This window comes from Erithacus rubecula (assembly GCF_903797595.1).
Source record: "Erithacus rubecula genome assembly, chromosome: 5".
NCBI classification, from domain to species: domain Eukaryota; kingdom Metazoa; phylum Chordata; class Aves; order Passeriformes; family Muscicapidae; genus Erithacus; species Erithacus rubecula.
The window spans coordinates 20,799,338-20,860,285 of record NC_136687.1 but is presented as its reverse complement, the minus strand read 5'-3'; the positions used below and the strand labels follow the sequence as shown (position 1 = coordinate 20,860,285).

The 60,948-nt window shown below is 41.0% G+C and overlaps 2 protein-coding genes and 1 pseudogene across 7 annotated transcripts; 2 read left to right on the top strand and 1 right to left on the bottom strand.

The window, feature by feature from the left end:
- Positions 1-597: 597 nt before the first annotated feature.
- LOC306802361 (toll-like receptor 6) lies at positions 598-7,499 on the top strand. 5 transcript variants are annotated; one of them, XM_079306411.1, is made up of 4 exons: positions 598-1,120; positions 1,203-1,270; positions 1,968-2,023; positions 4,062-7,499. In XM_079306411.1, the coding sequence occupies exon 4, from the start codon at positions 4,152-4,154 to the stop codon at positions 6,567-6,569; it is 2,418 nt and encodes an 805-aa protein (XP_079162537.1). In that variant the 5' UTR covers positions 598-1,120; positions 1,203-1,270; positions 1,968-2,023; positions 4,062-4,151; the 3' UTR covers positions 6,570-7,499. The 5 variants fall into 5 exon arrangements, with proteins under 5 accessions (XP_079162537.1, XP_079162534.1, XP_079162535.1 ...); XM_079306408.1 differs by having other exon boundaries at positions 598-1,270; XM_079306412.1 differs by lacking the exons at positions 598-1,120; positions 1,203-1,270 and adding an exon at positions 1,397-1,486.
- Positions 7,500-10,510: 3,011 nt separating this feature from the next.
- LOC306802732 (toll-like receptor 6 pseudogene) lies at positions 10,511-17,965 on the top strand (annotated as a pseudogene). Its single transcript, XR_013777944.1, has 3 exons — positions 10,511-11,444; positions 11,527-11,594; positions 14,370-17,965. The product of XR_013777944.1 is annotated as a toll-like receptor 6 pseudogene (transcript).
- A 3,059-nt stretch (positions 17,966-21,024) lies between these two features.
- Positions 21,025-49,856, bottom strand: KLF3 (KLF transcription factor 3). The gene is given in 7 exon segments (XM_079307517.1): positions 21,025-24,984; positions 24,990-25,027; positions 26,168-26,328; positions 30,732-30,882; positions 31,748-32,243; positions 37,628-37,724; positions 49,062-49,856. Coding segments are annotated over 6 exon segments (1,041 nt in total). The 5' UTR covers positions 37,685-37,724; positions 49,062-49,856; the 3' UTR covers positions 21,025-24,846.
- Between the last annotated feature and the right edge of the window lie 11,092 nt (positions 49,857-60,948).

Sequence of the window (60,948 nt, the reverse complement as noted above, 5' to 3'; positions counted from 1 at the left end):
CAGGAATGTCCATTTTATTTTAACAAATTGCTAGTTTTTCTTTATGGCAAACTGTTCATTTTAATGTATTCTAAAGCTTCACAAAGATAGGTGGTAAGAAACTTAAACATGATATGACTAAAAGATGGTTTTAATAGCTGTGTGTGCACTAGAGTTAGTTCTGATGAAGGCTGATGGTGTATTTGATTTTATCCATGTAGGCAAGTTTTTTCTATTAATTATATTCGAAGTAAAGCTGCCACTGTTTTGCCTAATTGTGATATCATTGTTCTGCCAGCAAGTGCCATAGTCTATTCAGTATCATGGATTAATGCCTAGCAATAGATGTGTCTCTTTTAACTTGAAGTCTAGATGTTATCAGCTGGCAAACACTCTTGCTGCTTATTGAGAAACATTCACAACCCCTGGTCTTGTCTTGGGTCACAGATGTTGATTTTCTCCCAGGCTCATGTCCCTGTTCACAATGCTAACTAAATGGATGCTTTCTTGGATTCCTTCAGCCACAGATTGCCCTGTATTATCATACTTTTTGTGGCTTCATTATAGCTGTCTTGTCATAGGGGATATTCTCTTAATTTTTATGATTTTATGAAGGAAACCACAATGTGAGGTATTTTTGATAACCTTCTAGTGTAAAGATGATTAGCCTGCAAAGGTTTTTAGCTGTGTCAGTTTGCCCCTGTTACTAGCTTTTTTTCTGTCATCTCTCAGTATGCTGCATTAATTACTTTCCTTGATGAACAAAAAATTTTGGTAGGGCAGAGCTCTGCAAGAGATCTTGGTATGAACAAGAGTTGGCAGTGGGAGTTCTGCTTCCTTTTTTCTGTGTATGCAAAGAGGAGATGCAGTTGACTGATTTTTAGAACATCTGTGTAACATCAGAAGCAGACTTGAAATTAGAAATGCAGAATTATTTAAACAGTCTTGCCAAGGGAAATATTCTATACTACAGATAGGTTTATTTCCTCCTAAACCAGATAGTTATGTAAATATTACGGAAGTAAAAGTATTTTTAGTCAGAACTGTTAAAAGTTTCTTTTCATTATGCTCTTCATACCCTCATTGTAAAGCAGCTCCATTAATTCTTAGAGTTGAATAGCCTGTTCAAAAAAGTCCTCAGGTAGGTAATTATTGAGGAATTAGTATTTCATGTGAGATTCCCCACCTTGAACATTACATATGTTCGAAATTCTATTTTGAAGATGCTAACTATGTATGCAGAAAACTTTTGCTGGTTTTCCAACTTGAAGATGGATTCCATGCACAAAAGGTGGGTTATATTTGCTTCATTATTTATAATTAATATCTCTTTGCTTTATATATATATATATATATATATATATATATATATATATATATCTTGGACTTCTTCAAATCTCTGTTGCTGGTGCTTCTTTGGTGTTGGGAGATACTCTTGTATTTTTGAAGTTTCAGTGAAAACACTCATCTGAATTTCAGCAAAGAGGAAAGGGAGAAAAATAATTTGGTATGGCAGTTTTAATTCTCAGCCAACTCTAATTTAATACCATTCTAAGATAGTGTTGGAGGGTTAACCCTTGATCCTTACTATTGTTTTTCTAGACATATTTGCTATACTCTTTGGCACTCTCAGGGCTATAGAGTGTGGCTCGTCCTTTGTTGCAGTGTCTAGCATAGCATGTGCAGTAAATTAAAACTCATCTGGTGCCGGAACATAGACAGAGAATATATTTCTGTTTTTTTCTCCCTTTGGTACATTTTTTGCTTTGTTACTTACATCCTTTTTGCCTGGGAGGAAGTTCCTCCAGACAGTTCTAGATCAAAGTTTATTTGATTCAAGAGTTAGATTGTTTATCAGCCTGGACTCTGAAGAACAGAGCCAACTGCACTTTGAAGGAGCTGGGTCAGATTTCCTCATCTTGTTTTGTCTTGCAGTTGATTCTGTACTATGATCAACCATCCCAGCTTCATTTCTTTTGTGTTTTCAGATACCTAGCATAACTTTCTGAAGGTGTAATTTGACCTCTCACTGGATTCAATAGAGGTAGAAGTACTTTAGTGATTTATTCTTTTATTGCTTTTGGTGATGTTAATTGCATGTATTTTTACTTTACTTAATTAAGAAAAAGCTTGATTAAGCCTGATAGGAAACTTGGATGGTAAAGGTTGAGTTTTGATATCAGTTAGTCAAATTATTAGAGACTAACACACATTTTAACCTAGAACTGAAAAAAATGGGTTTTTGGTTTCTATTTAACAAAAGATTACATGAGGACAGAATTTTAAAACCTTGGGATTTTAGATCTTTTTCATAGAAAAAATCAGAATAGAAAGTAAAACTGGGGATGTTTGTCTCTTGAAACTGTTTATAAGTTGTTTATGCTTCATATTGTCTGTGTGCTTTGTTTAATGCTCGATAGCAAGAGAGTAATGTCCAGGTCATAGTGTTTCAGAAAAGGACTGATGCCTCTCCAAGTCCATGGAGGCTGTTGATAGGCATGACCAGACATCAATTCAGCTGGACTATATCCATAGAATCCTTTCCTCCTTGGGTTTTTGATACTTAGAACTACATTAATCAACCTCACTATTTTTAGAGAGATTCTTTATTAAGTTCCAATTGTAGGAAAGTGTAGGAAATTTCATAGGACACCTAGGAAATTCTGGAGTCTTTGGTAATGTCTAGTGTTTTCTTTCAGATTTTGGGTATCACTGTGTCATACATAGTCCAGTCGTGGTGTGGTATTACCATTAGTATGCTTTTGGTCAGACTGGTATTACAATATTCATTTGTATGGAGTGTGGAGGGTTGACCCTGGCACGGTGCCAGCTGTCCACCCAAGCCATTCCATCACTCCCTTCCTCAACTGAACAGGGAAGAAATTATAAAATGAAAGGCTTGTGGGCCAGAAAAGGGCAGGGAAAGATCACTCACCCATTACTGTTGTAGGCAAAACAGACCCAACCCAATAATTTAATTTACTACAATTTAATCAGAGTAGGATAATGACAAATAAAACCAAATTCCAAAACACCTTTCTCCCAGACCTCCCTTGTTCCCTGGGCTCAGTGTCACTTCTGAATGCTCTATCCCCTCTCTCAGTGGCACAAGGCTGCAGGTGGATGGATATCTGCTCCATCGTGGAGCTCCATGGGCTGCAAGGGCACAGTTGCCTCACCACAGGCTGCAGAGGAACCTCCAGCCCCAGGAACACCTCCTCCCCCTCCTTCTGCACTGACCTTGGCATCTGCAGAGCTGTTTCTCCCATATGTTCTCACTCCCCTCTCCCAGCTGCAGGTGCTGTTCCCCAGGGCGCTTTCCCCCTTCTTCACCACATTATCCCAGAGGCACTACTAATGTTGTGAATGAGCTTGGCCTTGAATCCAGCTGCTACTGGCTGGATGGGACACAGAGGAAGCTTCTGGCAGCTTCTTGCAGAAACCCGACCTGTAGTTCCCCTGCTACCAAAACCTCACCACACAAGCCCAATATAATGGACAGTATAATTCCTCCTCACAATTCTTGGCCTACTGGAAAAATGAAGACTCTTATGTCTTTTTTCTATAGCAAGGACAAAGCTGATAACCTGACCCTGAGAGGGTGCATGGCAATATCCAGAGTCTTTGGGGTGTGAAAAAGAATATCCTTTGAATGAAGAGGTTGTTTTTGCATCAGTTCCCATATGGGTTTTATTGGAGTTTTGTTCCCAAATGTGTGTGAACTTGGAATGTATAGGAACAGCAGATGTTGTTTTGTTCTCCTTTATTCGTAAATGCATCAATGTTAGTCTGTACCAGTTTTGTATTTTTTCATGATTGTTGAGAATTTTGTATTTTTTAACATCTATGTGTTTTTAACATACCAGTGGCATCCCACTCATTATTAGAGAATTTATTTATATTTGACAGAGTCAATAATTAGAGTTAAAAAATGGGAGTGAGGATGATTGATAAGAACTGAAAACAAGAGTATGTAAAAATAATTTTTATTACATAGATTTTATATTGAATTTATTTTCACAATAAAAAAGCAACTTCAACCATTCAACAGCTTCATTAAATTTCATGGTTTTTTTTCATAGGGCTGGACTCATCAGTGAGACATATTGAGCAGAAAACAAAGATATGCTTCCGTGTTTCTGTGAGAAAACAAGATAAAGCTGCGTAGCATAATGAGATCCCTCAAAAATATCTCTGTCTTTACTTATGCCTTTACATTCACACTGTGGAATAATATCCAACCAACTGTAGAAGATGAATTTATTGCAAATTATTCAAGCAGCTTGCTAACTTATGTTCCAAAAACTATTCCAGTCCATACTCAAGTATTAGATTTATCGCATAATAGGATCTCTGGACTTAGTGTCTCAGAATTTATTTCTCTTTCTGACCTTCGAGTATTAAATCTTTCTCATAATCTAATTATGCTGCTTGACTTTAGTGTCTTTATTTTTAATGAAAATTTAGAATACTTAGATTTATCTCATAATAACATTTCTAAAGTTTGCTGTCTAACTCTTGCATATCTTAGACATTTAGATCTTTCTTTCAATAAGTTTACTGCCCTGCCCATCTGTCAGGAATTTGGGTACATGTTTCATTTGGAGGACCTTGGATTAAGTGGTACGATGATACGAAGGTCAGACTTCAGGTATATCAAACATTTGGAGCTGCACACTGTCTTCCTGACTTTGGGAAACTTTTCACTGTATGAGCCTCAGAGTCTGACAGTTCTGACTACAAGGAACCTCCACATTGCTTTTCCAGAAAACCAAAACTTCAGTTTTCCGCTCTTGTACGATGGAATGTGCGCTTCAGAAAACTTAAAAATAGTTAATTTAAGATATACCTTGAGCTACAGAGATTTCCCCTCTCCACCTTTAATGCTTCTGAAGAAAATCAAGACAAAAGCTATCACACTTGATTCTGTGGACTTACAGTGGCCTATCATCCTGCAAATTTTCATGCTTATTTGGTATTCACCTGTGGAACATTTGACTGTGACAAATTTGACTTTTCGAGGACCAGTGGAGGAGCTGACTGAATATGCATTTCCAAACTTATTAAGCTCTGTGGAACAATTAATCTCTTCGAAAGGCTCCATGAAAGCATTAACTTTGGAGCATGTTCGTAATAAAGTTTATTATTTCAACCAGGAGATTCTATACAGACAATTTTCAGAGATGAATATTGCCAATTTGACAATAGCTGATGCTTATATGCCACACATGCTTTGCCCCAATAGGACAAGCTCATTTCAGTATATAAATTTTTCTCGCAATGCCCTGACAGATGAATTGTTCCAGAATTGTGGCACTCTCATGGATCTGAAATTACTTATTTTGAAGAAGAATAAATTTGAGAGCCTTCTCAAGGTAAGCTCCATGACCAGCCGTATGAAATCCCTGAAATACCTGGACATGAGCAACAACCTGCTGCGCCACGATGGAGCCAAGGAGCAGTGCCCGTGGGCTGAGTCTCTGACTGAGCTGGACCTGTCCTCCAACCAGCTGGCGGATGCCGTGTTTGAGTGCTTGCCAGCCAGTGTCAGGAAGCTCAGCCTAGAGAACAACCAGATCAGCAATGTCCCCAGGGGGATGGTGGAGCTGCAGCGCTTGGAAGAGCTGAACCTGGCCTCCAACAGGCTGGCTGACCTGCCGGGGTGCAGTGGCTTTCCATCGCTGCAGTTCCTGAACATGGAGATGAATTCCATCCTGACCCCTTCTGCCGAGTTCTTCCAGAGCTGCCCGAGGGTCAGGGAGCTGCAGGCGGGGCACAACCCGTTCAAGTGCTCCTGTGAGCTGCAGGCCTTTATCCGCCTGGAGAGGCGCTCGGGGGGGAAGCTGTTCGGCTGGCCGGCGGCGTACGAGTGCGAGTACCCGGAGAGCCTGCGAGGAACGCAGCTCCAGGACTTCCACCTGAGCCTGCTGGCCTGCAACACGGCGCTGCTGCTGGCGACAGCCCTGCTGCTGACGCTGCTGCTGGTGGCCGCGGTGGCCTTTCTGTGCATCTACCTGGACGTGCCGTGGTACGTGCGCATGACCTGGCAGTGGACGCAGACGAAGCGCAGAGCTCGGCACGGCCCCGCCGGGGATCAGGGCAGCGCTCTGCAATTCCACGCGTTCATCTCCTACAGCGAGCGCGATTCGCCGTGGGTGAAGAACGAGCTGATCCCCAACCTGGAGAAGGGCGAGGGCTGCGTGCAGCTGTGCCAGCACGAGAGAAACTTCATCCCCGGCAAGAGCATCGTGGAGAACATCATTAACTGCATTGAGAAGAGCTACAAGTCGATCTTCGTGTTGTCTCCCAACTTTGTGCAGAGCGATTGGTGTCACTACGAGCTGTACTTTGCCCATCACAAGTTATTCAGTGAGAATTCCAACAGCTTGATCCTCATTTTGCTGGAGCCCATCCCTCCGTACCTTATCCCTGCCAGGTACCACAAGCTGAAAGCTCTCATGGCAAAGCGCACGTACCTGGAGTGGCCGAAGGAGAGGAGCAAGCATGCCCTGTTCTGGGCTAACCTCAGGGCAGCCATTAGCATTAACCTGCTAAAAGTTGATGAAAACTTGTATGAGGAAACAGATTAAGAATATTTCTAATGGAGTTTCAATTGTTTATTCTTAGTGAAACAATAAATATGATTTCCGTTCATTGTAAATCTATTTAAAATTTTGTTACACAATTTTGTTTCTAACTAGTTGTCTGTGTTGCCTTCTAACTGTAGTCAAAATTCAATTCACCTCTTGCAAATCTCTTGAGATAGCAAATTGCAAATGAATTTGAATGTGGATTTTGAAATATGACTTGAATTATTGTAGTGCATCTTTCTGAGCCAAATAAAATCTGGAGCAGCTGGTATAGTCACATGGAAGAATGCTTCAGCTGCTAGATAGTTTGCAGAGCTGCTTTAGTCACAAAATTAAGATAGTTTTGTCAAAGGAGGTCTTCTGCTGAAATTGATTCATGTGAAAGAAAACTAAGGATCCTGAGAAGATGCCTGAAGTCCAGTGCTCAGAATAGTTGCCAAATAATCTTTGTTTAGATTTGGTGAAGATTAAAAGGATAGGATCCAGATACTGAAGTTTGTGAGCTTTGAACTTGGCAAAAACAAGGATTGAGCAAGGAAGAAAAGTTTTGTGGTTTTTTCTTAAGCAGAAGAAGAAAAAAAAAAGAAAAAAGGTGTGGTACTCTTCACTTTTTAGCTTGGCATTACAGCAAGGGAAGAGCAGACGGAGCTCTAAAACCATAGAGTCAGGATCTCATTTTGATCCTGAGAGATACCTTGACCAGAGGGGGTGGGAGGGCATCAGTAGGAGGACTGCTTTCATCATATTATCTATGTTTTGAGAAACTCCTGACATCTCTAAACCATGTTTCCCCCCCCCCCCCAGCCTTCTATTTTTTGCCTTCTCATCCATATATCTCACTTTATGCTTCTTATTAAATGAATCTGTCCTTTTCATCTGAAACCATATCTCTTGTAGCAGGGCTATTACTTGTGAACAGAAAGTCAATAATCAGTCTTGAGATAGCAGATAAGGCTTTACTGATTTAGAAGAACAAACTACCTTTACAAAATTTTCTTTCCTTTACAGAAATATTATGGGCCCTCTGTTTGTACTTATACTGTACTTTTAACTTCAAGAAACACAGCTGGGCTTAGGCAAACATTCAAAACTGCTAAAGATGAAGACAGCAAACTTCCTCTTTGCCCCAGCAAGGGAAGATTGTTTGAAATACCAGAGCTAAATGACCATCAAACAGGAAGTTTCCCTTCAAAAATGTGTTTCAACATGCATGTGAGAGAAGAAGGGGTATTACAGGAAAATCCTCATGTAGAATAGAATGTTTACATTTTGACTTATTTGTGTCTTCCATCATTAGCAAAAGGTTTTAATTTTGATGCTGCTTTTTGCTTGTGGTCTAAGTAGGCTGAGATTTCTTGACCTGAAGCCTTGAACTCTGAGTGACTGTTTATGACCTGTAGAAGGAAGGTCCAATTAAACACCTTTAGCTCTTTCATCCCACTTAGCCTCAAAATTAATATTACACACCTATTACCAAATTGCAGACATTTCATTCAGGACTGCAGAAATAAATGTTTTCTCTGCTTCCTCCTCCCCCTCCAACTACTGCTTCAGCATGTGACTCATTTAACCCTTAGAAAACTGAAGATGATCAGACAGCTTGTTTTGCTTCTCTCTTTTTCACAGCTGGGGACAGCTGGATTATGTGGTAACTTGCTTGAAATTTTTTTTCAAAAGCCTCAGAGTTTTAGGCCAGGAACCCTTGAATCCCCTGCAATAAAACTAACATCCTCTTGTTGTGTGTTGCCTTAAAAACTCATCTAGCTTCTATTGCCTGGAAGACAGAGAAACCCTCTGAAAGTCAGAGAGTGCACAAAGAAACCTTCCTGTTACTCATGTGGCAGCCATAGCCATTACCAGAAATTAAGGAGTGGAAGGTTTTAGCAAGGCAAGCAAGCTTTGTTTGCCTCTTTGGAAAGAACTTAGAACTGTGTGACCTCAGGGAAGCTGATGTTATGATAAGCAGAAGTGTGTAGCTACTGTGTAAATACAGTTCGCCGGTATTACAGATTTCTGGATTCCAAAATCCTTGTGTGAATAAATTGGAAAGGGTGGCTTTTAATGAGCATGGACATCATTTAGAAGTTGTACTTTGGAACCAGAAGCCCACATACTATTATCCTTTTTTTCCATGTGCCAAATAATTGATGAAACAGCTAAACATGCCACAGATTATTAGAGCTAGCATCTCTGATTCCACAAGAGAGAATCAATTTCTCAAGCTTGAATATGTCAAACAATTATCTCAGCCTCTGTCATACTCCCAACCCTTTCTATAAAACTAGATTTAATCCATGAAGAAATTTTTCTCTGTTCAAGGGGCCATGTATAGTCTCACAGCACATGAGCCAGTTTATCTGCACATTTTGGAAAGGGACTAACCTTTTCTGTGCAGCCTGGTGATGTGTGCCAGCATCTGGTACTGCACTGAAATGTTTAACTGCTGCTGCACTCCAGGTATCCAGAAAAGGGAATGTGCAAATGTGTTCTCATGTCAGATACTGTATCAGACCAGATTCCTGGAATTTGACTAGTCATCTTGGTGACTAGCAGGAATGCTATTTTTACATATGTACAAATGTCAACATACAAAACTGATAACATGGGAGTTAAACACCCTCCAAAACCTAAAAATGTGAAGAATGAAATGGAAGTGTAAAAGTGTAAATGTTTTTATATATATTTAAGTAGTGTGTAGTATAAAGGAAACTGAACTATGGCAGACAGGGACACAATGTGGGCTGCTCTGCTGAGAGCTTGGCTCTGTAGCTTAAGAAATGTTACAAAACATCCTCACTGAAGATCAGCTGCAGAGAGTTAGAGGAAGGAAAGGCACTCAAGGGAAATATGGGACTCTGTGGGAGATTCTGCTGACGGGAAGGTTCAAAACCTCTGTGAAACCCGTATTTTTTACTCAGGGCTTTGGTTAGTCTGTGCTTTCTTTTGGAAATACGTGCTGAGTTTGACTATGATGCTCATTTGTAGTCACTGTTTTGTCAAGAGAAAGCAGTATTTATAACAAGTTAGAATATTTTGTGTTCTGCAAGGTGATTCGGGTTACCAGTTTAATTTCCACAGCTTTGATCTTTGTGTCTATTTATACCAAAATAGGCTTGGGCATAAATGTGATGCAGTCTCTGCCCACTTTGACTTGTGGTGGCATTTAGTCTGTGTTTCACATACTTGACATACAGGTGACAATGACAATTACAGTTAAAGAGAAAGTCCTTGATGTGACCAAATGCCAGCTTTGCAAACCTGTAATTATTGTGTTAACTTTTCATGAATGCCTTGATGAGTTCCTCTGCTGTGACTATCCTTTAACACATGACTTGCTCATGTAAGTTCCCTTCTGCAGTTCTTGTCAGAGAGATTCTTCACATTTTTGGCATGGTGCTGGTCCTGAATAACTTTTCATACCCAGCCAAGGAGAGCTGTGGTTCCTCTCTGGGTAAGTAATAATGACATACAGGCAGAAGTGTGAAATGTGTTTTTTGTGAACATTGATAGAGCAAACTGCAAAAACCCCAGCAGTGTAAAATTCAGAAATGGAACGTAAACATATGTGAGCTGACTATGGAAAAGATGGTATGTAGCTGGTACATTTCAAGATGCATGAACAGAAATACAGTGCTTTTAGTTTTTGCCTGTAATGAAAAATTAGTAAATTTTGAAACCAGCCCCAAACAAAACTTTGTTGAATTGGTTAGTAAAAATAAATGATGCAAGGTTCCTAATGGTTTAACAGAGGTATTCAGGAATGTCCATTTTATTTAACAAATTGCTAGTTTTTCTTTATGGCAAAACTGTTCATTTTAATGTATTCTAAAGCTTCACAAAGATAGGTGGTAAGAAACTTAAACATGATATGACTAAAAGATGGTTTTAATAGCTGTGTGTGCACTAGAGTTAGTTCTGATGAAGACTGATGGTGTATTTGATTTTATCCATGTAGGCAAGTTTTTTCTATTAATTATATTCGAAGTAAAGCTGCCACTGTTTTGCCTAATTGTGATATCATTGTTCTGCCAGCAAGTGCCATAGTCTATTCAGTATCATGGATTAATGCCTAGCAATAGATGTGTCTCTTTTAACTTGAAGTCTAGATGTTATCAGCTGGCAAACACTCTTGCTGCTTATTGAGAAACATTCACAACCCCTGGTCTTGTCTTGGGTCACAGATGTTGATTTTCTCCCAGGCTCATGTCCCTGTTCACAATGCTAACTAAATGGATGCTTTCTTGGATTCCTTCAGCCACAGATTGCCCTGTATTATCATACTTTTTGTGGCTTCATTATAGCTGTCTTGTCATAGGGAATATTCTCTTAATTTTTATGATTTTATGAAGGAAACCACAATGTGAGGTATTTTTGATAACCTTCTAGTGTAAAGATGATTAGCCTGCAAAGGTTTTTAGCTGTGTCAGTTTGCCCCTGTTACTAGCTTTTTTTCTGTCATCTCTCAGTATGCTGCATTAATTACTTTCCTTGATGAACAAAAAATTTTGGTAGGGCAGAGCTCTGCAAGAGATCTTGGTATGAACAAGAGTTGGCAGTGGGAGTTCTGCTTCCTTTTTTCTGTGCATGCAAAGAGGAGATGCAGTTGACTGATTTTTAGAACATCTGTGTAACATCAGAAGCAGACTTGAAATTAGAAATGCAGAATTATTTAAACAGTCTTGCCAAGGGAAATATTCTATACTACAGATAGGTTTATTTCCTCCTAAACCAGATAGTTATGTAAATATTACGGAAGTAAAAGTATTTTTAGTCAGAACTGTTAAAAGTTTCTTTTCATTATGCTCTTCATACCCTCATTGTAAAGCAGCTCCATTAATTCTTAGAGTTGAATAGCCTGTTCAAAAAAGTCCTCAGGTAGGTAATTATTGAGGAATTAGTATTTCATGTGAGATTCCCCACCTTGAACATTACATATGTTCGAAATTCTATTTTGAAGATGCTAACTATGTATGCAGAAAACTTTTGCTGGTTTTCCAACTTGAAGATGGATTCCATGCACAAAAGGTGGGTTATATTTGCTTCATTATTTATAATTAATATCTCTTTGCTTTATATATATATATATATATATATATATATATATATATATATATAATATATATCTTGGACTTCTTCAAACTCTGTTGCTGGTGCTTCTTTGGTGTTGGGAGATACTCTTGTATTTTTGAAGTTTCAGTGAAAACACTCATCTGAATTTCAGCAAAGAGGAAAGGGAGAAAAATAATTTGGTATGGCAGTTTTAATTCTCAGCCAACTCTAATTTAATACCATTCTAAGATAGTGTTGGAGGGTTAACCCTTGATCCTTACTATTGTTTTTCTAGACATATTTGCCTATACTCTTTGGCACTCTCAGGGCTATAGAGTGTGGCTCGTCCTTTGTTGCAGTGTCTAGCATAGCATGTGCAGTAAATTAAAACTCATCTGGTGCCGGAACATAGACAGAGATATATTTCTGTTTTTTTCTCCCTTTGGTACATTTTTTGCTTTGTTACTTACATCCTTTTTGCCTGGGAGGAAGTTCCTCCAGACAGTTCTAGATCAAAGTTTATTTGATTCAAGAGTTAGATTGTTTATCAGCCTGGACTCTGAAGAACAGAGCCAACTGCACTTTGAAGGAGCTGGGTCAGATTTCCTCATCTTGTTTTGTCTTGCAGTTGATTCTGTACTATGATCAACCATCCCAGCTTCATTTCTTTTGTGTTTTCAGATACCTAGCATAACTTTCTGAAGGTGTAATTTGACCTCTCACTGGATTCAATAGAGGTAGAAGTACTTAGTGATTTATTCTTTTATTGCTTTTGGTGATGTTAATTGCATGTATTTTTACTTTACTTAATTAAGAAAAAGCTTGATTAAGCCTGATAGGAAACTTGGATGGTAAAGGTTGAGTTTTGATATCAGTTAGTCCAAATTATTAGAGACTAACACACATTTTAACCTAGAACTGAAAAAAATGGGTTTTTGGTTTCTATTTAACAAAAGATTACATGAGGACAGAATTTTAAAACCTTGGGATTTTAGATCTTTTTCATAGAAAAATCAGAATAGAAAGTAAAACTGGGGATGTTTGTCTCTTGAAACTGTTTATAAGTTGTTTTATGCTTCATATTGTCTGTGTGCTTTGTTTAATGCTCGATAGCAAGAGAGTAATGTCCAGGTCATGGTGTTTCAGAAAAGGACTGATGCCTCTCCAAGTCCATGGAGGCTGTTGATAGGCATGACCAGACATCAATTCAGCTGGACTATATCCATAGAATCCTTTCCTCCTTGGGTTTTTGATACTTAGAACTACATTAATCAACCTCACTATTTTTAGAGAGATTCTTTATTAAGTTCCAATTGTAGGAAAGCGTAGGAAATTTCATAGGACACCTAGGAAATTCTGGAGTCTTTGGTAATGTCTAGTGTTTTCTTTCAGATTTTGGGTATCACTGTGTCATACATAGTCCAGTCGTGGTGTGGTATTACCATTAGTATGCTTTTGGTCAGACTGGTATTACAATATTCATTTGTATGGAGTGTGGAGGGTTGACCCCGGCACGGTGCCAGCTGTCCACCCAAGCCATTCCATCACTCCCTTCCTCAACTGAACAGGGAAGAAATTATAAAATGAAAGGCTTGTGGGCCAGAAAAGGGCAGGGAAAGATCACTCACCCATTACTGTAGGCAAACAGACCCAACCCAATAATTTAATTTATTACAATTTAATCAGAGTAGGATAATGACAAATAAAACCAAATTCCAAAACACCTTTCTCCCAGACCTCCCTTGTTCCCTGGGCTCAGTGTCACTTCTGAATGTTCTATCCCCTCTCTCAGTGGCACAAGGCTGCAGGTGGATGGATATCTGCTCCATCGTGGAGCTCCATGGGCTGCAAGGGCACAGTTGCCTCACCACAGGCTGCAGAGGAACCTCCAGCCCCAGGAACACCTCCTCCCCCTCCTTCTGCACCGACCTTGGCATCTGCAGAGCTGTTTCTCCCATATATTCTCACTTCCCTCTCCCAGCTGCAGGTGCTGTTCCCCAGGGAACCACATTATCCCGGAGGCACTACTAATGTTGTGAATGAGCTTGGCCTTGAATCCAGCTGCTACTGGCTGGATGGGACACAGAGAAAGCTTCTGGCAGCTTCTTGCAGAAACCAGACCTGTAGTTCCCCTGCTACCAAAACCTCACCACACAAGCCCAATAATGGACAGTATAATTCCTCCTCACAATTCTTGCCTACTGGAAAAATAAAGACTCTTATATCTTTTTTCTATAGCAAGGACAAGCTGATAACCTGACCCTGAGAGGGTGCATGGCAATGTCCAGAGTCTTTGGGGTGTGAAAAAAAATATCCTTTGAATGAAGAGGTTGTTTTTGCATCAGTTCCCATATGGGTTTTATTGGAGTTTTTGTTCCCAAATGTGTGTGAACTTGGAATGTATAGAAACAGCAGATGTTGTTTTGTTCTCCTTTATTCGTAAATGCATCAATGTTAGTCTGTACCAGTTTTGTATTTTTTCATGATTGTTGAGAATTTTGTATTTTTTTAACATCTATGTGTTTTTAACATACCAGTGGCATCCCACTCATTATTAGAGAATTAATTATATTTGACAGAGTCAATAATTAGAGTTAAAAAATGGGAGTGAGGATGATTGATAAGAACTGAAAACAAGAGTATGTAAAAATAATTTTTATTACATAGATTTTATATTGAATTTATTTTCACAATAAAAAAGCAACTTCAACCATTCAACAGCTTCATTAAATTCATGGTTTTTTTTCATAGGGCTGGACTCATCAGTGAGACATATTGAACAGAAAACAAAGATATGCTTCCGTGTTTCTGTGAGAAAACAAGATAAAGCTGCGTAGCATAATGAGATCCCTCAAAAATATCTCTGTCTTTACTTATGCCTTTACATTCACACTGTGGAATAATATCCAACCAACTGTAGAAGATGAATTTATTGCAAATTATTCAAGCAGCTTGCTACTTATGTTCCAAAAACTATTCCAGTCCATACTCAAGTATTAGATTTATCGCATAATAGGATCTCTGGACTTAGTGTCTCAGAATTTATTTCTCTTTCTGACCTTCGAGTATTAAATCTTTCTCATAATCTAATTATGCTGCTTGACTTTAGTGTCTTTATTTTTAATGAAATTAGAATACTTAGATTTATCTCATAATAACATTTCTAAAGTTTGCTGTCTAACTCTTGCATATCTTAGACATTTAGATCTTTCTTCAATAAGTTTACTGCCCTGCCTATCTGTCAGGAATTTGGGTACATGTTTCATTTGGAGGACCTTGGATTAAGTGGTACGATGATACGAAGGTCAGACTTCAGGTATATCAAACATTTGGAGCTGCACACTGTCTTCCTGACTTTGGGAAACTTTTCACTGTATGAGCCTCAGAGTCTGACAGTTCTGACTACAAGGAACCTCCACATTGCTTTTCCAGAAAACCAAAACTTCAGTTTTCCGCTCTTGTACGATGGAATGTGCGCTTCAGAAAACTTAAAAATAGTTAATTTAAGATATACCTTGAGCTACAGAGATTTCCCCTCTCCACCTTTAATGCTTCTGAAGAAAATCAAGACAAAAGCTATCACACTTGATTCTGTGGACTTACAGTGGCCTATCATCCTGCAAATTTTCATGCTTATTTGGTATTCACCTGTGGAACATTTGACTGTGACAAATTTGACTTTTCGAGGACCAGTGGAGGAGCTGACTGAATATGCATTTCCAAACTTATTAAGCTCTGTGGAACAATTAATCTCTTTGAAAGGCTCCATGAAAGCATTAACTTTGGAGCATGTTCGTAATAAAGTTTATTATTTCAACCAGGAGATTCTATACAGACAATTTTCAGAGATGAATATTGCCAATTTGACAATAGCTGATGCTTATATGCCACACATGCTTTGCCCCAATAGGACAAGCTCATTTCAGTATATAAATTTTTCTCGCAATGCCCTGACAGATGAATTGTTCCAGAATTGTGGCACTCTCATAGATCTGAAATTACTTATTTTGAAGAAGAATAAATTTGAGAGCCTTCTCAAGGTAAGCTCCATGACCAGCCGTATGAAATCCCTGAAATACCTGGACATGAGCAACAACCTGCTGCGCCACGATGGAGCCAAGGAGCAGTGCCCGTGGGCTGAGTCTCTGACTGAGCTGGACCTGTCCTCCAACCAGCTGGCGGATGCCGTGTTTGAGTGCTTGCCAGCCAGCGTCAGGAAGCTCAGCCTAGAGAACAACCAGATCAGCAATGTCCCCAGGGGGATGGTGGAGCTGCAGCGCTTGGAAGAGCTGAACCTGGCCTCCAACAGGCTGGCTGACCTGCCGGGGTGCAGTGGCTTTCCATCGCTGCAGTTCCTGAACATGGAGATGAATTCCATCCTGACCCCTTCTGCTGCCGAGTTCTTCCAGAGCTGCCCGAGGGTCAGGGAGCTGCAGGCGGGGCACAACCCGTTCAAGTGCTCCTGTGAGCTGCAGGCCTTTATCCGCCTGGAGAGGCGCTCGGGGGGGAAGCTGTTCGGCTGGCCGGCGGCGTACGAGTGCGAGTACCCGGAGAGCCTGCGAGGAACGCAGCTCCAGGACTTCCACCTGAGCCTGCTGGCCTGCAACACGGCGCTGCTGCTGGCGACAGCCCTGCTGCTGACGCTGCTGTCTGGTGGCCGCGGTGGCCTTTCTGTGCATCTACCTGGACGTGCCGTGGTACGTGCGCATGACCTGGCAGTGGACGCAGACGAAGCGCAGAGCTCGGCACGGCCCCGCCGGGGATCAGGGCAGCGCTCTGCAATTCCACGCGTTCATCTCCTACAGCGAGCGCGATTCGCCGTGGGTGAAGACGAGCTGATCCCCAACCTGGAGAAGGGCGAGGGCTGCGTGCAGCTGTGCCAGCACGAGAGAAACTTCATCCCCGGCAGAGCATCGTGGAGAACATCATTAACTGCATTGAGAAGAGCTACAAGTCGATCTTCGTGTTGTCTCCCAACTTTGTGCAGAGCGATTGGTGTCACTACGAGCTGTACTTTGCCCATCACAAGTTATTCAGCGAGAATTCCAACAGCTTGATCCTCATTTTGCTGGAGCCCATCCCTCCGTACCTTATCCCTGCCAGGTACCACAAGCTGAAAGCTCTCATGGCAAAGCGCACGTACCTGGAGTGGCCGAAGGAGAGGAGCAAGCATGCCCTGTTCTGGGCTAACCTCAGGGCAGCCATTAGCATTAACCTGCCAATATCCAGTGAGCCAAATGAGTAGGAGAGTGGTGATACACCTACTAGTATTATAAGTATGTGAATAACTGACTTGACTGCTTTGCATTAAAGTCTGTCAATATTTTTTCTATTTTCTTACGATATTCCCAGTTTGTTGCAATGTGTGGCACATATAGAAATTGCAATTGCTTATTTGAGCCATCCAAGTAGTCAGGAGTCAGTTGTCATTGCCCATCATCAACAAAGAGAATGGGACAGAAATTTTCATAGTGATTGACCTTATTTTTAGGTGCATTTGTTTTGGACTTTTCCCATTGAAAGCTATATATAAGAGTAGTAAGAATAGTGATTGGTTTGGTGTCATCAGGCTGCCAAATACACATTTAATCTTTGTTTTAATGTTGTTAGGTTAAGATTGTAAGTATCTGCTTTCTTGCTTTTAATTAAATAACACAAAGAAGCAAACTCCTGTTTGAATTCCATCCAGTACATTGGTATAGCAAATATCGAGAGTACAGTACCCACACCCTTTTAGCCTCTTTACCCTTCCTGGAAGTCTTTCCCTTCATCACAGAGAGACTTGCTTGGATAAGCACTGAAAAGTTGAATCCTTTATCCTGTTTAATGTTCTTCTTTCTTTGTTGTATTGAACATACCACTTGCCTAGAGATAGATACCTGTCAAGTCATGATTTCATATAACTTGCTATTCACTGTCTTCAAATTCATAGTTAACACCTGTACTTATTATTTTTGATAGTATTGTAATATTGCTGCTTTCTGCCATGATTCTATCAAGCTATACTGGGTTATTTCTGTTTCCTAGTACTTAGAACTGGATGTTTGGCGGTGAACCCCCCTTTTATCTCCAGGCTTCCACTGAGCTCTGGTACTTTGCTCATTAATTAGCATATGGTGAGGGTTATCACACAGGTTAAAAAGCAGTAATTTTACCTGGAAAATAACTTCTCTGCTAAAATCTTACTGATTAAACTAATGGTGTTTGTTAGTAGGAGACATCTTGTAACTTGCTGTGCTTGGATTTGAGAGCCTAATAAACATCTCATTCTTTATTGGTTATTAAATCTGCATGTATAATTCCAATGGTGATGTGGAGTTGTGTCATTATACTTACAGCTTAATGGAAATGTAAAGTCCTGTGGATCACAACTTGTGAGCAGCACATGAGGGAATCAACGCATGGATGGATCCTCAACACTCACTGAGGTGGCTCACCAGCACACACCAGGTGTGGTAGCTAGATGAAAGCAGTGAAAATGAAAACTGTGGGAGAGCTGCTTGTGTCCAAAGATGCCGAGATTACTGCTGGCACCCACCCACCAGTTAGGGTTAATTGGCAGGATCGTAGTAGGATGCCAGTGGCCTTTCTTCTCTGAGCTTTGGAAAGAAGAGCTAAAAATCTCTACTCAATCTTAAGTATCACTCAATTATTACCACACTCATTAAATCCGTATCTCTCCAATTTAGAGAGGAGGATGTTGTGGGGGACCAAAGGTCAAAGGTCAAAGTAAGGTCAAAGGCCTTACCCAAAAATTAAGATTTAGTAAGCATTAGGTGTTGCTGGTGGATGAGAGGCTGGACATGACCCAGCCGTGGGCACTCACAGTCCAGAAGCCAAACGTGTCCTGGCTGCATCCAGAGCACCGTGGGCAGCAGGGGAGGGAGGGGATTCCTGTGCCTCTGCCCTGCTCTGGTGAGACCCACTGCAGTGCTGCATCAGCTCTGGGGTCCAGCACAGGAAGGACATGGAGCTGCTGGAGTGGGTGGGCTGGAGCACCACCCCTGTTAGCACAGACTGAGAGAGCTGGGGTTGTTCAGCCTGAGGAAGAGAAGGCTTCATGGAGATCTTGTTGAGGCCTTTTGGTACTTATTAGGGCTTATAAGAAAGATGAGGGCAGATTTTTTAGCAGGGCCTGTTATGATAAGACAAGGAAGGAGTACTGGTTATAAATTAAAAGAGAGCTGATTTAGGTTGGATACAAGCAATACAAGCAATGGCCCAAAGAAGTTGTGGATGTTTCATCCTTGGAAACATTCAAGGTCAGGTTTGGAAGGGCTTTGAGTGATGTGATCTAGTTGAAGATATCCCTGCTCATTGCAGGGAATTGGACTAGATGACCTTTAAAAGTCCAACCCAAGCCATTTTATGATTCTGTGTTTTTATGATTTGACCTCTCTAGGACTTCTTGACACTTGAAAGTGGAGAATGCTACCAACAAATCCTGTGCCCCTTCTTCCTGAAAGCCTTCTCATCCTCCCAGGCATTACAGCCTAAGGACATGATTAGCAGTCACTCTAAGTGCTAATGGGCTAAGAGGCACGTGGTATATCCTGTTTACTAGACAAAAAAAAGAGGAAGCAAAATTTCTCTAATTCAGACCTTCCGGTCTCTGTAAATTTAATGCATCAGCAAACTGGGAGTTATGTCCTAAATAATGTACAGACTGGGCCATGGAAGAGTCCCTCACCTTTAAGACTGTTCTCAAATGTAAGTTTTAGGTGGGTATGAAGAATATTTTCTCAAGTCTGTCATGCATATTGTTTTGGAATATTAATGATGTAAGAGCCCTTTATACTCCATCCTTCCCACCTCACAGATCTTTCATGCACGAGCCAAATACTTCACTTATTTGCATACCATGCCATACCATACCATACCATACCATACCATACCATACCATACCATACCATACCATACCATACCATACCATACCATACCATACCATACCATACCATACCATACCATACCATACCATACCATGCCGTGCCATACCATCCACTACAGCTTTTTAACATACACTTCTGAGTTCCTTTGATAAAGCCCTAATTTTGTTTGTGGTTTCATGTGTTGGTTGGTTTTCTTTTTAAGTAAGCATTTGATAGTATTTCTCATCAAGCAACATTGTGTATTGTCTTAGTGTTCAGCCAGGCTGAGTTTTTAATTGTAAAGGATACATTAAAGCATTTCTATGACTAAAAATCAAGGTAAAGACACAGTGATCTGTTACAATCCTCGAGCAGATTTCTGTGTATGACAGGATTGATCTCAGTGATAGCAAATAAGACAGAGGGAACAGCTTAATTTCTCAAGCAGGAGAAAATAGTATTAGCTTAAATTACAAACCCATAGACGTAAATTTTGGCTTTTTCTCAGACTAAGAGGGACACCCAGTGGCCAGTAAAATTATCACTGCTTCCTGAAAATGATTCAGACTAGAACGTATGCAATACTTTTTGACTCATAGGAAAATGGAGACAAATCAGCCCAGCAAATGGAGTAGCCTCCTGCAGGAAGTGCTCTTCCCTGTGACAGCTGCCATGCTGGGTCAGTGGCCAGGTCTCCCCCCGTGCCTTTGGTCCCTCCTGCCTGAGCCTTAGAAATCAACAGCACAATATGAGCTGTCTCTGCCTTTGCTATGTGCACTCCTTTTCAAGCAGAGGACCAAGAAATACAAGCCATTCATTTTCTCATATTCTGATTGCTGTTTGCAGGCTTTTATTTTTATGCCTTGTTTCTGCTGTACCTGCTCTCCCTTCTGTACATCACCACGTCAGGTGCTCACCAGACAGTGAGAGATCAGCACCCTGATGCAAAGACTTCAGCAAAAATGGGAAGTGATAGAGATGCATAGTGAATTAAGCTGGCCTCCCTCTTCTTAGGCATCTGGTAAGATGTGATGAAATAAAACCCCATTGCTATCTCTGTCCATCATCATCATCACCATCTCTCAGCACAGCCTGCAGGTGTGTCTGGAGGTGCGCAGGTCTCACGTGGTGATGTGTCAGCAACCTCTGGCACCCTGCTCTGGGAGAGGCTGTGGGGCAGAGCTTGGCTATGTGAGCAGCCCCAGTCAGTCATCTTGAGAGTGAGTGATAAAAAAGGCAAACTCACGTGTTTGGTGCTCCACACCTGTCTATGGGCTAATTAGAATGCCCTAATTAGAAGTGAGTAAAGCATTTTTATGAGCTTGCCACAATGTGTGCTGCTGGACACAGCTCCTCCAGCACAAACTCCCTGTGCTCCTGCCCTGGGCTCTGTGTAAGAAAGGCACACGTGGGAGGTGGCCACTGGCCAGGCAGAAGGGCCACCCAAACACCCAGAGCCACAGGGGTCTCCTCCAGGCCTCCCTGACCCAAGCACAGCATCACTGCCCTGTCATCCAGCACACGACAACACGACCACGGACAACATTCTGAGTGTTTTATTAACAAGTATAATACATAGGCACTGTATACTAAATATACTAAATATACTAAATAATATACTAAATATAATATGAGGACTGTACAGTACAAATTTATGTTCACAGTTTTGACATGACAAAATGTCATTACTGAATTCCCATTGGACTACCAAAGTAGAAACAGTGAAAGTACATTAAACATTCACATCTTTAGTAAGAAAAGATTACCAAAATGTCTCTGTATTTGCATGTTATAGTAATGCATGCTAGAAAACTTTAATTAGCCATTTCGTCTTATTAGCTTATAAAATATATTACATTTTATTTTTAAAATTCTGCATAGTTTATAGAAGTATTAAAGTAAATAAAAATCCTTGCTATACTTGCAGGTGAGAGATGCTAAGCAAAAAGATTATTTTGACCATCTAAAGTACATTAAGTGCTAATATCTGTAAAATAGAATGAAAACTGGTGTAGCCCTCTTAAGACATGTAAAATCCTTTGTAAATTTTTTAGAAAGGATTTGTACTTATCTGTATGTTGCTAACCTTGACAGAGACAACATATTTGAACAAGATGTGGTATTAGCAATATGACTGCAGAGTGCCATGTGTGTATTTAAATAAAACCCAACATTAATACATGCTTAGTTTCTTGCAACTGTATTAGAAACTAGTAATTTATTATAATAAAATGGCTTAAACAGGCACATTTTAGTAAAACAGTATTACTTGTTATACACTGCACAGTGCAATGCTGTTAGGGAGGAAGGTGGGGGAGGTTTAAACATACTCATTCTCCAGGATTAGGATTTTCTATCTAAACTGGCTTTTCTTTAGGGCATAGATGAAATGACAGCTTTTTTGGAAAATATTTAATTGAGTATATTTAAAAATTGCAAGGTATCCCTCAAATCAAAGTTTGCTAAAATGAACCAATGAGCTGGTTAAGATGTAAATTCACATTCAGCTAAAAGTGCATTTGTTTGTGACCTTTTAGATATCCCACAAAGACACCACAGACACAAGTGAAAAATCCTGAAAGGAAGGCATTATCATGTAGTAATCTCAGATATGTATATTTAATATTTATATTTCTGTTGTCCTAATTCACAAGACGGATGAAATTTGAAAGTCCTGCTCAATCTCCACTGTACTTGACCCCATCATTAGCAAAAATACTTTCAGGAAAAAGGTACCTAAGTTAACAAATTAACATAGCAAATAACCTAGACTAAATTATCTGAAGTAACTCTTAGTTACAAAGTTCTGCTTTTAGGGTACTGATTTTAAAAGTATTAAAAAACATATTAATGAAAACATTTTATGTAATCCTCAAAAGAGAAAGTGAGCATTAGAAAAAAAGGTTCTTAAACATCCTGAATTTTATAAATTTGCATTTTTAAGGTAAAAATAGGACCAATTGCCATTAAGGTATTTATTTTTATAGTATCTGTTTTTTCTCCCTCTACAACAGAACAGAGAATTGTTTTCATCACAGGGTACTAAATGTCTGTAGACTTCTGTCACAGGGTTGTCTCCACACAGCCTCTCAGCCAGCGACGGGTCCAGATTTACAAAATTGTGATTAAAACCTAGAGCCAATTCTGCTGCCACTGACAAAAATAATATAAACCTGAGGTCCACATTCTGGAACAGCTGTTCATTAGTATCAGTCTCTTTCCTATAAGTTTCTTAACGTCACTAACAATGTGGCCTACCAGGAAAGAAAAAAGATGGATTCATGTGCCAGGTGTTTCAGCACCACAGGTGAGCAGATGAGGGGGAGCTACAAGACACCACCCTGCTGAGGTGGTGAGGATGTGTGGAGCTGGAACAGAACAACTGCTGTCAGACCATTTTTCTAAAGTACAGACCTCTCCTTCTCTAATTCCACAGGCTTATGGATGTCAGCAGAACAGCTGGTAAAGTCCTATCACCAAATAAAGGCTCTTTGCACTCACACTCCTGAATCTCCAAGATTGGCATTGGGCTTCACTGGATATAGAAGCACAGCCTACCTGCTCCACAAGCTCAAACATACCCACCTGCAGATGGACACTCCACCTGTCTCCTGCAGTTCTATGGAACTCTTCCTCCCCTCACACTTCCATTGTTCACTGGGTTTTTCCAAAAGAAAGGGAAAGCCGACTTCAGTGTATTTAACATACAGGGAATGGTGGTAACCTTACATAGGGCAAGGAAGGAAAATGCTTGTGTGTGAGTGTAGAGAAATACATCCTATTTCCTTGCAGTGCCACAAAGTCTGCCAGCTAATACAGAAACCTTCCTTTCAGAGGGCTCCCAGACAGGAACATTTCTAGGGGCAACTGCAGGTTGCTTGAATTCAATTGATTTTACCTATGAAGTTCTGTTTGCTAATAGCAGGGTTTTAATGCAATAGACATGTCCACAGGGAAGCAGCTGTACCTACCATCGAGACACTACCAGAGTCACAGATCACAGTTAGGACCTGGATGATTTGATATATGCTTTTGTCCAAAACAGATACATGATTCAATTCATCATTGGAAGTACTTCATATGATGCCATCTTCTCATAAAAATATTGTGGATCAATAATTTTAAATACTGCAGTGTATTACAGTGGTACTCACAATAGAGTTCAGAGCATTTTTTACTTAATGATTGCTATTTTCCAAAGTACAGCAAAGAGAAAAAAGATTGTTTAGAAGAAATGCAGGGGCATGATTGCAGGGGGATAATCTATATCCCTGAAATGAGGCGCAGCAGGTTTCCATGTCATTTAATGCCAAATCACAGGAGAGTACCATAGAATAACAGAATCATAGAATACACTGAGTTGGAAGGACCCATCAGGATCATAGAATCCAACTCATGACCATGCACGGGACACCCCAAAAGTCACACCATATGCCTGAGAGCATCATCCAGATGTTTAACTCAGACAGGCCTGGTGCTATGACCACTTCCCTGGGAAGCATGTTCCAGTGCCCAACCACCCTCTGGGTGAAAAACTGCTTGATGGTAAACCCCTGACTCAGCTTCGAGCCGTTTCCTCAACTGTGTGTGTTCCATCCATACACTTGCACAGAAACCAGACATACAGAGTCACACAAAATCTTCCTTTAACAAATGCACTGGGGCATTGTGCAATTAAAACAAGGATATATACTACACTGTAAGACAGATGACATTGGTTTAGATGCACAGTATTATGTACGGGCCAATTTCTGCCCATTTTTCTTCTTAACTGGGGTAAATGATACTATGACTCAATCTTTCTGTAAAGTAATTATACTGTTTAGATTTATTTCCTCAGCATTACTCACTGTTTGGGGATTTCTAAATCAGGTATCTTTCTAAAACTGTTGTATTAACCACATTGCAGAAATCAACACAGCTGGGAGAGTCCATTCATTGCATTGTTGAGCATAAAATGACAGTGTATCCCTTACAGGGCACATAAATAATAGTTTCTGGCAAGGACTAGCATTTCGGATATCCAATAACATTTACTATTTTACCAATATATGCTGGGTTGATTATATGAAGAAACCAACAAAAGCTGTTAGTTTAAAAATTCCCTTATTGACAAATGAAATACAATAACATACTGAATGTAGAAAGGGTTTGCTTAGCATCCCCAGGAGAAAAAAAGAAGTGTTCACATCTTTAGGTCTGACCCGTGGCAAGGACATAGAAGGGTTAGATAACACCTGTTACTGACCATACGTAAGCTTTTAATGGTATAAACTCAGAGATCCAGACCAGCTGAATCCAAATTAAAATGCATGTGTAAAAAACAAAGAAGTGTGACAGGAGGTCAGGACAGAAGACATTCAGACTAGCATGTGGCGTTTCCTGTGAAGAGCGAGATGGTCGGAACGTGAAAAGCTGCGGTCACAGTCTGGACACTGGAAGGGTTTGATTCCTGTGTGCTTGCGGAAATGCCGCGTTAGTTCATCGGAACGAGCAAACTCCACGTGCAGCCCTCCCACGTGCATTTGTACGGCTTTTCTCCTGGAAAAGGAAACACAGAAGTCAGGATTTAAGACGTGAACACATCACAGAAGTTCACACATAAATCTGACAATTTATTCTATTGCCTTGCCAAATTTCAGCAAGTACTTCAATGCTTACTCAAAAAGCCTCCAAACAGCTCAAAGCTGACTGACGAGTACTCTGCGCTGTGTAGAAACTGTGTAGTCAAAGTTAACTGACCAAAAAATGTTAACCTGCCACAACTTATTTTTTTATTGTCTCTCTTTTCCTCTCTCTGCTATATTAGCACTTGTTTTGTCTCATGAAGCCCAGAAGCATGAAGTTTTTCATGCTTTCATGCAGTTGTTCAAGTCCTTTCAAAACAGGGGTCTCATTTTCTAGATTTCAAGGGGGAAGGACTGTGCTTGTGATTTCTGAAATTTAATGTACTGTAAATGACTGTCACACGCACCACAACTTAAACTCTCTCTCTGTCATTACTAATATGTTGTCCTCCTCCTTTAACACCACTGCATTACCCAACAGGTAAAGGGCTGGCTTGATGCACAACAGACATGAACAGGGCTTTATTTTTCCTAAAAGAGGTACATTTGTAAAAACCTTGGATGTGTATATATTCATTCAGCATGCCAAGATGAACATTTCAGTGGAGAACAGAGATGGGGATGTTTACTGGAATGTTCATTCAGAAAAAAAGGCACCATTGCACCAGTGGTTAGCATCTCCACAGGGCAGATGTGTTTGCATTTGGCATATAGTCCAGACTTCTGCAAATGGACTACTCCCATGGAAATCAGTCAAATTTAACAGTGATGTCATAGGTGAGCCAGTGCAATTTGAACTGATTTGGTGTTAATGGAGTGTGCAGATTGAGTAAACTGCAACCAACTGGACACAAAATGAGTGAAGAGCCAAAGAATGTAAAACACATCAACATGCACTGTGAACCTGTTCTGGCTTACAGTCTCTTGTAGGTTTTTCCTACTATGTCCTCTGCCTTTTTCTCAGCCTATAATTATTTTCACAACAATGCCAGATCTACCTTCTGTCATTTTGTTATTTACACCTATGGTCACCTGGCCATTAGCAGAAATTACAAGCCTAGCCTACTATTTTACCATAGACTCGATGAAAGAGAAGCATAGCTATGGCCCAGACCTGTATGGGTTCTTCGATGAGCTTTCAGGTGGGAGCTTTTAGTGTAGACTTTGTTGCAGCCTTCATAGTCACATCGATGTATTCTGCGTTTTCTTTGTGTGTCTGGAGATTCCACAGGTAAAGGTCTCTTTCCTGGCTGAACTATAACTGAAGGGTGATTCCTGCAAAGTCAAATTAATGTTAAAAATAAAAACCATTTAGCACAGCAAACCTCAGCTAATATGATTCATAACAGAGCCTTTTATTCACTACCACTCTGTCTCTTGGCAAAAAGAAAAACATTACGTGCATGTCGAAAAATTCAACAGGGTTTAGTAAATTTTGTGCATTTTACCAGTAATATTTTTAAATATTTACTCACTTTGTGAAATGATGTAGCCATTTTTACTACTTTCTAGCTCATTTTTAAAAATTAAGAGAGGAAAGACCCCCCACAACTTCGTGTTTTTCAGTCAAACCCAGATTTCTTAAACCCTGAACTTTCCTTGTGTTCGGTCACTATTTTTTTTCTTCAAATACAACTAATTTGATTGTAATTGGAAACAGCTATTCCATATTATTAAAGAAATTGTATCTTTAGGGTTTCAAAGCAGAACTCAATCTTTATTGTTCCAGCCACTCCTTTAGAATGTAATTAAGAATTTCCTGTTTGGTGGTGGCAGCAGGGTGCGGCCTCCTTGTACCACTGACGTCAATTCCTAAAAGTAGAGCTTAGCCTGTGTGGCACACCCACAGGATGTCTGAAGTTGTCCCTCCACCTTCACAAACATAATTTTTCACTTTAGAAGCCCACAGGTACAGTGCAGGTAAGATACACAAACTACACATGGACTTCTGCCATAAACAAACCCATAAATGTTCATGCGTGTGAAAACACACAAGCTTCTTAAAAGGTGTCTTTGACTGTTGAATGACACCCCTGCTGTAGAACTGGGGAACAACCTTGATTCTTTGTTCCACATCAGTCTTACAAAATATATGTTTGTCAAACAGTATATGTAGAAAGTAACATGCAGATATTAGCATTCCTTGTTGCAAAACCAGCTCTTCCATGCAACAGAATGGAGCTTTCTAGAACTCCCATCTTTTCGAAGTTAATGTATTTCATGTGTTTTTAGTAATCAGCTTGTTTTGTAACACTGGGTTCTACTGGTTACTTACTCCAAGTTCCTTTAGGGCCTAGTTTTTAGAAACACTGATTTCCTACTTCTATCAGCAAAATAAAGGGCATGTGCTAAAGACAGAAAATCTTGTGCATGGCTTAAGAATCAAAGATTTTTCTGTGACCCCACAGCAGCTCAATGGGGATTATTCATGTGGGAAAAGCTGAATTCTGTTATTGATTCTTTTCTTAAGAGTTAGAAGCTGGGAACTGGGAGCCAAATTCTCTTTCATGGGTGGTTCTGTGACTGTTGAGTGATGTACTCTTCAAGCACACATTAAATCTGGCTAAAAATACTATAATGGCAGGAAACTCCAGATGGTGATGTTAGACAGAGATGTACACACTCTTAAATAAGAAGGCAGGCTTCTAGCTTCCAAAGAAACAGCTCTGTAAAGCAATGCTCAGATTTAATGCAGTTGCATAGCAGTCTTTTTGGAGAAGCTCTGTCTTAGGACAGCAAACAGACTTGGTTTAAATTATTATGCGTGGAGGCTAGTCCTGGACATGGCAGCATCTGGGAAAAGGGATTGCCATACACCATTTGTGGTTTAGATTTTCCATCTACAGATGTCTGGAAAAACCACTGAGAATGTCTCCTTTTCACCTTTTGGGAGAGGAGGCTGGCCAGTCAACAGAATGTTATCAATAATCAGATAGGGTGTGGCAGTTTTAAAAAATTATAAGGGTGGAGTCAAATTCAGAGGTAAATATTAAGTAAGTGACAATAATAAAAAACCAGCCCTAATTCTTTCATCCCCTCTCCTACAAGCAGATGTAAGTTCATGTAAGTCTACCCATTTAAGTGTCACTCCTCAAGAGATGAGAATATCTTCCAAAAATTACATTAAAACTTCAACAACTTTTTCCTTCTTTACCACAGTCCACACTATGTTGACAGCATGAGTTAGACTTTTAAAGTTGCATGAAAATATATCAATGAGGCTCCTTATACTTGGCCAGAGATTATTATTACCTCAAGTTTGATTCTTGCATATTGATTATCAGACAGACTAGAAAGTCCAGCCATCCCTACAGAAATGCTACCAACATTACTTACATATATATACACACACATATATCTATATATCTATAGATAGAAAGATATAGGCCCAGATGTAGATAGATGTAGATAGACTGCCAAAAGCTAACACTAAAGCAAAACAAGTTACTTAAAAGTCTTAAATTTAGTTCCTTCAGTGACACTAAAGGTTTCTTATGCCCCTTTAATGTAGCTTAGGTGTCTGAATAGTACACTCTGGGCAGCTGGAACCAATGAATAGTGATGAAAACTTCAATGCCTAACTATAGCTATAAAGCTATGAGACAACAACATTTTTAAAAATAAAGGTTTAAGTATCTAATTTTATTACTTGTGTGAGTTGTCTGTATTTTTTAATGACAACAAATACAATTTATAAACTTGTTTGGATACAGCAGAACATGAACTTGAAAGGGCTGGCTCTAGGAGCAAGAACTAGAGCTCCACAGCACAGCTACAAAGCAATTTAAGCTGTTAGAATGCAAGGACAGAATCTCCATGAATATAACATTCTGCATGGGCAAGCAGAGGAGATGCTTTGGAAACATGGACATACAAATGTCTTCTGTAACAAAGCTACCTACACATTATATCAAATTTTATATTCTTTGCTCAGTGGATGGGTTTCCTGGGGAAACTAGACCAATATGGGAAGTAAATAATGCAAATCACTAATGCAGGTGACAAGCCTGCAGAAGTCTCAGCCCTGGAGGAAGGGTGTGGTACCAGCCAGGAACAGCACTTACTGGTTTGCTCTTGTTAAAGAGACTTAACAAAAACAAAAAATAAACTGAATCATTTGATAGTCCTGACCTAGCACTAGTTAGTTCCAGGAACATAAAAGCATGACTCCCTTGTGTGGTAAGTCCATTATGGAAGGTAAGCTACCAACTAATAAACATGCACGTTTACTATTTTATGTTCATTAAAATAAAATGTATAAGGCAATTGAAAAGAAACACCATATAGTTTATAAAAGCATATATAGTTTATAAAAGCTAGGTGGCAAAAAATTACAAAGAGCCTGCAGTCTAGGAGTTGCATCCAGACTGAAGACAAGGAGGGGTGCCCACAAGAAGGCTGTAGTGGAATGTAGCCAGCCCTGGTGCTGTGGAGTGCTTTTGAACCCAAAGGCCATGAGCAGGAGGAAGAGGCAGTGTTCTGGAAAAAATACAGGAGACCCCCACCCAAAGCTATGCTTTTCTTTCTCTCTCTGAACCATACTCACACTGGGTTTTGAGTGTCTGGCTTGAAGCCCTCTTTCCCTTACTCTGTGAGGTGAGGTCAAACACAACCAGCTCAAGGGTGACAGTGAGCAAGAGGGAAGTGCTGGATTCTGAGGCTCTGTGCTGTGAGCCCTGCTCAGCTCCCAGCTTCAGCTCCTGCCAGAACCACGCTGGCAGCCTGCCTGCCTACCCAGAGCCCTGCCTGCTGAAGGATGAGCAGGCTCTGGGTCATTCCATGGTTTTAGTAAGTTGACAGGATTTTCCCTAGGAAAACAGGAAATGGAATAGTGCCCATGGCTCTGCAGATACTTTCTTGAGAACTTTTTAATGTTTTAAATTAAAAGGTTTATGTCCCAGACCTAATTTGTTCTTCCAGCCCTTGTCCTTTTTTCTGCAAACAGCACTGTTTTAAAACACATTAGATCTGTGAATCAGTTCATGCAGTGGCCCCAGTAACAGCTATACCAGCACAATGAGTTAATACTGGGATGGAAACAAGTTGCTGTGAGGGAAGAAAGTTTCAGAAACTACTTAAGCTGCCAAAAAAATCACCCCACAGAACAATGGCCTCAGGTAAAAATGCAATTTCACTGGACATACACAGAACTTGTAAGCCTGAAGAGGTTCTTCCCACCAAGTAGGCAAAATTTTTGAAAAGACAAAGAGGTTCTCCAAGAAGAAAAAATCACAACACTCATTTTAAAAAAAGGTATTTTATGAATACCTTTCTTTATGAACACACGAATAGAGATACCAGTTTAAACTGTCTTTTAAGTTTCTTTCAATTTTGTTGCTGGCTTTATGTAAGTAGATTATCACTGGCTTATTGGGAGTCCCACTTTCAGTAACTTGAGGAATTAGGACCTATTATCACTTTAGAAATGCATTATATAACTGGCAGATCTATTGCAATGTATAAATATGTATCAACTCCCATATTGCTGAAGAAGTGGGAAAAGAAAGTTGCAATCACATTTCACAGTGACAGTGGTGAGAAGGATGAAAGTTTCCCTGCATTTTATCACATGCTCTAAAGCATAGCAACAATCCTTCCCATTCTTCATAACTTGTAACTGCTGTAGTGAACTGCTTTCCATTCCTCTGCTGATCTTGGGACTACTGTTAGTTACTTACTCTTGCAACATTACTTGCTGAGGAGACAACGGGGTCATCACTGGAGGTGACATTTGTTCAGGATAGAAGTCAGTTTTTGATGGTTCACTCCCTGGCTCTACTTTGATTGTTTTCTTCAGGGTGGGCTTCTCATAAGACTCAATGACAGGCACTGTAGGGGAGAGGGTAGGAGAGGGAAGGCAACACATGAAAAAATTACGAAGTTACAGAAAGAAATAATATACATAAAGATCTGTAGTTAAAACAAATCCATCATTCACTGTGACAATATCTACTAAACACAAAATCTTTCAGTTTTAGTTATCTCCTGATGAACTTTGATTCAAAACATTTCTATTCATTTTCATCAGCCTGACATTAATTATCAGTCCACATCTCAATAGATCTACATACAAGAGCATTGCTCTAAACAAAAGCAATGGAGCTGGTGAAGGGTATGGAGAACAAATGTTGTAAGGAGCAGCTGAGGAAGCTGGGGTTGTTTATCCTGGAGAAAAGGAGGCTCAGAGGAGACCTTATCACTCTCTACAGCTGCCTGAAAGAAGGTTGTAGCCAGGTGACCATTGGTCTCCCAGACAACTAGAGACAGAACTAGAGGAAGTGGCTCCAAGGTGCACAGGGGAGGTTTAGTTTGGCACTAGGAAGAATTTCTTTCCAGAAAGGGTGATTAGACATTGGAATGGGCTTCCCAGGGTGGTGGTGGAGTCGCTGTCCTGGATGTGTTCAAGGAAAGGCTGGATGTGGCACTCATGGTCTGCCTGACAAGGTGGTGTTGGGTCACAGGTTGGCCTCAGTGATCTCAGAGTCTTTTCAACCTAATTGATTCTGTGATCCTATGACCTTGGTAAGTCTGGTAAAATATTTACACAATAAATTCTATTGCTGTTTATTTTGGAAGAACAGGAATTATGTTCTACTTCCTAAAATGCAAACAACTCATAGAAAACAAGTACTTGGATATTTGTCTCATTTTGTCAGGATGAGACAGTATAAAGAGGAATTCTGACAACACCAACCTTGCATGCTACTTGGAGTTTCCATCTCATCTGGAAGAACTGTGGACACCATGATGGGCTGCTGGAGATGGGGAGCATACATGAAAGGAACTGGCTGGACCACAACAGGCTGTATAACTGGGAGTATCCCAGGGCTTCTCAGTCCGTGGCGTGAAAGAGCAGCGGCCATGACAGGTGGGATTGTTATTGGCATAGAAAGAGGCTGTACTCCTGGGGGTGATGGTGTGAATTTACTCAGAGGTGAGCTGGGTGAGGACAGAGTCAATCCAGGTGAACTTCTCCTGTGCACAGTCTGAAATTTTAGCGGGGAGGGAGAACTTCCAGTTGAAGGCGGTGAGCTCCGTTTATTTACCGTAAGGTCTACTGGCTCCATCTGGATTCCATTTGATAGTCCTTCAGGGTTTGAGTAGAATTTATTGTGCAACATACTTGGTGCAGAATAAATGACACCGTATTTGTTTGGCTTCATTTGGTCCATGTAATTGGATGGGTATGACTGTCAGAAGGAGTGGAAAAGAAATACAAAAAAATCAAATAATAAATTAACACATACACACTGCTACTGCTGAAAAATAAAGGCAGCCAATGAAACAGGCAAAATGAAAAAGTGTCGAGAAAGCATTATAATGTACTTTCGAAATAATAGTGAATTAAATAAAGCCTCAGATTACACACACAGGAAAGTCTATCAAGTTCTGATTCACTAACTGTTTCAGGAGCAATGTAAAACAGACTGTGAAAAAAAATCTTCAAGGCTTATTCAACTATTTTTCTCCCTTTAAAATTGCCTGTCACATATTAATCTGTACATTTCTTAACTGACCTGGGAGATACATCTGCTATGCCAAGCATCTAACTATATACTAAGGATCATCAATTCTGGCAAGAGGGGAGTTCAGTTGGGCTTAGAATTGCAAGTAATGGGTCCCAATCAACTGCTAAAGCAATTGAAAAACAGTCATCACTAAAGAAACAAATTATGAATCTGAACCCTACAATCAATTCAAAATACTCATCTGAACTATGTAAGTAATGGGTGAGAAACTCAGGAGTACAAAAGGTAAAATCTAAACCTTTCTAATTTTGAGATATAAAGCAGCTAACTAGCCAGTCTAATAATGGAAAATGAGTACAAGGATAAACATTTGGTGAGTTGGAAAAATATTCCTGTTAGTGGTAGCAGTTCCCATTACAATATAAACCTCAAAGCTAATCTTGACCCGTGATGATCTCCACAATTTAATAATAATTTGTACACATGTATATATACACATATATATACACACATATGTATGTATGTATTATATAAGTACCACACACATATCTAGTGATTTTTGTAAACCAAGAAGTATTAACATTAAATTCAAAGCGCAGTAGTATTAAACAAACACACAGACCAATACTGTACTTAAAAACTGTTGAAAACTGAGGTTGTTTAATAACAGCTAAGTCACAATGGAACCTGATGTGATACTCCAACACAGCAGTGAGACAGAGAAAATGCAATCCACACAAATTTTTAGTCGTGCTGTCAACTTTCTTTGAAATAAAATGGTCTCTCTGGATTTTAGGTAAGTAAACTAATATTAAGAAACTAATTGCTTCTTTGTTACCAAAAATATTATTGATGAGTGGGACTAGAAAAATGGTCAAAATGGTATAAAGTGAAGCAGATCATTAAGTATAAAACTACTGTATTTTCATAAAATTATTTCCATAACATTTCAATTATTTTTCTTCCTAGGGTGAATACTTCCATCAATATATCTTCCTGGTTTCTTACCTCTGTCTTCCCTGTGAGGGAACACTTGGTTCATTTTAAATGTCAATGTTAACTGGAGGTATTTTTGCAAAATGACACAAATGTAATTTTCTTCTTTTCAGTTACTATTTGAAACACTGAGTTTAGAAAATATTAAATTTTCCTCCTGCATTCATAGCACTGTGATAAAACAACAAAGCTGAGTCATCAATCCATAAAACATTCAAAAAAAGCAGAATACACAATGGTGATTAATCTTCAAACATTAAACATTACATTAAAATCTCTAAAAGTTAGATATTCTCTTTATGACTATTCTTACAAATACCATCTATTGAAACAGTCATCTTTGATGGCAATTGTTTTGTCAGAATTTTATTAAATGCCATTATTGCTGTTTGTAGACTTGCCAGCACTACTGAGCCAAGCAATGAAATTATTAGCATTCTAAGTGATGGAGACCACTAAATATTGATATAATTTAATATTTAACAGCATTTAGTAGCTATTAAATCTGATCAAATTATGGGTATAGCCAAAAAGATCAAAATTTTAACATGTAAGAAACATTAAATACTTCTGTTAAACTACTTCTGCTAAAAACTCCTGTTATTGGTTTACAGTACCGAGTTCACCCAGTTTTAAAAAATTGTAAACATTCCACCACCAAGCATCAGTGCATTTACAGTGCTGCAGGTTTGTCAGGGATGATCACAATGTCATTGCCTATGAACTTCTCTTCCATTGCAAGAATGCTAAATAGGAAAAAGCCTACGAAATTTAAATCTCCAGGAATGCTTTTGGCCAAGGAGTCTATTAAAGAACAAGCATCCCTAGGTGTAACCTTATCCTAAGAACACCCGGAGGGAATTTGAGGAGTAACTGTCTGGATGTTTCTGTGCTCTCTGATGGGGGAGCCATGATGATGGTGATTGATTTTGGTGCACAGCCTGCAAAAGAGTAGAAATGTTGCTGCAGACTGGGTCTCCTGAGACTGTGGGCAGCTTCCAGGTATATCTCCCTTCCCCTGTAGGGTGGCCAGCAGAATATGCCCACAGTGAAGACTGGAACACCCACTTTTGGATGAGTGAGTAAAAATGCCAAGATTCAGTCACATATAAAGATAAAACCCTGAAGCAGTTCACAGGTGATTTGTTTTTGTAGTTGTGCATTCTGCAAGGCCAGAGACATTTCTAGCTGAATACATATATATATATATATATATATGACCTTTAGACCTCATTGTATTATATACTGCATTGGCAATATTTAGATACTGTATTATCAATAAATCTAATCATCATGACCCACATAATCAATGTCATACTTCTTGTGCCTGACCAAGTCTTGTCTCTACTACTCTGCTACACAGAGGAAAAACTGTTTATTAAAATTCAAACAAAAAAGCAACTTTTTTCATCAAATGGTATTTGTCCAAATGTTTAAAAAGTCCTAACAACAAATAGGTAGTAATTTAGGTAGGACTCAGATAACTTTGTCAGTAGTTCATTAAGAACTATCATAATATATGTTCAATAATCCACTTCAATAAATGGTATGAGCTATTGGTAGAGTGATGAAACTGTGGGTACAAGCTTCAGTCACCTGAGAAGTATAGTTAATCCTTTCAGCCACACACCCTGAAATACAGTGTTGTCAAAACCATTACTAGCTTCCTCCTTCCACTCCAACTACTGCAATGTTTTAAAGACAGACTTTACACCTACAGTGTACATTCAGAGAGAAGAATGAGTTATTCCTTAATTTAATCTGGTATCTAATGGTGCTATCAGAATGGAAGATGCAATACAAATAATCCTGATTTTAGACTTTTTATTTAGTAGAGATACTCCTCTGCTTAGCATTTCTCAACATCACACTATCAGTTTCTCTCTCATTCTACCTCCTCAAAAGGTGGCCAAGAAAACTAACTGACTTGGGGGCTGCTATCCTTTTCTATGTTCTCTCCATATCACAATACCTCCCTTTACAGGTGTCTCCTGAGCAGTTTCTGTTGTGGCACCAGGGCTCCAAGGAAGCCACAAGACCAAGAAGAGCTGGGGAGCTCAAGGGCTTAGGGCTAAGCAGCCTATACCTGTACAAGAAGCTGAAACATACATGGCCCTCATCCTGAGGGAAAACAAAGTAGTGTCCAGTGATGGAAACCTCACTTAGAAACCCTTGTTTTCCTCTAGACTTTCTGCGCTTTTTTTCTGCCTTTTTTTTCCCTTATACAATGGCAAAAGGGAAAAGAAAAACATACAGATGTGGGAAAATTCTCTGAATAGTCACTCTGACTGGCCAGAGTCATTACACTTACTTAGAAGAAGACTCCAGACATGGAAGGCACCACATCACTATGAGAAGGATATGGTATAGAATAACCAGTATTTGGATCTCCAGTCTTGAAATGCACTTGGATCAGAAATGCTCCCTTGTTCTTTCCCACTTCATCTGCTGGTCTGGGAAAGACTGTTTGCTCCTCTCCTGGTGAGCCTTTTGAGGGACTGACCTTGCCCATCTGGCAGAAGCACACAACTGTGTGTTTGTGCAGAACCCCAAACCACTGCAGAACCTTCTTTGGGAGATGAAGGCCAATGTGCACAAAAGGTGGCCCAAAAGGCAGCAATGACACTTCTTTTGTAAAATCAGCCTCTCTTCTGATTTCAATGGACACCATTAGATAATCTTAGATTATAGCAGATAATCACCACTAATCTTAATATAGTTACACAATAATTGTGATTAAAGCGATAGACAGGCTCGCCAATAATAAAGTTCTTTCTTGACCCAAATATTGGAATTTGTCGTTCTTGTAACTTTCAGTGACAGTTATTTTTCTATCATTACTCTCCAGCAAATAAAACCCCATGAAAGTCAAACTGCAATTTCAAAATGCATATAAACTTAACTCCCAGAAATATTATTAATAGCAATGAAGAAATCAGACTGCTTACAGATGCATTTAAATTTATGAAAATTATTCTTTATTTTAAACAAAACAGGAAACAAACTTTCCATTAAAAGATGTAATTCAGAGCACAAGCTTAATGCACTCTGAGTTACGCTCACTGACTTCACCCTTTTAATGGATCAGCCTTTCTAGGGGTGTGGTTTTATGTTACACTTAATCTGTTATTGCAGACTAGAAGCTGAAAGGGGAGGTCCTGTTCTCTCATCCTCCCCCCTCCCCTTGCTCTAATATTGAGCAGCTGCACAGCATGAGTCAGATCAGCTTCCTGACCTGACCAAAAAAAATGAGTATTTTTGGTGGGTAAGCAATTCTGACCATTAAGTGAGCTGATCCAAAGGTTCCAAATTATTCTAGGACCACTCAATTCTTCAGTTACTCAAAGGAGACACAAAACTGGTATGGAGGGAGCAAAGTCAAAACCTACCCTTTCAGCAGCAGCCTGTATCAACACAATTCTAATTGTACTGCTCCCACCTACACATCCCTGCTGCTTTTGCTTACCAGACTCTTCTTTAAGATGATTCTATACTCTAAGTTCATGGAAAATTAACCCAGTTTTAAAGAAGTGTCTCGTCTTCCCCTTTTTTCCCCCCACATTCCTTCTCCATTACCCTAGTTCTCATTTATTCACTTGCTAAAGTAGTGCAACCAGTTTACCCAGCAAAAAGCCATTGTTGGGTTGGGTTTTTGCAGGATTAATTTTCTGTTATTTAGAGCAGAGCTAGCCAGGGGCACCTGTTACCACAACCAAGAGAAAAACAGAAAAAGGCACAGCAAGAAGCTGTTCACTTAGTTCAAAGGTGTAACAATGAAACCACAGGCTATTGTCACTTCACTGTGAATCGTGGCAACTTAATTTCAACCTGCCTCCATCAGCAGCACGAGCTACAGAGAAGATATTTACAGAGCTGTGGCTCAGGAGTACATGGACACTCTCTCCTCTGATAGGCAACTGGTCAGGTCTTTCAAGGAAATAAATTCATAAACTACAGAAAGTTTTCCTAGAACACGAACCTGATTGCACAAAGATCAAAATAGAGCTTCATGTGCTTTCCTAAGCTAGTCCAAAGCTTAATTACATCTGCTTATGAATTTAGAGGTGAAAAAACTAAAGAGTCATTTTTAGGGCCAATATAAGTCTTACCACTGAAACAGGCTCCATGGCTTCTTGCTTGATAGGGACTGGGTCAAACATTAGCATCTTTTTTATTCACCTGTTCTGATGCCTGCGAGGTTCTGTCCTGCTGGGGAAAGACAAGGTGTTAGAAAGCCACAGGAAATACCCAAATCAACTTTCTGAATTGTGGAGATTCTACTATTTTGTTAGATTAATATGAATATTTATCCATTGCTAACACAGATTTTTAAATCTTTGACTGAATTTATTGCAAGTTTGTTCCTTCTAAATTGCTATTGAAACAAAGGGACATTTGCTCACTTTAAGAGTAAAATTTAATTTTTGTTGTGCATGTCAGCACACTAAGACCACAGAATTTTCACTTTCATTAGCTGTCAAGTGTTTTAACAAATCACTGCTTACACCAGACATTTCTCATCAGCATTACAACCTCAGAATAATCTTGTTTATACAAGTGAAATGATTGTGGAGAGGATCTCTCTTTCCTAAGAGTTCTAATAGAAACACTCAGTAGATCACATACAGTGACACTGATACCAAAGCAAAAAAAAAGATTAAAATACAAGACTAGCTTGGACTACATTCAACATGCTACAATGACTTAAAAGAAAAAATATATCAGTTATTACAACATAATAGATTTACTGACAATTCAACAACTATTTGTGTTAACTGTGCAAAATAGAAACACTAAAAAATCTGCTTGCATTCTGTGTAGCTTGAGGGTTTTTTTTCCTATAGTGTTCAACCTTACTTGTCCAATGTCTAAATAAATGCCTGAAATCAAAGTATTTAGTGTAAAGTATGTCATAACTGTCATACTACACATTTGCTATGGTCATTTTGGAAAGATACTGGGAAGGAAAGAAGATACTCAGAAGTGAAGCCATAAGGGTACACAGAGAAACCAAGGGGAAGCAAAGGGAAGTTGCTCACAATGAGATTTAGAAGCTGCCAAGCTGTTTAAAAATTCACTCGAGGTTATACATTATATGACTGATGTCAAAGGAGCAAGTTCTGACCATGCACCGTATACTTCTCAGCCCTGCCTGGAAGGTACGACCTCTTTTAAGATGTGAGGACAAAATTAAATGACACAAATTAAATTTGGCCAGTAGATGGCACTGGAAAGAAGCGAATACAGCCAGACTCCACCATCTGCAACTCACCCTGCAGCACAGGCTCAAGGCTCACCAACAGATTTGTAGCTGTGGCTGGGAAATTCTCCCAGAAATGCAAATGAACATTTACAGATGTACCTGCTCAAATTAAAACGATTCTAATAAGTTTACGCTAATGAACAATTTCGCAGTTAATATTTGTTTAACAAAATTTGTTAAGAGCTCCCAGAGAAAGATGGAATGAGTTGTTACTAGTCTACTATTTTATTCAGTTAAAGACTTCTGGAAATATATTACAACAGTGTGCACTTTGAATAATGGAAACAAACAAGTAGCTGAGTAAATTATAGTATCTTCATAATTCATCTTATAAAAGTTGAAGGCCTGACAAAAACAAATCACAAAACTGAAGTGAAACAAATAATGCAGCTTAATGCAATTTCCAGTTTAAACTTAGTATGAAGTTTTAGTTTGGGAGCAGTCGTGTAAGATGGCACTATTTACTAAAAGTTGTGATAGTTCTGTAACCACCTTAAGTATGTTTGTGAGAAGGTTATTAATTATACTATTTTCTTTGAATGGTTATCATTCAGATAACTGTTATCTGATTATCTTTTTCAGGTTTCAACATGTCACATAGCTAGAACTAATGTTTCAGAATACTGACTTTCCAGAAATATATCCACATATCTATGCATCATTCATATTCTCATACATTCATCTGCATTGTGAAAACAAAAAAGTTGTACTTTTAGACATGAAAAAAAAATTTACAGTAAAATGTAGCCACTCAGAACTCCTACATAGGAATTTGGAACTAATTCCTTTCAGGTTCCCAGAAACTTTTGATTTTTAGCTTGTATGTGCATAGATAAAGTAACACACCAATTTGTACTTTAGCGAAGGAAGGAAGGAGAAAAGAAAGGAAAGAAATAGGAAAGAAAAGAAATAGAAAAGAAAATAAAAGAGATAAAGAAAAGAAAATAAAAGAGATAAAGAAAAGAAAATAAAAGAGATAAAGAAAAGAAAATAAAAGAGATAAAGAAAAGAAAGAAAGAAAGAAAGAAAGAAAGAGAAAGAAAGAGAAAGAAAGAAAGAGAGAGAGAGAAAGGGAAGGAGGGAAGGAGGGAAGGAAGGAGGGAAGGAGGGAAGGAAGGAAGGAGGGAAGGAAGGAAGGAAGGAAGGAAGGAAGGAAGGAAGGAAGGAAGGAAGGAAGGAAGGAAGGAAGGAAGGAAGGAAGGAAGGAGGAAGGAAGGAAGGAAGGAAGGAAGGAAGGAAGGAAGGAAGGAAGGAAGGAAGGAAGGAAGGAAGGAAGGAAGGAAGGAAGGAAGGAAGGAAGGAAGGAAGGAAGGAAGGAAGGAAGGAAGGAAGGAGGAAGGAAGGAAGGAAGGAAGGAAGGAAGGAAGGAAGGAAGGAAGGAAGGAAGGAAGGAAGGAAGGAAGGAAGGAAGGAAGGAAGGAAGGAAGGAAGGAAGGAAGGAAGGAAGGAAGGAAGGAAGGAAGGAAGGAAGGAGGAAGGAAGGAAGGAAGGAGGAAGGAAGGAAGGCAGGAAGGAAGAGGAAGGAAGGAAGGAAGGAAGAAGGAAGGAAGGAAGGAAGGAAGGAAGGAAGGAAGGACGGAGGAAGGAAGGAAGGAAGGAAGGAAGGAAGGAAGGAAGGAAGGAGAGAAAGTTTGTTCTAAGTAAATGCAATGATGCTCATCCTTTCTGTAATTTTTGTAATTCTAAAACTGTATTTTCTTCAGTTTAAGAATTCTCCTTTTCACCTTTTACTCCAAGGAAGTGTGTGAAAAGACACTTGATACCCATTTCACATCTCATGCTACACATTTCTGTGTTTCCTGAGATAGCTCCAAATCACTGTGCAGAAATTAAACTGACATAGACAACAGGAAGTGTACTACTCTGAACAAAAGTGAAAAGTAATTCTCAGTCTTTCCCAAGTGCAGTCATCTAAGAACAGCAGAGCAAAACTTTACTTTTATGTAAGTTTACTATGCTGCATTGGAGTATAGGATGTTATTCTTTACCATGTTACTCTTAATCAAGTTTCTTTTCCCCATTTGATAGTGACTGGAAACCAATTTTCTAGAACAGGATATTAATTAAAATGTAACACTTGGTCCTGTAGGACTGCTACAGAATCAATATTAAGTCAGCTTTGGATCTGGCATTTAAAATTTAGCTCAAAATTACATTTTTCTAAGGCCGTAAATAAATTCACAGAAGAGTCCTCTTTGTATTTAAAAATAATGCTCCAAATTGATAGCTTGGAACACACTCATGAGCAAATATGTGCATGTACACTGACACACAAAGCATGGTACTTCTACTAAGAAGTAGGTAATTTTTTCCAGTATAGTTGTAAAATCATGCCTATTAACCCAAAACTTCTCAGTCTTTCTCTCCTAGTCATTTGACAAGGGGGCAACAGTGAAGGGAAACAGTCTTGCCTGTTTCTATTACAGAGGAATGAATTACAGAATGATTTCAGAATAAACTTGTTTGAAAGTCTGCAAATTGTTTAGCATATACAAATAATTTCTGGAAGATCAAAATACCCTCTCTCATTCCTGAGGTGCTCTGGAAAAACTGGTAAGGTGACAAAAATACATTCATGTTAAATGTATTAAAAAATAAGAACTTTTGTCTTTGACTTTAATAGGTGAGCTGTTTTGCATTGAAGGGTTTTCTCATGTGAGGTAAAAGAACTTTAAATGAATGTAATCTGAAACTAAATAATTAACTGCAATCCGGTAAGCAAACATTCCACCCTCTTTTTTTTTTGCTCTCCCTCCATTTTTCTGCTAACAAGCCACCCAGTTTTACTTTCTTGCCTCCTCCCATTCACTCCACCCTGTGGATCTCTGCCAAGTCAGTCCAACTTGTCCAAACAGGACACAGCTTTTGATAAGATTTTCCACACACCCTATACTTCAGAAAGACAAATGAAGCAACTGGGTTTTGTATGCAAATAAGGACAGGTGCAAGGCAGAGTCCAGGCAAAGTCCCTCAGTATTCTCCTATCTGAAGTCCAGTGAAGACAGCAAGCCAGAACCACACTCTGCCCTTCTGATCCAGCATACAGCAAGGTATCCATTCCAGAAGGGAAGTTCATCATCATTAGAGTTCATCTCCTTGTCAGGATTGAACACTTCTCAATATTAACTTCCTGACAGGAGTATGGTTTATTGTTTCAGAGACATAATTTAGATTACATGAAAGTTTAGAAGTACTTAAACATGTATTTTGACAATAAGAGCTTGTATGGACTATTTACCCTGGATGAAAAGTGCAAAGTGGTTAAAAAATGCACTCAGACTACACATCTGCACTGCAGAGCAGCTGGAAAAGGGCAACCACAGTGCAGCTACTCCCAGCAGCCCTGCACATCTACCTTCAAGGTCCACCAACTCTGCAGACCTGTTTTGAAAGGAAAGGGTGGGGTGGAGGGCCAGTTTTGACTGTGCACATCCAACAACAAAGGCTTATTATAATATAAAGTCTGTCCTCTCCTTAAATACCTGGAAGAGCAGTCAGTGACTGACTTTTGTTGCAGACAGGGAGATGGTGACCACACATTCTGACCCTCTTCACTCTGCCTGAGAACACATAGGGCTTATTTCCTCAGTCTTTGTGCCTGGGTGAAGCAAGGGAATGCTGCCCCATGTGCAGCAAGACTTTGTCTAGAAACTTCAAGGTATGATTGCTATTGTCAATATAATTACAGAATAATGTAATGATATCTGCTAAATTAGCACTGCATGAGTGCCCTCTGCAAGCAGCTGCAGCTCTTGCAGCACTGGTTGAATCCAGCAGCAAATATTGTCACGTTGCAAAAGCTCTTCAGTCCAAGCACTTTGTGACTCAGACCTGTTGCTCTGAACCTGTGACTTCTGTGAACCTCAAGTCAAACTTCCTCTGATACAAGAGAGAAGCAATAGCATCAGAAGATTCTCCCCTGAAGAAATCCAAAAGGGAAGGGATGTTTCCTGAACCCAGGTGAGAAGTTGTCTTCAGTGGAACCTCCAAGGATTTGGGAGAAAGGAACCAGTTTCTGAGACAAACATTCCCTGTGGAGGAACAAAAGACAAAAGCTGCTTTCCAGAGCTCCTAACGTGTTTGCACTTTACTGTACCAGTTGCTCATCAAGACCTGAGTCAGCAAAAAAGTGTTTCTAAAGTTCCATTAACTTTAATGGGAAGTAAGCAAGTGCTCAACTGCACTTGACCCCAAAATAGCAGCAGGCAAAGCTCTCCAGCTCAGCACAGCAGTCAGACTCAGCCAAAGCAACAAAGGTCCAGACATGGGGCTGTGGGAAGAGACCAGAGCAGCCAGACCATGAAGAACAGAGCAGGACAATCAGGAAGAACCAGCACACCAAGAAAATGTTCTACTGATCAATAGCTTTCTGTGTTTGCTTATTTGCAGGATTTCCACTGGGTAAAAAAAAAAATCACTGTTGAAAAAGTTAGAATATTTTGTAAGAGAAAATGGCACCTAGGCAAAAATTTTCTCCTCAAAGTTTTATTGATAGGCATTAAGAAAACAAGCCTTTTTCTACAGAAAATTTCTACAGATTTCTACAGAAAATTTCTGCCAAATTCTGGTATTTAGTATTTCAAACTATATTTGTTTCTTAGCAAAGACTTGAAAATCTTTTCCTCCTTTCAGGACTGCAAGGAGGCTGAAAAACTTGTCCTTTTGTACAACTTGTGCATCATAACTTGGTTGATGTCACCTTGTTTGACCTAGAACTGCTTTGACACGCAGCAGACTAATCGGTATTTCAATTAAATTTCTGATAATACTGTTGTAGACTCTTTGAAGCCACGTGTCTGGAAATGGGTTTCTTGAATGTAAAAATCTTGGGAAAAAATGTTCTTGTAGTGCTTGTTAAGAAAATATCCTCTTTACCAAGAAAAAAATCAGTCCATGTAAACCCTGTTCAACCTTCAGTTCTATACTTACTGAACCTAAGAGAAGAAAGAAAAGCTCTTGAGGCACCTCCATTAGACAATATTCCCCCTTATCAGGGCAGACTATGGTCTGGTTTCCTGTCTCAAGCTACTTCTTAGAAGGAGAAACAGTCTAGTAAGGATAAAAGATCAGACTTTTGAAAACAAATGAAGTATGTGGAATAGTATGATAATCTCTCCCTTCCAAACTGAACTTCGCTTTTCTTGTTGTGTTTTTCTTAAGGGGTTAATTTTTAGGATAATTTTAAAGGAGAAATATTAAACCTTCTAATTGTGAGGGAAAAATGACAGAAAATACTGTTCCCTTATGTGAAGGGTTCTGCTATTTCAGGAAACATGAAAAAGAGATTCAACATTTTTATAGCATGAGAAGGAAGAAAGAAAATCTAATGCTGGAGAAAGGAAGTATACATTTATGAATACAGCCTAAATGACTGATTTGAACAAGAATCAGTCAAGAATCTGAATACAGGGAAAATGTTGATGAACTTGTATGAACCCATAGAGATGAAAAAATAATAACAACCACAGAAAAGAGGTGGAAAGTGTAGTGGGTACAAATGTGACAGTGATCAAAGCAGCTTAGACTCTTTAAAAGTAGAAACTCTGTCATGTCTTCATGGATCAGGTTAGGTGGTTGGTAACACATACAGACCGCATGCTAGGCAGACCATGCATTTGGTTGGAGGTTTTTTCCCTTCTGAGTAAGTTTACTATTTAAAACCTGTTGGAGCTTTGTATTTTCCAGTTGGCTGATCTACACTAACACTTCCTTCCCCTGGGAGATATCACCTACAGCTACAAAACCCTCAAAGGAAGCTTTGACATCAAGTGAATGCTTCACAGGGAAGAGTTAAATCTCTCCTAAAACCAGCTCTGCCAAATTTCATATTCTGGATTGGAAGCAACTAGCCTCGGAATGAAAACACAAAGATTGAATGCTGACAGCATAAAAGAACTCCAAAAGACCTCCTGTTAGCGGTGTTAATTAATATTTAAAAGTTGGTTTACAAAAATTATTATAATTTTAACCTCAGTTCCCTATTTTATAGAACTTCTGGCTACAAAAAGGTGTGAACCACAAAATTTACTGCATTTATTATACAGCAGTTTCCAATAATAAACACAGTTAAATGCAACTCTTTTCCTCTGCCATTGAAAAAAAAGATTAACTGTTTGAAATCTTGGGCAAATTAAGAGTGCAAGATAATACATTTAAATATGTAATTGTGTTCTAATGGGTAAACTCATCCATAGTGTTCTAAAATGAACAGAAAAAAACAACAAAATAAAAATAACTGAGAGCAATACATAAAAATAATCAATAAACAACTTACCGAAACTGTGTAGCCAAATACTTCTTTTTATCTGGATTTCTGAACAGACAAAAAAGAGTTTGCTGTAAGTATGTGCATATAATCTAATATTTTTTTTTCACATACAATTAAACTCTAAAAGAAGTTTAAAGTGCATAATTCAGATACTTCCTAAAGATACTTTCAGTGATCTCAAATAGCTAACTTGTAGCATCCAGAAGTGCAAGTGCAGGAACTAAAAGACTACTTATAAAAACAACTGGGAACAAAAAAAAAAAAAAACAATTGAAGGGTGGAAGCATTTCTGTGTGTATAGAAACCATACATATTCCAGCCCATAAGAGACAGAGAAGAATAAATACTCCATCTTGCATTTTTATCCAGGGCACACTGAAGTGAATGCAAGTTTTTCTCTCAATTTCAATGAGCTTTGGCCTGGATCCTTTAGCTTGTCTTCTGTCAGATTCAAAGCAACAGAAAGATTCATGTTTTTCTCAATTTCCTCTCAATTTTTCACTATGTCTGCCTGCAACAGGGTGAGAGGGAAATATGAATACAAAAACAGAAGTAGAACAATTACTTTTAAGCATTCAAAAATGCAAAATAAAGTACAGGACAGCCATACTTATTAATGCCAAAGAAAAGTTAGCAGTGCCTCACTTTCTGTCTTACATCTGGAAGACAATGAATCTTCTAGTCTGTATAAGAAGAAAATACCTACTTCTTTTGAGATTTGGAAATACAAAGTGCTTATAGTGATCCATTCAGGTTGAATAAGGGCTGCAGTCAAAACCCTCTCACAACTATAAGCCTACAGATGTGAACTTTCTTCTCACTTATACTCTTTACACATCAGTTCAACTCTGTGACTTTAATGGAGCTATTCCAGATCAGCTGATGAGCAAGTGAGAGCAGAAAACTGGCTCACAACTTTCTGGACACTTGAGTTCTAGTTTTCAGCGAACAGAGCTAAAAACTCCAGTTCACCCCCATAATTACACTGGAGTTGAGGGTGCACGTTAAAGGTTAACTCGGAACCTCGTTATGACATAACACAGGCATCTTAAGCAATCCCGAGTGTGTAGAGACATGATAACTCATCGGGTGGGGATTGGGAGTTGAGGGGCAGTGACAAGGGGCCTGGACGAGGCTACCGAACTGCCAGAAAACAGCCTGAAACAGGAAAGAGCACCACATATGCCACTTGGAATGTGTGACGCAAACCCCAGCCTTGAAACAAAGAACAGGAAACAGCTCTGCTGGCTGCGCTGGGGAGAAAGCACAGAGAAACATTTAGGCGGCTCTCCCTGACCCTATATTCATGAGCAGCTGGAGTCTTTTAAAACAACAACAGTGGGTGGAGGTGTTTGTTCATTGGGTGTGAATGAAAACACTGTCCTTATGCGGGGACCTGCCCTATTTACAAACAGGCTCCCTTAACGTGAGGGAGCAGCAGATTTTAAGACACCACAGGTCAGGAGGACTCGCTGAAACCTTCCCGTAGACCAGTTGGTTTATTACTGTATTTACAGAGTGCCGGTAGCTAACCAGAGCTCCGGCTTCATGACATCAAAGAGGCAGTGCCCAGCCTGGCAGTAAGCACCTTCCTCGCAGACACAGCTGGGGGATGAGACCATTGCAGGCAGGATTTCCAAAGCTTGGGGCTGCTCCTGGACAGTGGCTCACTCACTCACTACAGCTCCATAGCTGAGGACCAACGTCACCCAGCGCACCCAAGAATATTTTTCTAAGCCATCACATGCTCAGCCTTCCACATCCCTGTTTTCATATGCACTCAGACTTCATTTCAGAACCTGATTTCCCATGAATTTACTACTTTTATTTTTGAAGCACCCGCATATAAAGCTGAATAAAAGAAGTAAGCTGAAGCAGAGGAACAGCACAATTTGTCTAGATTTCGTGCAGTAGTGCAACTTCAATACTTGTTTTCCTTCAAAACTGTGGTTTCAAATACTCTCTTTTCTCTTAGATACCTTGCATCAGTTATTTATATACCACGAATGGGACATCTAATATGATCAAATGTGAGACTATAAGAGCAAATTATGTGGATGAGTACCACAATACCAATGAATGCTGGGGGGTTCTAAGGCTGGAATTTAATAATGAACATGGATTAAAAAATTGGGTAGTACAGCATCTACACAGCAAGGCGTGGGTGTAAGTTTTATGCCAATAGTATCAGTTCCTTAGTCCTTCATACTGAATAACTGCAAATATAGATAATTTGGTGACTGTATAACATCTCTATTGTCACTGAGTCTTCAACTCATCTCACTCACACCTTTATTTATCTGAAGGCTTTTGCTGTTGGCTAAACAGGTGTTGCTCACAGTACCTAAGGGCTCCCTTGCAGCTCTGCAACTTGGAGGAAATTTTGCTTGGATTCTCAGGGCAGGGAGAGATCATTTAGCATTCTTTCCTGTCCCACACCCCTCATCCTTACCCCCAGTCTCTCTTGCAATCCCTACCATAGCTATAATAGCGAGCACAGGTTAAAAAAAAAAAAAAAAAAAAACAGAAGTATTTGCCTGCGTGTGAAAAAAAGGCTACTCAAGTCAGCTCAGGTTTTTTATATCTTGATACTAGGGTTTTTTATATTTTTAATATTTTGATACAATATATTCTTAAAAATACAAGGTGAAAGCTAATTTGAAGTGTCTTCTGGGTCAGGTGGGATTATCAAATCCAGATGTAATTCCTCTCACACAAGTACCAGCTGCTCATGTGATTATCACGCCAATATCTTAAAAGTATTTGATGAAAAAGTCACTAGTCAGCAGCCATGTAATTTTCTTTTCAAATATACAGATAATGTATATTTATTAATATTAATTTAAGTGAATCTTCAAGTCTCCAGGGCTCTACTATCAGCTTTTCCCAACAATTAAACCATTAGAGTCCAGTTCCACAAACAGTGACACTTCCTGAATTTTCAAAGGTGAGGAAGTGAATAAAATACACACAGGTACAGTACCTGAATCAAAAGGGAAATGCACAAAACAACTTTAATGTATTTTTTACTGTAACTCCTGAACGACCACTTAAACTATTCTGAACTAGGTCTTCCTCCCAAGCTCCAGTTAGGTTCTGTGTTCTCCCAGCACAGGCTCGTGTTGCTGAGCCTTCCTTTGCCAGGGCTCCCCTCGCTGTGCCAGGCACTCACCTGACAGTCCAAGGCAAGTAACTGCTATTTTCATTTCGGTTAAAAACAAAAAACAAACAGAAATAAACATTTAAAAATGAGAAAGCCAACACAAGGCATCTAGCAGAGGAAAGGTTATTTCTAACTCCACACGTCGCTGCTGTGCTGTCCCACGTTTTACCTTCGCCTGCATGGCGGCCAAGCGGTGCTAAGGTGACGTGACAATTCGAGAGGCAGGCTTTTGGGAGCCGATTTCATCCTAGACTTCCCCAGGAGTTAAGCAGGGGACATGGCGCTGGCCGATCCGCTCCGCGTTAGGGCTGGGACAGGAGCTCCTGCCCTGGCACCTATCCCGCCGCCCGAGGAGCCGAGCGAGCCCGCTGCGCTTTCAGCTCGGGCGCTGTACGCCGCCCGGGATCCCACGGCACCTCGGTCTCTACCCCGAGACGCGCCGGTGCCGCCCGGCGAGAGGCCGGGGGCCGCGGGCGGCCGCGGGCCCTCCCGCGGGGCACAGCCGGGGCAGGCGGCCGGGGAAGGCGCCCCCCGAGCGGCCCCGCGGCCACACAGGTGCGCTGCCAGCCCGCCGGACAGCGCGGCCTCAGCCCCGGCTCCGCCGGCCGCGCCGCGAGTTCCCCAGGCTCCGCGGAGGGACCCCCGCGGCGAGCCCTGCTCCCCCTCCCGCAACTGCGGCCTGACAAGACCCGGCTCCCGCCACCCCGCCGTGCCTGCGGCTCCTGCGGCATCACCTCGCCGCCTCGGGCTGCGCGCTGCTCGCAGCGCCTGGAAACTTTGCTCCTCCGGCACCTCCATCCCGTAGCCGGCACGGCCCGGCCCCCGCATCGCCCCCGCCCTCACACTTACGCTCGGCAGGCGGTGCGGAGCGCGCCGCGACTCCGTCGGCTCCCGCGGCGCCGGGGGTCGCGGTCGGTAGCGGGACTGGTGGCGCGAGGCCGGCGTGTCCCGCGTCCCCGGGCTGAGGCGGCTCGGCGGTGTCTCCGGCTCTGTGTGCGAGGAGGAGCTGCCCGCTCCCGCCCTCCGCCCGCTCGCCTTCCCCCCGGGCTCCTGGCACCGGGCCGCACTGTCACATGACGCCGGCGCCGCTCGCCCTGCCAGGCTCCCCGGGCCGGCGGGGTGAGTGGCGGTGGGAGGGTCACGGCAGGGAGCGCGGCCGGGCGGGTCCCCGCCCGCGGGGTGGAGGCTCCGCCGAGGGGCCGGGGCGAGTCACCGCTCACAAACAGCCGGGCACGCACCGACTGCGCGCCCGCCCTGCCTCCCGGGGGCAGACAGCCGCGCACAGACACTAATTATCCCCAGCAGCCCGGGGAGGAGAGGGGAGGGGAGCGGGGCCGCCCCACCGACAAACCTGCCCGTCCAGCTCCTCCTCCCCGCCCGTGTGTCAGGCAGAGGCGTGCACCTGGCACCGGCCCTGCGGCGCGGCGCACCCCTCCCTGCTCCCCTCCCTCCGCGTCCACCCCGGCCGACCCGCGGCGGCAGCAAAACAACAGCAACACCCAGCGCCCCGGGGGAAGGAAGGGAGGTGCTCGCGCTGGGCCGCTGCCGCCGAGCTGGCTTCGCCGGCGGGGGCTGGGAAAGGGCGCGGGGCGGCGCGGAGCCGGGCGGGCGGCTGCCCGGCCCTGCCCTGCCGCCGCGGGCTGCCCGCACCGCGCCCCGTCGCGCCGGGGGAGGTGGCGGGGCCGGGCGGGGTGAGGGCCGGGCCGCGGCGGGCGTGGGCAGAGGTGTCGGCCCGGCTCCGCCCCGGCTTGGCCGCTCGCCCGCCGGGACCGTCGGCTGCTGAGGCCCGTGCCGGGGTGGTTTTCATGGCTGCGCTCAGCCCGTGCGCCTCGGGTGTGCTCCTGCCGGAGGGAAAAGGGCTGGCGGGGAGAGGCGCAGCCTCCTTCCCTCGCCTCGACCCCTATCGCCAGAGGCGGCGATCCCCTCCCTCCGGCCCCCGTGCCGCCGCTGCCTGCCCAGGCCCGCGCTTGGCCGGGGCCCGGGGCAGGTGTGCGTGCGGGACCCAGCCCGGCGCTCCTCGGGCTGCGCTCGCAGCGGTGCCGGAGCGCGGAGCGGCGCTGCCGGGGGGCCGCGCTGCGGGCTGCTCCCGGCGCGGGGTGCGGGATACGGGATACGGGCTCTGCCCCAGGATGCGCTTGCTGCTCCAGACAGTGTTCAGCGGAGTGCACTGCACGCGCCCTCTGTAGAATGGGACGCACTTACAGTCGCAGATAGACCGAGGGACTTCACTGGGAGCAATACTTTTTAAAAAAAATTATCTCGCCAGACTATCAATTCCACTGGTTAAGGAAAAGTGCTGCCACTTATTCACTGTAGTGTGCTTACAGTGTTTGTAGTGTGCCATATGAAATCATGTTCTCTCCTTACTGATGTGTGGTACCTAACCGTGAGACCGAGGAAGAGGCAAATGCTGTGCTTGGCAAGGCCCTGTCCAGTGCTAATTCCATGGACAGATGAAAAGCCAGTGATACGATGGACAGGTCACCTGGCAGGACTTCATTTGCATGCTTTTTTTCCTGCATAAGTCAGTGGAAGGGACTGAGTATTTCTGGCTCTACTGGACCAGTCTATGTATATAACTTAATAGGACCCTAGTGTAACATACCCGTTTCTTTCTATGTTTGGGTTAAAATTTCTGTTTGATTCTTACTGACCCAGCCGATAATGCTGTAAAAACAAAGCAAAGTAGGAAAGGGAAAGGATGGGGAAAGTATTTTCAAATACATGGCTGTCCACGCAAGTTCAGACTATGTCTTTATTCCTAGCATGTTTTAATAAATCTCTTTACTTAGCTTGCTATTCTGTATGGCTTTAAAAAAGCAAATTAAGACACCAATCTGAAGCCCTGAAGGGTATGACTCAGCGACATAACAATAAATTGTAGTATCTCCTGCTAAGTAATTACACCATATCATGTCACAACAAGGTATTGTTGAAGTACTATCATGTAGCTCATAAAGTGTCATTTTTTTATTATAAGCCTGTAAAATAAACAGAATGCTGTGTTGCACACATGGGCACAAAAGATTTCATTCGGGCTGTGAAAAGGAGCTGCTGTAGTTTTCTTGCATGAACTTGCTCAAGATAAAGTAGGTATGTCCCAGTGTGCATTCTTTTACTCTGGGAACTAGCAGAGGTTAAACAGCTAACTGAAACCCTTAGGTCAGAGGCAGAGCTGTTTTGATGTCAAATCATAAGAAATGCCAGAATACTTAGTAGTAGCCAGTGTGCTGCTGCTGGTGAAGTCATTGGCTTTTCTTGCTATTATCTAGCTCTGGCCTGAGATGAACCTGTTGTAATCTGGTGTAATTTTACTGTCGTGTGAAGTGGCAGAGGAAAGGGAAGATTGAGAATGATGCTTTTGCATTGTCAAGATTGTACAACTGTCAGCATTTTGTTGCCTTCATGTGTTTGTTTTTGGCAAGTCCAAATTCTGAAGGGAATAGAATCTTACTGATTTTAGTAAGAATTGAAAAACCAGAAGGGAGAAGCTGGAAGCAGAGAGTCCTTGCCATCTGGTTAGCAGACCCAGCAGTTTTAACCAGTTCTGGAAGTGTTTCTAAATCAAAGGACTGGTTAATGGCAGCCTTAACATCTTTTAGCACAACACCTCTTCCATTTCTGCTCTACCCATCATGCCCACAGAATGACTTCTATCTCAAAATGGAAAGAAGTGCAAGTCCTTGGTATTGAAAATAAGAAAGAATGCTGCTTGGGTATTCTTTGGCTTGTAGCACTTGCCCTGAGCCCTCAGCAACAAGACAAGCATTTAACATGATGGGGCCTTGAGGATCCATAATCCCAAGCATTAGGAGGAATATTGGCAACATGTTACAAATTTCTGATATAAGCAGCAGGAGTTGATACCTAGAACGTGTTGATGGAAAGGTATGGATCTCTGGTGTGGACAAATCAGAATTAAAATGTTAAATGAAAGGGTATAATATGTTCAGTTGTCTGTTAGAAGACCAGATCCAGCCATTTGTTGAAATGAACCCTTGTGACATTCAAATTGCCACTGTGATAAATGTGACTATTCTGTCACATTTCTGACACATTCCACTTCCTAAAAGTCAGTTAAAAAATAAAAGAAATACTCGAGAATTCTGTGTACTTTTTCAGTCCTTAATTCAACTTCAGGTTATGAGGTAAATTGGAAGTAATTTGCTGGATCCAAGCAGTGCAATTGTTAAGGTGGCATTTCTTCCAAGTTGTTCTGTTACAAAATGTACCATATATATAGTCAGTGAGTGGTATTTATGCAGGGAAAATGTCCACTACAACCTGTGGGCTTTTTCCTTAATCTACAGATACATATTTGAGGGATTTGGATCTCTGTGTATAAACACACTTCACATTTTGGAAGAACCATAAATTTCACACTTAAAATGCTATTAATTTATTGCACCCCAAATGTTTAATCTCCACAATACAGTGAGGATACATGCGATAGGTCCAAGTTGTTAGAAATACAGAAGTTGAGGCAGTATGAATCTGAATAGAAGCTTAAATGACTTAAAAGCTTAGGTATGTTTATGCTGCAATCATGTACATACCTGAGCTGGTTTAAAACTGGTCAACTGGGGAACTGGTAGCAATCTAGCTGTGTCTGTGGGGACCCTGTAGCTATCTGGAGAACATGCCCAAAAAGCTGAGTAAATACTTAAGTGGTTAGGCTGGCCTGAACTCAATAGCCAGACTAGTACCAGTGCCCAAGACAAGTAATGCAAAGCTTGCCTGGCTGTGTATACACAGTACTGCAGTCACCATCACTTGTGACTACAGCAGACATATCCTTCTGTGAGTTCTGTGACTCAGCCTTGTTGTCTGGCACACGATTCCCAAACTCTTTTGGGTTTTTTGTGGCTAGTGTCAATTCAGTGGTCCATGGGAAAGGCTCTTGCAGTTATTAGGAAACTCAAAGTACAATGTAAGATGCACCTTTATTGCATTGAAGCATCCCATGTTGTAACGGTGGGCTCTCATCTCATAGCCACATGAGCAGCTTGTGAGTCAATCTGCACGTTTGCATAATTGGGTCCTTCTTGTTTGCTTGGAGGAAGGGCAAGGTGAGGGTGAGTAGCCAGGCTTCCTGGCTCTGTCATACAGGTGTGGACAAGAGGAAACCACTGGAGGAGCTTGGGCAGAGCTGGTCTTGGGGTGCCTGGGGCCTAGGGCAGAGGCTACTGTGTGAGCCCCTCCCTGCCGCTCTCCTGCCCACACATGATGACGAGTCTTGCTGCCTGACCTGGCCCAAGCTCTTCCTCCTCCCTGTCCCTTCCTGTGCCCTGTGGACCAAGACTGTGGACCAATTACAGTACTTCTTCACCCCTGAAATGAATTCACATTTTGCTCAGAAACAGATTTCAAACACAGCAACACAAAGTTATTTTGTGTTTGCCACCTCACACGAGGAAAGGATGGTTGACTGCTCTTTCTAGTTAAAGCCAACAAGTCACATATGACTGCTTTTAACAAAAATCAGCTCTCTGAGGGCCAGCCCTTAAGCCCACTGCAGCAATTAGAGTTACAGAGGCAGCATGTGGGGACTGGGATGTGTGTGTTGAATTTCTTGTTACACGTTTGATGCCTGGAAAGGCTGACCTGGAACAGATACTAAACAGAGCAAAAGGAATAAATTATGTTTTTAAGAGCAGGCATTTTTTGCAGGTGTAATGACTACTGAAGGCTGCTGAGGTTGAATTTCATTATTTGAAGTGTAGAAAGATGATTGAATTTAGTAATGATGTTCAAGATGTAGTTGAAGTTTCTATAGCAGAAAGAATAACAACAATTTTGGAAGCAAGAGCAGATATGTATGTGTGAAGATTGATGGGTTTGGAGACCAGATCTTCATCAAGTGTATGCTGATGTGAACTCAAGACGATGTGTAGATGAAGTTATGATTGAGAACTATCTTGTGTAGGTGCCCTATCTCTTAATACAATTCTTGAGCTTTACTTCTGTAATTATGTTTTCCTCAGTACTGGAGCTGGAATTCCTCTCCAGAGTGCACAACAGGAAACAGAAACATGATGTGGTTCTCTCCTACAAAAGTATAAGCAGTCAACGGTTTGGTAATAAAACGTCTGTTGCTTTCAGTCTGTGTTCACTGTCACAGAAAGCAATGGAAAACACATGGAAAAGAACTGACTTACTCTGTTGACTTTCACTGTATAAACATTTGTTCTGTGTTCCAGCATATGCTCTGGAAGTCTTGAAATGATGGTGTATTGGATGTGCATGGCCAGATCTTGGTAGCAGGGGGCTACCAAAGATGTGGCTTCTGTGAGAAGCTGCCAGAAGCTTCCCCCATGTCCAGCAGAGCCAGTGCCAAAGGGCTCCAGGGCAGCCGTGCTGCTGGCCTGGCCTGGGCCAATTAGAAATGGTGGTAACGACTCTGTGATAACATATCTAAGAAGGAAGATAGAAAGTTATTGTGCAGATGTAATTGCAGCCAGAAAAGAGAGGGGTGAGAATGTGAAAGGAACTAGTCTGCAGACACCCAGGTCAATGGAGGAGGTGGCAGAGGAGATGCTGCAGGTACTGGAGCTGAGATTCCCCTGGAGCTGTGAGGTGAGGCAGCTGTGCCCCTGCAGCCCATGCAGGACCTGGAGATGCTGAGATCCACCTGCAGCCCATGGAGGAGACCCAGGCCAGAGCAGGTGGATGCCTGAGAGGAGGCTGTGACCCTGGGGGAGCCCTGTCTGGAGCAGGTCCTGGCAGGGAGGCTGTGACCCTGGGGGAGCCCTGTCTGGAGCAGGTCCTGGCAGGGAGGCTGTGACCCTGGGGGAGCCCTGTCTGGAGCAGGTCCTGACAGGGAGGCCTGTCTGGAGCAGGTCCTGGCAGGGAAGCCTGTCTGGAGCAGGTCCTGGCAGGGAAGCCTGTCTGGAGCAGGGTCCTGGCAGGGATCTGCAGACCCATGGAGAGAGGAGCCCATGCTGGATCAGGTGTCCTTGTGACGCCTTGGGGACCCACACAGGAACAGCCTGTCCTTGAAGGGCTGCACCCTGTGGCAGGATGACCTGTGTTGGAGCAGTTTGTGGAGAACTGTTGCCTGTGAGGTGGATTCCTGCTGGAGTTCTTGGAAAACTGTCTCCTATGGGAGGGACCCCACACTGGAGCAAGATGACTCCTCCTGAGAAGAGACAACATGTGACAAACTGACCATAATCCCCATTCCCTGCCTTCTCTGCTGCTGGGAGAGGAGGTAGGGTTGGGAAGGAGGGAGGGGTAAGGGAATGTGTTTTTCAGGTCTTTTGTTTAAAGTATTTTGTTTCTCATTATCCTGCTCTGATTTTGTTAACAATAAATTCAGTTAACATCTCTAATTCAAGCCTGTTTTGCTGGTGACAGTATTTGGTGGGTGATGTCTCTGAGTCCTTAACTCATGAGCCCTTCATGATATTTTCTTTTCCTTGTGCAGCTGTGGAGGAGATTGATAAAATAGCTTTGGTGGGTGTCTGGCATCCAGCCAGGACCAACCAATGGTAGATGGGAAATTGAGAGAAATAATTCTGCTCTTTGCTATTCTCAGAAAATCTTGTCATGCAGGAGTTAGATAGAAGGTGGAATTATTAACAGATGGAAGTTGACTTTGCTGCGCAAAAAGTAATTAAGATGTGTCAGTTTATGTCTATTGAGGGTCCATAAATTGTAAAAGTCATTTGACTTTGCTCAGTTAAGCAACTCCATGGAGTAATGCCAGGTTACTCCTAGGGGAAAACCAGGTCTTGGATCTTCCAGGAGAAGGTTAAGACTATTTAATGATAGTAGCCTATATAGTTAATAACTATAGTTACTATCTAATGACAGTAGCCTGTAGTTAAATCTGCTAGACCTTCAGTTATTATTTATTTGTTTGACCGATGGGAAAAATAGATAAATTTTAAGAATTTTGTTGAGGTGGTTTTTTGTTTCTGTTTGTTTGTTTGTTTGTTTTTTTGGTTTAAGTATCTATTTCCCCATTTTGTTGTGTTTTATTATGTAATGCTTTCTGTAACACGTGGGAGATTGATCTTTGGAGGTTTCATATATCCAGAGCTCACAGGTTTTTATGTATCCTGCAAGAATGGAAGTTTTGGGTTTAATTTCGGTGATTGAGAGCTGTCTTAAAATATGGAGGATGTTAACACTCACATTTAGGGACATTGTTTGCTTGTGTAGTTTAGGATGTACTGTCAGGAATTAAAGAGTCCAATTCAGGTCTGACGTAACTCCATTGACTTACTGGAATTTCCACAGTCACAAATGACTCATAATGCTCAATATTCAAAAACAAACTCCAAAAGCATGCAATTTTGGGAAACAATGTTTGGTTTGGTTTGTTGTTTTGGGTTTTCTTCCCTTGCAAAGCTGGTATTGTATGAAAAAGATATACTAGAAAAATTTGAAAAGTTAATATAGAACTAAAAAATGTTGTATCTCTTTTACTCTAATGTTATTAAATACTTATTGAAAAGTTAGCACATTTCTTTACTGAATTGTGTGCCCTGAAATGACTTATCAGACAAAATGTAGAATGTAATACATTTGACTGAAGAATGTACTGAAATTGTTAAGCTAATGGTTCCTCCTCTTGCTGTTTGAAAAACCTTTGCAGACTCTGGCCAGTTTGAACTAGCTGCCATCTTTAGTTGATTTTCATAAATTAAAAATAACACTTATAAAAGAAATATTTCAGTAAAGGCTGTAACAGCCTGGAGAAGAAATGGTGTCAAGAGATCTAAGAGCAGCCTCCTGAGCACTGGAGGTTACTGAGGAGGTGAAACTGAAGCTGAGGAGCCCACTGTGGAAATGGGAGACAGTGGTTTCCTAAAAATGAGGGAATGTTGTGAAGTTTTGGAACAAGTTGCCCAGAGAGGCTCTGAAATGTTTTCAAAAGATTTTCAGGATCTTACTGGACAAAATCTAGACAAATCCATTCTAAATTCAAAACCTGTTCTGAGCAGGAGTTTGGACTAAATGACCTCCTGAGGTCCCTTCCAGCCTGACCAACCCTGTGGTTTCTTTGCTTCTACATTAAGTACCACTGTTGGGGGAAGATAAGGATCATTATGCACTTTAAAATCAGGCTGTACATGGCAACTTCTAGCTATAAAATGCTGTACTTGTTAAGAAGAAAGCCTGAATGAGAACAAATTGCAAGTTAAAATTATCATAATGCAGGCATTAACAGCAAAGTAAAGGAATAGCCAGTGGCTACCATCTTACATACCTGTATGTAGTACTATATGCTCCAGCAAGAATGGCAGCTGTTGGTTAAAAACAGAAAATGAGTGCTGTTCCCTATTTTAACCAACAATAAAAAAAAAATTTTAATTTACTGCATATTCTAAGTATTAAAAGCAAAAAATAATCTAGGAAAAGACATAATTTCAAAACTTTTAAGACTTATATCAGCTTGTCTATTTTTTAACTAGCTGCTGTTTTCATGGTACTTCCAAATTACTTTTGTAAAGCGATGATATTTAGAATTTCAGTGTATATAAAAAATTCTAATGAGGTGATATCAGCTATAGTGTGAATTATAGACCTCTTTTATGAAATTTAATTTCTTTGCCTTCTACACAGATATCTAATAATGTCATTATTGATCTACCTTTTTAATGAAAATTTATATTACAGAAAATTTTAATTGCATTCTTAGCAATACAGTTTCTGCAGTAAGAAAAATATATGTCTCTATCTGCAGAGCAAAATTCTATACTCATAAATTAATGGGAGAAATCTCCTGTTCAATGACTACTGCTTTGACCACCTGTGCCTCATGCCTCCAACTGCAGTATGAGGGCTAGATGAAATTTCACTTATTCAGTATGGGCATATTCTTTGGGACAGTACAGCCAGCAGAAACTTGAGATGAGGATTATCTTGTAGGTCTGGTTTTTCGTCCTACCTAGGGTGTGTTACCTTAATAAGTAAGCCAAATAATTACTTATTTACAGAGTCAGCAAATAGTAAGGTCACACTGGCATTTCTGAGCAAAGAATGACACTGAACTGATCGGGGTTAAAGTGGCCTGAATTTATTTGAAATACTCCAGCAGTAGTTATGATTCAAGCAAAGCCCTATGGAACTGTATAAGAAAAGGTACTGAGAGAGAAGGGCATGTGGCATTCAGAACATCCAAAGTCATGGGGGTTTGCTACACAGGTGTCCTGCCCACAGCTCAGTTTATGGTTCAGGATTTCATCAGGAAAGTGAATGACATTAAAATGATGTGAAAGTAAAGAAACTATTTCACAATATCTGCAAGTCTTTCAGTTGTGCTCATAGCTTTTTCAATGCAATAGGAAAAGCATTTGTACAATATGTTTTGCCAAACACCTTCAAAATTTTTCATGAATCAGATAAAGCCATCACCAGAAAAACATCTTCCAGTCTAAGCTTTGAGGAAAATCTCACCATTTCTGTTCCTTAATCTACATCACTTCATACTAGTACTACATTTTCAAAAAAGACCATGTCCTTTTTAAGTCCTCAAGTTTTCAGAGTGCATCTTGAAACAGTTTTGAAGGATGTTAAGAAGGGGGAGTCATGGTTTAACCCCAGCTGGTAGCTAAGTATGACACAGCTGCTTGCTGCACCCTGGCCCCTAGTTTGATTGGAGAAGAACTGGGGGGAAAAAGGTAAAACCTGAGGGCTGAGATAAGAACAGCTTAATCATAGGAATAAAATGTAATAATAATATTATAATAATATAAATGAAAAGGGAGGCAACAAAAGGAAGAGACAGCAAAATAAACCCCAAGAAACACAAGTGATGAACCCTATAATTGTTTATCACCCACTGACAAATGCCAAACCTATCCCTGAGCAGTGACTGACCCCTCCCTACCCAGTTTCTGTACTGAGTGTGACACTCCATGGTATGGAACATCTCTTTGGTCTCTTTTGCCAGCTGTCCTGGCCACGCTTCCTCCGTGCTTCTCATGGGCCAGCTTGCTGGTAGAGGATGGGCAGCTGAAAAGTCCTGGGCTCACAGTATGCACTGCTCAGCAGCAACTAAAACATCACTGTGCTATCAACATTATTATCACACTAAATCCAAGCCCTGTACCAGCTACTAGTAAAAAATCAACTCTACCCCAGCCAAAACCTGGGCAGTGGGGAAGTCAGTACATCATAGAAATTTTTCTCTATTGACATATCTCAAGGCTAACTGGGCTTTTAAAAATTTGTTTGTTTTGTATGTTTCTTTGTGAGGGATTTTATTTCATTTCATTTCATGTCATTTCATTGTTGGTAACAGAAGGTGGAAAAAGAATTGAAATGTCTGTATAAAAATATATATCTATTCACTACAAGCACTGGAGTTGCCTCCTGCTTGGCCTCTCAGTGCTGGATCATTTACTATCATTCTTTGTGTTTAAATAAACCCTGTTTTTAAAATGTACAAATGCAGTGGACCTGTGTCTGACCTGTTCTATATGCTTTGGGAAAAATCTAACTTAAGTGTGTACTTATTTCAAATTGTGCTGGAGACTTTCAAATACAGCACTATACTCATAGCTTGTGAAGAGTATCTAAATGGCCTTCATTTAATTAAAAGCTACATATGGGCTAAAAGCTCTGGAATCAGTATAACTGGCAGTGAGATAGAGCTGCGAGATATAAAACTGGGGGAGCAGGTATATGCAAGAAAGGTGAACCAAGGCTTCTGTTCACAAAATCTGCTTGCCTGTATTATTGCCATGTGATCTTGATTAATTCTTACTTCTGGTCCTAAATGGGTGTGCCTTATGTCCCTGTCATGTGGAGTTCTCTCCTTGTTTCACTAAAGAAGCATCTGCACTGATTGTAAAGGGAGTGTTTGTAGCAGTTGTCAAGAAAGGCAAGATTACAATGGACACTAATTTAAATAAAAGGCATTTGGGCATTTTATATGCCTGGGATGCAGAGAATTTCTATTTCATCTCCTCTTCAGTCCTTTTCTTTAGACTTTGATGACAAGCATCCCATACTCACTAAGGGAATTTCTTTGCTGTAGCTCTGTGAAATAGGGAAACATGATCACCATTCTCACAAATCTGGTAGTGGGAGCAGAGGAGCATGAAAATTTCAGTGTCTGAATTAGTAGATACTCTATTAAATTTTCAAATGTCTGTGTCAGTTCAGAATTGTGGATTAAGGCTTCAATTTTTCAAGAGGTCTAGAGCTGAACTTTGTTGGGCAAAGCAGTGCATCATCCTTCCCCTCTAACATACAGATGTCCACATGGAGTTCAGTTGTATTTGGTAGAGCAATAAAAAATTTCTGGGCTTTGAGGATAGTGGAATTTCCCTAAGCAATTTCCTAAATTATGAACATGGTGGTGAAAAAGCCAAATTAATGTATAAGTTGGTTTAGAAACTTCTCTTTCCCTACCATATGATAAAGAAATATTCTTAAGTAATAGAAAAATGTCTGAGGCCATGAGCATACTAGCACAGTTAGGTAACATTGCTCAGAGTTTGCTCTGAGGAAAGTGGTGATTTTTGAACTGTAATTATCCAGCCACCATCACAGACCTTGAGCACAGACAAAACAACTGACTAGTTCTGCTTTTTGGGCTGGTTAGCTGGTGGGCTTGGCCACTCCAACACCCTGGGCCTGGACTTAGCTTCTTCCAAGGTGGTTGGTTTCTGTACACATCACTGTCCTAGGTAGTCCAGACAAATGCAATGTACCTTCATTCCTGTTTCCAAGCTGTGGAGTGTCTGCAAATACATGTTGCTGCCTCTTTCTGTCTGAA

Coding starts and splice junctions, on each gene's coding strand:
- LOC306802361 (XM_079306411.1), top strand. CDS start 4,152: ATGAGATCCCTCAAAAATATCTCTGTCTTTACTTATGCCTTTACATTC.